The 72,089-nt window shown below is 44.2% G+C and overlaps 1 protein-coding gene across 3 annotated transcripts; it reads right to left on the bottom strand.

The window, feature by feature from the left end:
- Positions 1 to 17,436: 17,436 nt before the first annotated feature.
- Positions 17,437 to 30,320, bottom strand: LOC123148008 (protein SHORT ROOT IN SALT MEDIUM 1). Of its 3 annotated transcripts, XM_044567363.1 has the most exons (24): positions 30,102 to 30,245; positions 29,825 to 29,976; positions 29,595 to 29,702; positions 27,627 to 27,648; positions 27,352 to 27,542; positions 27,238 to 27,258; positions 27,085 to 27,146; positions 26,053 to 26,814; positions 25,920 to 25,965; positions 25,336 to 25,428; positions 25,175 to 25,230; positions 24,947 to 25,055; positions 23,949 to 24,163; positions 23,818 to 23,881; positions 23,141 to 23,314; positions 23,028 to 23,058; positions 21,782 to 22,944; positions 21,594 to 21,668; positions 21,301 to 21,375; positions 20,467 to 20,922; positions 18,666 to 18,905; positions 18,508 to 18,549; positions 18,354 to 18,416; positions 17,437 to 17,796 (listed from the first exon to the last, which is right to left on the bottom strand). In XM_044567363.1, exons 2-24 carry the CDS (start codon positions 29,900 to 29,902, stop codon positions 17,707 to 17,709), a joined length of 4,236 nt encoding a protein of 1,411 aa, XP_044423298.1. In that variant the 5' UTR covers positions 29,903 to 29,976; positions 30,102 to 30,245; the 3' UTR covers positions 17,437 to 17,706. The 3 variants fall into 3 exon arrangements, with proteins under 3 accessions (XP_044423298.1, XP_044423296.1, XP_044423297.1); XM_044567361.1 differs by having other exon boundaries at positions 27,352 to 27,648; positions 30,102 to 30,320; XM_044567362.1 differs by lacking the exon at positions 27,238 to 27,258 and having other exon boundaries at positions 27,352 to 27,648; positions 30,102 to 30,246.
- Between the last annotated feature and the right edge of the window lie 41,769 nt (positions 30,321 to 72,089).

Genomic DNA, 72,089 nt, shown 5'->3' on the forward strand with positions numbered 1-72,089 from the left:
TGATAACCCGGAATATGGAGCTAGAAGAGGAACTCAAAGCGACACGCGATGGATACAAAGAGGAGATTGCTGTGCTATTGGAGCATAATGAAGACCTGAGGAAGAAGATAGGAATATTTGTAGTGAAATCGGAGCCTGAAGTAGACATTCGTTCTGAAGACTACATCATACTTGATGACACCAACACCGACAGTGACGCTGAAGAAGATAGAGATGACGAGGACATTGATGATTTTGAAGACGAAGCAGGAGCTGATATTATGGAGTCTTCCACTGATCAAAATTTCTAGTCGACCACCATATTACTATTAGAATTCTCCCAAGTAGTTAGAAATCGTTCGTAATATTTTGTAATGGTAGCTAGATCCTTGTATGAATCTTGTTTGAATTGAGTGGTGTGAATTGAATATGTTTGTCTCATGTGCATATGGGTAGTGAAATATCTCTTTAGACCCTGTTATATTCTATTCTCACCCCTCTAACCTATCAGATGCCTCCGAGACGTGACCCCGGATTCATTTTCCTGCCGGAGCTCACCCAGTTGATCCAACAGCAGAATGCCTTGCTGCAGTTGCTCGTCTAGAACCAATGCAACAACAACAACAACAATCCACCGCCACCACCCCCAGTTGACAACCTAGCCCGTTTCCTAAGGTTGAATCCGCTGGTGTTCTCTAGCAGCACCGAGCCGATTGTTGCTGATGACAGGCCCCGCAAGATTGGAAGGGAGCTGACCACCGCAGGTTGCACGGATGCTGAGAAGGTGCGCTTTGCCGCATGATACGTCTCCAATGTATCTATAATTTTTGATTGTTCCATGCTATCATATTATCTATTTTGGATGTTTAATGGGATTTATTATACCTTTTTATATTATTTTTGGGACTAACCTATTAACCGAAAGCCCAATGCAAATTGCTGTTTTTTTGCCTATTTCAGTGTTTTGCAGAAAAGGGATATCAAATGGAATCCAAACGGAATGAAACCTTCGCGAGAATAGTTTTTGGAACAAACGAAATCCAGGAGACTTGGAGTGGACGTCAAGGAAGCAGCGAGGAAGCCACGAGGCAGGAGGGCGCGCCCCCCACCCTCATGGGCCCCTCGCAGCTCCATCGACCAACTTCTTTCGCCTATATATACTCTTATACCCTGAAACCTTCGGTGAGAGCAATGAAACACCTTTTCCACCGCCGCAACCTTCTGTACCCGTGAGATCCCATCTTGGGGCCTTTTCCGGCGATCTGCCGGAGGGGGATTCGATCATGGAGGGCTTCTGCATCAACACCATAGCCTCTCCGATGATGTGTGAGTAGTTTACCACAGACCTTCGGGTCCATAGTTATTAGCTAGATGGCTTCTTCTCTCTCTTTGGATCTCGATACAAAGTTCTCCTCGATCTTCTTGGAGATCTATTCGATGTAACTCTTTTTGCGGTGTGTTTGCCGAGATCCGATGAATTGTGGGTTTATGAACTTGATTATCTATGAATATTATTTGATTCTTCTCTGAATTCTTATATGCATGATTTGATATCTTTGCAAGTCTCTTCGAATTATCGGTTTAGTTTGGCCTACTAGATTGATCTTTCTTGCAATGGGAGAAGTGCTTAGCTTTGGGTTCAATCTTGCGGTGCTCGATCCCAGTGATAGAAAGGGAAACAACACGTATTGTATTGTTGCCATCGAGGATAAAAAGATGGGGTTTATATCATATTGCTTGAGTTTATCCCTCTACATCATGTCATCTTGCCTAATGTGTTACTCCATTCTTATGAACTTAATACTCTAGATGCATGCTGGATAGCGGTCGATGTGTGGAGTAATAGTAGTAGATGCAGAATCGTTTCGGTCTACTTGACACGGGCGTGATGCCTATATTCATGATCATTGCCTTAGATATCATCATAACTATGTGTTTTTCTATCAATTGCTCGGTAGTAATTTGTTCACCCACCGTAATACATGCTATCTTGAGAGAAGCCACTAGTGAAACCTATGCCCCTGGGTCTACTTTACATCAAATAAGTTTCCAATCTATAATTCTAGTTTACTATTTATTTTGTAATCTTTATTTTCCAATCTATACCACAAAATACCAAAAATATGTATCTTATTATCTTTATCAGATCTCACGTTTGCAAGTGGCCGTGAAGGGATTGACAACCCCTTTATCGCGTTGGTTGCAAGGTTCTTATTTGTTTGTGAAGGTACTAGGTGATTTGCGTGTAGTCTCCTACTGGATTGATACCTTGGTTCTTAAAAATTGCGGGAAATACTTACGCTACTTCGCTGCACACCCTTTCCTCTTCAAGGGAAAACCAATGCATGCTCAAGAGGTAGCAAGACAGATTTCTGGCGCCGTTGCCGGGGAGATCTACGCACAAGTCAAGACATACCAAGTACCCATCACAAACTCTTATCCCTCGCATTACATTATTTGCCATTTGCCTCTCGTTTTCCTCTCCCCCACTTCACCTTTGCCATTTTATTCGCCCTTTTTTCATTCGTCTCTTTTTGCTTGCTTCTTCTGTGCTTGTGTGTTGGATTGATTGTTTGTCACGATAGCTCAAGATAATACCAAATTATGTGACTTTTCCAATACCAACAATAATGATTTTATTAGCACTCCGATTGATCCTACTACCGATGTTGAATCTTATGAAATCAATACCGCTTTGTTGAATCTTGTTATGAAAGATCAATTTTCTGGCCTTCCTAGTGAAGATGCCGCTACCCATCTAAACAGCTTCGTTGATTTGTGTGATATGCAAAGGAAGAAAGATGTGGATAATGATATTGTTAAATTGAAGCTATTTCCATTTTTGCTTAGAGATCGTGCTAAAACTTGGTTCTCTTCTTTGCCTAAAAATAGTATTGATTCTTGGAATAAGTGCAGAGATGCTTTTATGTCTAAGTATTTTCCTCCCACTAAGATCATCTCTCTTAGAAACGATATTATGAATTTTAAGCAACTTGATCATGATCATGTTGCACAAGCTTGGGAGAGGATGAAATTAATGATACATAATTGCCCTACACATGGTTTGAATTTATGGATGATTATACAAAAAAATTATGCTAGATTGAATTTTGCTTCTAGAAATCTTTTAGATTCGGTCGCGGGAGGCACTTTTATGGAAATCACTTTAGGAGAAGCTACTAAACTCCTAGATAATATTATGGTTAATTATTCTCAATGGCACACCCGTAAGATATACTAGTAAAAAGGTTCATGCGATAGAAGAGATTAATGTCTTGAGTGGAAAGACGGATGAACTTATGAAATTGTTTGGTAATAAGAGTGTTTCTTCTGATCCTAATGATATGCCTTTGTCCACTTTGATTGAGAATAATAATGAATCTACGAATGTGAATTTTGTTGGTAGGAACAATTTTGGTAACAACGCTTATAGAGGAAACTTTAATTCTAGACCGTTCCCTAGTAATTCCTCTAATAATTATGGTAATTCCTACAACAACTCTTATGGAAATTTTAATAAGATGCCCTCTGATTTTGAGACTAGTGATAAAGAATTTATGAATTCGCAAAAGAATTTCAATGCTTTGTTGGAAGAAAAATTGCTTAAGATTGATGAGTTGGCTAGGAACGTGGATACAATTTCTCTTGATGTTGATTCTTTGAAACTTAGATCTATTCCACCTAAGCATGATATCAATGAGTCTCTCAAAGCCATGAGAATTTCCATTAATGAGTGCAAAGAAAGAACCACTAGGATGCGTGCTAAAAAAGATTGCTTTGTAAAAGCGTGTTCTTCTAGTTTTCATGATAATAATGATGAAGATCTAAAGGTGATTGGTGTGTCTCCTGTTAAGTCTTTGTTTGCCAATATGAATCTTGATAAAGATGGGACTGGAGATGAGTCAATTTTAATTAAAAGGCATCCCAATGATTCGGATTTTTTAGATCTTGATGCAAAAATTGGTAAAAGTGGGATTGAAGAGGTCAAAACTTTACATAGCAATGAACCTACTATTTTGGATTTCAAGGAATTTAATTATCATAATTGCTCTTTGATAGATTATATTTCCTTGTTCCAATCCGTGTTAAATTCTCCTCATTCTTATGATCAAAACAAAGCTTTTACTAAATATATCGTTGATGCTTTAATGCAATCTTATGAAGAAAAACTTGAATTAGAAGTTCCTATCCCTAGAAAACTTTATGATGAGTGGGAACCTATTAAAATTAAGATTAAAGATCATGAATGCTATGTTTATGTGATTTGGGTGCTAGTGTTTCCACGATTCCAAAAACTTTGTGTGATGTGCTAGGTTTCCGTGAATTTGATGATTGTTCTTTAAATTTGCATCTTGCGGATTCCACCATTAAGAAACCTATGGGAAGGATTAATGATGTTCTTATTGTTGCAAATATGAATTATGTTCCCATAGATTTCATTGTTCTTGATATAGATTGCAATCCTACATGTCCTATTATTCTTGGTAGACCTTTTCTTAGAACGATTGGTGCAATTATTGATATGAAAGAAGGAAATATTAGATTCCAATTTCCATTAAGGAAAGGCATGGAACACTTTCCTAGGAAGAAAATTAAATTACCTTATGAATCTATTATGAGAGCCACTTATGGATTGCATACCAAGATGACAATACCTAGATCTATTCTTGTTTTCATGCCTAGCTAGGGGCGTTAAACGATGGCGCTTGTTGGGAGGCAACCCAATTTTATTTTAGTTCCTTGATTTTTGTTCCTGTTTAGTAATAAATAAATCATCTATACTCTACTATGATTGTGTTTTTATGCTTTAATTAGTGTTTGTTCCAAGTAAAGCCTTTAAGATCTTCTTAGATGATTGTTGTTTGATCTTGCTGGAAAAAAACAGAAAGTATGTGCTCACGAGAATAATTTTCATTTTTTACCAGATAAATATAAAATATCAATTCCACATGCAGTAGATTAATATAAAAATTACCCTGGTCTTCCTAATTTGGTAGAATTTTTGGAGTTACATAAGTATTCGAAACCTACAGATTACTACAGATTGTTCTGTTTTTGACATATTCTGTTTTTTGTGTGTTGTTTGCTTATTTTGATGAATCTATGGCGAGTATCGAGGGGTATGAACCATAGAGAAGTTGGAATACAGTAGGTTTAACACCAATATAAATAAAGAATGAGTTCATTACAGTACCTTAAAGTGGTGATTTTTTTTCTTATACTAACGGAGCTCATGAGATTTTCTGTTGAGTTTTGTGTTGTGAAGTTTTCAAGTTTTTGGGTAAAGATTTGATGGATTATGGAATAATGAGTGGTAAGAGCCTAATCTTGGGGATTCCCAAGGCACCCCAAGGTAAAATTCAAGGACAACCAAAAGCCTAAGCTTGGGTATTCCCCGGAAGGCATCCCCTCTTTCGTCTTCGTCTATCGGTAACTTTACTTGAGGCTATATTTTTATTCACCACATGATATGTGTTTTGCTTGGAGCGTCTTGTATGATTTGAGTCTTTGATTTTTAGTTTACCACAATCATCCTTGATGTACACACCTTTTGGGAGAGACACACATGAATCGGAATTTATTAGAATACTCTATGTGCTTCACTTATATCTTTTGAGCTAGATAACTTTGCTCTAGTGCTTCACTTATATTTTTTTTAGAGCATGGTGGTGGTTTTATTTTGTAGAAATCATTTATCTCTCATGCTTCACTTATATTATTTTGAGAGTCTTTTATAGCAGCATGGTAATTTGCTTTGGCTATAAAATTAGTCCTAATATGATAGGCATTCAAGATGGGTATGATAAAAACTTTCATATAGAGTGCATTGAATACTATGATACTTGATAGATATTTTGAGATATAAAGGTCGTAATGTTAGAGTCATGCTAGTTGGGAAATTGTGAAATTGAGAAATACTTGTGTTAAAGTTGGCAAGTCCCGTAGCATGCACGTATGGTAAACGTTGTGTGACAAATTTGAATCATGGGGTGTTCTTTGAGTGCTTTCCTTATGAGTGGCGGTCGGGGACAAGCGATGGTCTTTTCCTACCAATCTATCCCTCTAGGGGCATGCGTAGTAGTACTTTGCTTCGAGGGCTAATAAACTTTTGCAATAAGTATATGAGTTCTTTATGACTAATGTGAGTCCATGGATCATATGCACTCTTACCTTTCCGCAATTTGCTAGCCTCTACGGTACCGTGCATTGCCCTTTCTCACCTCGAGAGTTGGTGCAAACTTCACCGATGCATCCAAACCTCATGATACGATACGCTCTATCACACATAAGTCTCCTTATATGTTCCTCAAAACAGCCACCATACCTACCTATTATGGCATTTCCATAGCCATTCTGAGATATATTGCCATGCAACTTTCCACTGTTCCGTTTATTATGACACGCTCCATCATTGTCATATTGCTTTGCATGATCATGTAGTTTACATCATATTTGTGGCAAAGCCAATTTCATAATTCCTTCATACATGTCCTCTTGATTCGTCGCATATCCCGGTACACCGCCGGAGGCATTCACATAGAGTCATATTTTTGTTCTAGTATCGAGTTGTAACATTGAGTTATGAGTAAATAAAAGTGTGATGATCATCATTATTAGAGCATTGTCCCATGTGAGGAAAGAAGGATGGAGACTATGAAATAAAAGAAAGAGGTCAAACAAGCCCAAATAAATAAATGAGAGAAAAAGATAGAAGGGGCAATGTTACTATCCTTTTCCACACTTGTGCTTCAAAATAGCACCATGGTCTTCATGATAGAGAGTTTCTTATTTTGTCACTTTCATATACTAGTGGGAATTTTTCATTATAGAACTTGGCTTGTATATTCCAATGATGGGATTCCTCAAAATGCCCTAGGTCTTCGTGAGCAAGCAAGTTGGATGCACACCCACTTAGTTTCTTTTGATGAGCTTTCATACACTTATAGATCTAGTGCATCCGTTGCATGGCAATCCCTACTCCTCGCATTGACATCAATTGATAGGCATCTCCATAGCCCGTTGATTAGCCGCGTCAATGTGAGACTTTCTCCTTTTTGTCTCCTCACACAACCCCCATCATCATATGCTATTCCACCTATAGTGTTATATCCATGGCTTGCGCTCATGTATTGCGTAAGGTTTGAAAAGGCCAAAGCGCGTTAAAAAGTATGAACCAGTTGCTCGGCTTGTCATCGGGGTTATGCATGATGGGAGCATTTTGTGTGATGAAAATGAAGCATGGCCAAACTATATGATTTTATAGGGATAAGCTTTCTTTGGCTATGTTATTTTCATAAGACATAATTGCTTGGTTAGGATGCTTGAAGTATTACTATTTTTATGTCAATATTAAACTTTTATCTTGAATATTTTGGATCTGAAAAATCATGCCACAATAAAGAGAATTACAGTGAAAATTATGTTAGGGAGCATTCCACATCAAAAATTATATTTTTATCATTTACCTACTCGAGGACGAGTAGGAATTAAGCTTGGGGATGCTTGATATGTATCTAGCATATCTATAATTTTTGATTATTCCATGCTATTATATCATCTGTTTTGGATGTTTAATGGACTATATTATACCTTTTTATATTATTTTTGGGACTAACCTATTAACCGAAAGCCCAATGCAAATTGTTGTTTTTTTGCCTATTTCAGTGTTTCGCAGAAAAGGGATATCAAACGGAATCCAAACGGAATGAAACCTTCGCGAGGATCATTTTTGGAACAAACGAAATCCAGGAGACTTGGAGTGGACGTCAAGGAAGCAGCGAGGAAGCCACGAGGCAGGAGGGGGCACCCCCCACCCTCATGGGCCCCTCGCAGCTCCATCGACCTACTTCTTTCGCCTATATATACTCTTATACCCTGAAACCTTCGGTGAGAGCAACGAAACACCTTTTCCACCGCCGCAACCTTCTGTACCCGTGAGATCCCATCTTGGGGCCTTTTTCGGCGATCTGCCGGAGGGGGATTCGATCATGGAGGGCTTCTACATCAACACCATAGCCTCTCCGATGATGTATGAGTAGTTTACCACAGACCTTCGGGTCCATAGTTATTAGCTAGATGGCTTCTTCTCTCTCTTTGGATCTCGATACAAAGTTCTCCTTGATCTTCTTGTAGATCTATTCGATGTAACTCTTTTTGCGGTGTGTTTGCCGAGATCCGATGAATTGTGGGTTTATGAACTTGATTATCTATGAATATTATTTGATTCTTCTCTGAATTCTTATATGCATGATTTGATATCTTTGCAAGTCTCTTCAAATTATCGATTTAGTTTGGCCTACTAGATTGATCTTTCTTGCAATGGGAGAAGTGCTTAGCTTTGGGTTCAATCTTGCGGTGCTCGATCCCAGTGACAGAAAGGGAAACGACACGTATTGTATTGTTGCCATCGAGGATAAAAAGATGGGGTTTATATCATATTGCTTGAGTTTATCCCTCTACATCATGTCATCTTGCCTAATGCGTTACTCCGTTCTTATGAACTTAATACTCTAGATGCATGCTGATAGAGGTCGGTATGTGGAGTAATAGTAGTAGATGCAGAATCATTTCGGTCTACTTGACACGGATGTGATGCCTATGTTTATGATCATGGCCTTAGATATCATCATAACTATGCGCTTTTCTATCAATTGCTCGGCAGTAATTTGTTCACCCACCGTAATACATGCTATCTTGAGAGAAGCCACTAGTGAAACCTATGGCCCCCGGGTCTACTTTACATCAAATAAGTTTCCAATATAGACCACAAAAATACCAAAAATATTTATATTATTATCTTTATCAGATCTCACTTTTGCAAGTGGGTGTGAAGGGATTGACAACCCCTTTATCGCGTTGGTTGCAAGGTTCTTTTTTGTTTGTGCAGGTACTAGGCGATTTGCGTGTAGTCTCCTACTGGATTGATACCTTGGTTCTCAGAAACTAAGGGAAATACTTACGCTACTTTGCTGCATCACCCTTTCCTCTTCAAGGGAAAACCAACGCATGCTCAAAAGGTAGCACCGCACATCAACTGGATGGACCCACAGCCTCATGGTGGGAGAACTACACCGCCACTTTCCCCGTGGCCAATGTTACTTGGGATCAGTTTCAGTAGGCCTTCCGCACCTCACATGTCTCAGCTGGAGCCATGAGTATGAAGAAGCGTGAGTTTCGCAACTTACGCCAGGGGAATCATACTGTGGCGCAGTACGTGGATGAGTTCAGCAAGTTAGCATGCTACACCCCAGATGATGTGGCCGCAGATGCCGCGAAGTAGGAGAAGTTTCTTGAAGGGTTGACTGATGAGCTGAGTATGCAGTTGATGGTGGCAACATTCACCAACTACCAGGAGTTGGTAGACAGGGCCCTCATGATTGAAGGCAAACAGCAGCAGATAGAGAACCGCAAGCGGAAGTATGGACAGGGGAAGTACAACTCCGGAGCTCAGCAGAAGCCCCAATATTCCCCGTACTCGGGAGGACACACTCATCATACCCATGGAGGACATAACCATGGAGGCCATTCTCACAATGGAGGGAATACACATAACCACAGTGGCCCAAAGAATGGTAATGGGAGTGGAGGAAACAACAGTCAGAGCCGTTCCAACCCCGCGACACCCGCCAAGAAGGATCTGGGTCACATTACTTGTTTCAAGTGCGGGAATACCGGGCACTACGCCACTGAGTGTACTGAAGCAAAGAATGGCAATGGCAATGGAAGCTCAGGAAAGAAGCCAAATCCCTTCACCAGAGGTCAGGTGAATCACGTCAACATGGAGGAAGTTGAAGAGCAGTCTGATGCAGTTATTGGTAAGTTTTTGATTAAGTCATTTACATCCCTTGTTCTTTTTGACACTGGTGCATCGCATTCATACATATCAAGGGGATTTGTGGACAAGTTTAAGTTGCCAACCGTAGCCCTTAGGTCACCTATGTTAGTGAGCTCACCAGGAGCAGCGTGTATGGCTAGCCGGGGGTGTTATCAGTTGCCATTGACCATAGGTAAGCATGTTTTTCCCATGGATCTCATTATTTTGGAAGCACAAGGATTGGATGTAATAATAGGCATGGATTGGTTATCGAAGTATGGAGGAAACATCGATTGTGCTAGTAAGTCAATTCTTCTCACCACCCAGAGGGGAAACGGACCAAGTATGTGTCTAGGCATGCACCAAGGAGGACTCAAGTAAATTCACTCTCGGGAGTTGTTCAGGAGGAAGTGCCAGTTGTGAATGATTATCCCGATGTATTCCCGAAGGAATTACCAGGCATGCCACGAGACCGAGACATAGAGTTTTTTGATCGAGCTGTTGCCAGGCACCGGACCAATATCCAAGAGACCGTATCGGATGCCCGCAAACAATCTGGAGGAAATTAAGAAGAAGATTAAGGAGTTATTGGAGATATGTTACATTCGCCCAAGTTCATCACCGTGGGGAGCCCCAGTGCTCTTAGTTGAGAAGAAGGATGGATCCTTTAGAATGGTTGTTGATTATCGTGCATTGAATGAGGTGACAATCAAGAACAAATATCATCTATCGATGATCAATGATTTGTTTGACCAGCTACAGGGAGCTAAAGTTTTCTCCAAGATCGATCTTCGATCAGGATATCACCAGCTGAAGATCCGAGAACAGGATATACCTAAGACAGCTTTGACCACAAGGTATGGGCTATATGAGTACACGGTCATGTCTTTTGGTTTGACTAACGCCCCTGCCTACTTTATGAGTATGATGAATAAGGTGTTCATGGAGTTCTTGGATAAGTTTGTTGTAGTGTTCATTGATGATATATTGGTGTACTCAAAGAATGAAGAAGAACACAAGGAACATTTGCGCTTGGTTCTCGAGAAACTCAGAGAACATCAACTATATGCCAAGTTCAGCGAATGCGAGTTTTGGTTGAAGGTAGTCGGATTCCTCAGACATGTTATATCAGGAGAAGGTATAGTAGTAGACCCTTCCAAGGTTCAGTCTATCACCGAGTGGTTGGCACCCACCTCAGTTGGAGAGATACGAAGTTTCCTTGGACTCGCGGGATATTATCGGAGATTCATTGAGAATTTTTTCCAAGATTGCGAAGCCCATGATGGAGTTATTGAAGAAGGACACCAAGTTCAAATGGACCGAGGAGTGTGAGGCCAATTTTCAGCAGTTGAAGAAATGTTTGGTTACAGCCCCAGTGCTAATTCTTCCGAATATACGCAAGGATTTCCAAGTATATTACGACGCTTCTCGCCAGGGACTTGGAGGCGTTCTTATGCAAGAAGGAAGAGTTGTTTCATATGCCTCACGACAGCTTCGACCTCATGAGTTGAATTATGCCACGTATGATTTGGAGTTAGCAGCCGTAGTGCATGCGCTCAAGACTTGGAGGCATTTTCTTATCAGAAATCGTTGTGATGTTTACACGGATCATAAGAGTTTGAAGTACATTTTCATGCAGAAGGAGTTGAACCTCGGGCAGAGGAGATGGTTGGAGCTCATAAAGGATTATAACATGAAACTGCATTATCACCCAGGAAAGGCCAATGTTGTAGCTGACGCTTTAAGCCGCAAGAGTTATGTCAATACTCTCATAACCGGAGGATTACCTCAGGAGTTAGCCGATGATCTCAGAGAACTTCGCTTGGAGATAGTTCCGAGAGGTTTTTTTGCAACGTTGGAACTTCAGCCCACTTTATTGGGAAAAATTCGAGAAGCTCAGAAGATTGATAAGGAAATTGTTGAGATAAAAGAAAAGATGAGTAAAGGAAAGGCCAAAGGTTTTTGTGAGGATAAATACGAAACTTTATGGTTTGAGGATCGCATCTATGTGCCCAGTGACCCTGAGATCAGGAAGTTAATTCTTCAGGAGGCTCATGATTCGCCTTACTCGATTCACCCAGGCAACACCAAGATGTATTTGGACTTGAAGGAACGTTTCTGGTGGACAGGTATGAAGAAGGATATCGCCGAGTATGTAGAAGTATGCGACGTATGTCAAAGAGTTAAGGCACAGCATCATAAACCAGTAGGATTACTTCAGCCTTTGCCGATACCCGAATGGAAGTGGGATAAGCTTGGCATGGATTTCATCACCGGATTACCCAGGACACGTTCAGGATATGACTCCATTTGGGTTGTAGTTGATCGCTTGACCAAAGTGGCTCACTTTATCCCAGTGAAAACCACTTATACGAGTGCGAAGTTGGCCAAGATATACATGACCAGGATCGTATGTCTGCATGGAGTTCCGAGGACCATCGTATCAGATAGAGGAACACAGTTTACTTCGAAGTTTTGGAATCAGTAGCACCAGACTTTGGGTACCAGGCTAGAGTTCATTACAGCCTTTCATCCACAGACAGATGGGTAGACCGAGAGAGTCAAACAGATTCTGGAGGACATGTTGAGAGCTTGTGCGCTAGATTATGGATCTAGTTGGGATGATAATTTGCCTTACGCAGAGTTCTCATACAACAACAGCTACCAAACTAGTTTGAAGATGGCCCCTTTCGAAGCTTTGTATGGAAGGAGGTGTAGGACACCATTGATGTGGGATGAAGTTGGGGATCGACAATTGTTCGGACCAGATTTAATCAGAGAGTCTGAGGAGAAGGTCAAGTTGATTCGTGATAGACTCAAGGTAGCCCAGTCCAGGCAGAACAGTTATGTCGATACTAAACGCAAGGATGTAACCTATGAAGTCGGAGACAGAGCATATCTTCGTGTGTCACTGCTTCGAGGAGTTAAATAGTTTGGAGTTAAGGAAAAGTTAGCGCCATGGTTTGTAGGGCCATATAGAGTTTTGGAGCGTATGGGCGAAGTTGCCTACAAGTTGGAATTACCCGAAGGTTTGTCAGGGGTTTACGATGTGTTTCATGTTTCCCAGTTGAAGAAATGCCATTCAGAGATGGCTGATATTCCTCTAAGAGATACAGTGCCCCTGGAAGCAATTCAGTTGGAGAGTGACCTGGCCTATGAGGAGAAACCCGTCAAGATTCTCGAGTTTGCCAACCGAGTTACCCGCAGCAAGGTTATCAAGTTTTGCAAAGTTCAGTGCAGCCACCATACCGAGGAGGAAGCCACCTGGGAATGAGAAGAAGACCTCTGAAAAGACCACCCACACCTTTTTGCTAGCCAACCTGAATCTCAAGGGCGAGATTCATCTTAAGGGGGGTAGGTTTGTAACATCCCAATTTTCAATTTGAATGTTATTCATTAGATCATCATATGCATCCATAATTTTTGCATTTTTTTGAATTTGTTTTATTTGGAATTTTGATCCTAGAAACCTTAAGCAACTCAAGGACCGGATGAGAGAGTTGCAGGTTCTCACAAAAATCCATCTTTGAATTTTCAAAATTGGCAAATTGGATCAAAGTGTTTTATTTGAAATTATTTTTCCAATTATTTCAAAATAAATAAAATAATGAGAGAAGATAATATGACTTCTTCAAAACAGCAAGAAAATATTGGGAATTTAATTTTGAATAAAAATATATTTTATTTGGATTTTATTTGCAAGTTTATTTATTAGTATTAGTACTAAAAATGTTTATTTTATTTTAGGCATTTAGGTCCAGAAAAATGATCACTTTAACCCATTTAATTAGGAGGGACTGTGATTTTTTCTAGAATTTTTGAAAATATTTTTATTAGGTTTTCCCTATTTTTCGTATTTTCGAAAAATGTTTTAAAAAACTTCGGACCGAACTGGGCCGAAGCCCAACTGGCCCAAGTCGCCGCCACCACCGACCCTGAGTCGGAGTCCGACCGGAGCACGCCACCATCGTCGTGCCCGTCTCGACCACGAGTCGCCTCGCCGCCGCCTTGCCCCCTCCTCCAAGCCACCCCGGAGCCGCCCCCTCCCGCCTATAAATACCGGACCCCCCCCCCCCCGGCCCCTCCTCCCCTCGTTAGCTGCCCGTCGCCTCCCGCAGTCGTCGCCGATGCCGCCTGCCGCTGCCGCCAGTGTTGTCCTAGGATATCCTGGAGTACTCGTGTGATCATCCTATGGAATGCCACCCAGGCTCAAAGGGATCATAAGATTATTCATGCTAGAAACTTCTGTGTGCAGCCACAAGCCATTATGGGCTCTGGCATAGTTGAGTAAGTTGTGTGACCTCTTTCAGTGGTAGGCTAGCAGATGTAGGGGAAAGTAGGTGTAACTGTCTACCCAGAGTAAAGAGTTAATGCTTCAGAAAGATTATGTCTCGATCTTCCGATCTTGGAGGTGGTCGAGTCTTGTGGGGAAAAGTGCACAAATCTCTGCAGAGTGTATAAACTAATCATGGTTAGTCGGTTCCCCGGTTATGGACATCTTGAGTATCTGGTATATGAATTATTGATTGATATCATCACTTTACTTAATAAATTAGTTGGGTTATTAATATTGTTACATGGTAATTCTGGCTCTGAGTTGGGGGAACCTTCTCAATAATGGTTTAAACATGGTAGTTAAATAAAATCTATTTCTTTGTTGTAGGGAAAAATTAGCTTTATGCAAATGTTAAATTTAGAGTCTCCACCAGCCAAATATGCATGTAGTGATAGCTATTTCATCATTGCTCTATGGTGTGATCTTGCCAGCATATTCCATGTGCTGACCTACACGGCTGCAACGTCTCATGTTGTAGAATTTTCAGACGAAGAGTAAGATGCGATAGGTCATTGTCATGCACTTAGTTTTGCCATGGAGTTGGAGGACTCATTTACCTTCGAAGCTTCCGCAGTTATTTTATTAGATGGCCTTCAGCCATATTATTGTAATACATCACTCTTTATGAGGACCTCGACGTAATAAGTGTGTGATTGAACTCTGATATAATTCCTCGAGTACTGTGTGTGTCAGCATACCGATCCAGGGATGACACTTAACCACAGAGACTTCAATCCATTGGGATCGGATCGCTACAGCTATGTTAGTCGACATCCTTCGTTGGGCCATGAATCAGGCCGATTCCAGTGACGCTCAACAGAGGTCAAGGTGGGCCAAGTACAGAGAGTACAGGCGCCCTCATGACCATTGTGTCGCAGCGTACTTCACGACAAGGACTGTGATGGCGGTGGAGGAGGAACAAGAAGCGATGGCGATGGAGGTAGAAGAAGTTGCGGTTGCGATGGTAGTAAGGGCGCCGAAGCCAGGACACCGAAGCATACCGATCTTTTTTTGCATATATCATGGATTGAGATTGCTGACCGGGTTTGCCACCCGGTGTAACAAAGCATGACAATCGATCTAGACTCCGGCAAGGAAGAAGAGACGGTGGTGCGGCTCGAGGAGAAGAACAAGGGCAAGGGCACCCGCCGCTCCAACCGCCTCTAGGGTCGTCGAGGCTAAGATCTAGGACTACTGTGTAAGATTTATCCCCAATACCCATTACCCTTGTACTCCGATCAGTGACCTCAAATCCGTCGGTACTACGAACTCGTGATGATGTTATGATCACTCATATGGCTATTTACCCCGATTCCCCATTCCCATAATGCGGATCGAACCTAAACGCGAATGGAATGCGAATGAGTACGTGGGGAGGTGAAAAAAGTGCTTACTGCCATTGCCAAAGTGCGGGAGGTGATGATGCAGATGCCAATGAAGGGGCTGGCGGTCGCCTTGTTGTTCTTCGATGTGTTGAAAGTCGCCGCCGCCGCCGTTAGTGAGAGTGGAGAGAGGGGAGAGGGGAGAGTGAGCAGTGAGGGGAATAACTGTTGGGACTTCGAGAAGCAACGCGGCTTCTCGAGTGTGGCTCCTCGCGTGCAGGCCTCGTCGCCCACGTGCATTGCACGTGCCTAGCTCTGGAGAAACTGTCGATTCCAGCGTTCCCAGCGAGACAGGCCAGAGGTGCTTTGAGTTTCGTGCTATGCAAGCCCAAGAATGAACGCAGGCAACCAAACGGGCCACAGTCTTCCTGCACGGGCCTGGTTGGCCTATATGCAAGCAACCAAACATGTCTGTAGTGCCCGGCGGAGAGCGGCATCAGACTCCCTAGCAAGATCGGTTGATCTGAGACAACGCGGCGAGCAGACTAGGGGGGCGACTTTTTTTCTTTTTGAGGAACCACGAGGGGGTGACTTTTTTTGAGCAACTTCTCGCCTGAAGCGACTGGTAAAGGGCCGACCCAATAGCGTTGTTGGTTCAATTTTTTTAGTTCGTTATATATACTATATCGTTCGTTCACTCGATTTTGTTTTTTTCATTTTCCTTTTTTTGATTTTTCTTTGTTACATTAACAAAACTAAAATACATATATATTTTTAAAAAATCCCTTAATTTTGAAAAAAAAATGTGTGTGCAATGTTAAAAACATGTTGGTGCAACTTATAGAAAATGTTGATAGAATTTGAAAAACAATGCTTCAACACATATTCAAAAAACAATGTTCAAAAACATGTGTTTAATTTTTTTTAAACATATAGTGTAAAATAAATGTTTCAGATGTATACAAAAAATGTACCATGTGTATGGCACAAGTAGACATCAAAATATGTATTTGAAAAAATGCTAATCATTGTATTTGAAAATGTTAATCATATACTTCCTCTGTCCCAAAATTCTTGTCTTAAATTTGTCTAAATATGAATGTATCAAGTCACATTTTAGTATTAGATACATCCGTGTGTAGAAGACGAGAATTTTGGGCCGGAGGGAGTATTTTTTAAAAAGATTAAACATGTAAAAAATGTTCTTGATGTATACGGATCTATATTTATTATTTACGAAAAATGATCTAGATGTATAAGAAAAATATGCATGCAAACAAACCTAGTCATCGGGTTGTTTTCCCTGCTAGTTGGGCTTGATGTGTATACATGGGTTTGTATCATGTTTGGGCCTAAATACTACCTCCACCCCACAATATAAAACAGCTTGCAAAATTATTTTTGAAGAGATGAAATAGAACCAAAGGTCCTATCTTTTTGATGAGAGGTTGAATCGATCATCAGAAGACGAATTAGGCCAAATATTAAGATACATTTTGGAAAAATGAAACTTCCATTAAAAAGAAGCAAATGAAACATTTTCATAAAAATTCTCGATTGAGGCAGTATTACTTATGGACCTCACTAACATGGACACATTCACAGGGGCCTCCGCTGTCCCGGCATCGCTAATGAATCAAGTGGACTACTTTGAAGAGCAAGCTTCATGCATCAATGACGCCTCGGATTATTGTTGCGAGATTAGTTATAGCATGGGGGTACACTTGGCCATTGCTCTCTTGCTCTCAACTATGGGCTTTTTAAGACTTTTGCATTGGAACTCCTGCATATCAAGCATTGGAACTCCCTCTATAAACTAATTTAAGACCAATTTTGCAGTTCAAATTGAACTACAAAAACATCTTACATTAGTGTACAGAGATTGTATTTTTTCTTTTATACTACACTAGTAGCTAGTCATATTCTCATGTTTTCCCAACCTGGCATAGTTGACACAAGATTAATTGTGTGGCGCCAAAAGAAAATAAAAAATACAACACCAGGAAATGTTATTATTATTAGGCCATTATGTTTGCTGTGTGAAAAAAATCTAATGAAATTTTCCTAGTAGGTCAACATACAAACGATATCAGTTCATTAACAAATATTCATTCAAAGAAACAAAAACTAGCTCCCAGCTACATGGAAGTACACTACTCGGGTGACTTTCCATTGATCATCGATTCACTGTCAAGAATCTCCAACAAACAAGTTCCATAACTCAACTAGCTGCTAGGGCCAAAACCAGGTCCAGATCAGAGGTCAGCTTTCTTGACAAGCTTTGTATAGATAATGCGACCATCCCTTGCAGAATTGCTCTCAGCAAGAGCAATTTGAACCATGTCCTGCAGACAGTGAACAACATGCCAGCGTTAGATGCCGGTCAAAAACATCCAAAAGATGGTCATCAAAACAAGAACCGTTATTAGTGTTTTGCAGGATGTAAAACCCACACGACGTATGCATGCTGCAGCTCACCACCCCCAAAAGTGCAAGTATATCCAATTGACAAATACACCTTATTTTTTTCCATTGTGTACTCACTAATCGTTAATAGTTACCTATAACCAATCTAGGGTGTAGACGTATACTATCAAGCTAACCAGAAGTTAAAAGGTATCCATATTGAGGTGAGAACAGAACTGCTACTAAATCGTATATACAATTTTATTTCTTTAAAATTCCTAAGGATTCCAATACTGTGAATCAAAGGACCTAAGGATACAAATCCTCCAAAAATCCTATAGAATTCATTTGAATCAGAGGAGCATTTCAGCAAGAGGTGGTAAGTTAATTAGTGGGTGAAATTTCAAGACCAGATTGGAACAAATAAGTATCAAGTTCCAGAAGATATGGTAAAAAAGATAGTATGGAATTCAATGAACAGAGTCAAGTGACTGACCTTCACATCCCTGTTGGATAAAAATTTCCCCAAGTTGTGAAGGATGCACCTTAAATCATCCACCTGCATTTGTAAAAATTATAAGAATAATGTCTTCACGTATCCAAATGACGAATTGCTTCCAAAAGAACAACGGTATCGCTTATTACACTACCTTTATATAACCAACTCTGTTTTGGTCGAAGTACCTAAAAGCCTATAGAGGGAAAAGAACATCATATGTTAGCAATAACCTGGGATCCATGTAACAGACAGAGTTTTAACTTTTAATGCAACTCCTAATCTCTTATACGAGGCAACAGCAAAATGTACCTGCAACAGGTCCTTATCAACCACATCATGTTTCGCTGAATCTCCTTTTTGTGAACCAGATATCTTTCCCTCCTTACCAACAGATTTCTCTTCAACTTCTTTCAAATCTCCTTTCTCTGCTACAGACTGCTTGTCCTCTTCTGCTTTTTCCAACTTAAGATTCTCCGTTGTCCTCTTTCCATCATCTTCTGCAGTTACCTCTTCTGGCTTGGTTTCTCTTTCGTTTGAGTTATCCTCATTCTGCAGCAGAGGTTAATGAATAGACAAAGGTAAGCACAGTTTACCCATAACTAGTTTCACAGCACCTACAAGCACACATTCCTTCTATGTTTTCTCCGCTTTTTGTTCTCTTTATTCTTTGTTTGCTCGGCTGCTAGCATGTACTCATCCACGATGGTAAGCTAGTAGCTCTACCTTTATTCTTTGTTTAACTTGATTGAATTTTCTATCGTTGAAAAGGCAGTAGAGAGAAAACAAACAGGAAGTACTTTGATCTCACATCTTGAAAATATAAATTTACCCTTACTGCTGTATTTTTTGAATTATTTATATAAACTCAAGATATCCCCATCTTGATTGAATTTTCTATCGTTGAAAAGGCAGTAGAGAGAAAACAAACAGGAAGTACTTTGATCTCACATCTTGAAAATATAAATTTACCCTTACTGCTGTATTTTTTGAATTATTTATATAAACTCAAGATATCCCCATAAGGCTGTTTCTGAAAAATGCCATATCCATGTCGCGTGTCCCATCATCACAGTGCCCACATCCCCAAATCAGTGATTCCTACGTACTTCCTCCGTCCGGGTTTATTAGGCTGGTCATAGTGGGAAGTAACTTATACTAGTGTCATGCATCTGACACTAGTCTAAGTTACCACCTTCATAGTGCAAAGTAACATACTAGTGGTGTCATATGTGGCTTTAATGGCTTGTAGACTCATCTTGTCTTGAGAAGCGCTATGTTACCACTTCACATTAACTACGTGCCACATAAGCAAAAATTTCTCGAAGTGCGCTACGTTACTACCTAAGTTACTCCTACTATGACTAGCCTTAGGCCCGCTAGCCAAAACTCAGGTACCAAAGCAAGACATTAACGCTAATTATGTGTGATTTTGAAGCATGGGAAAGGCCAATCAGATTGGCTTGTAATTATAGCACGCAGCCGGTTGCCAGCTTTACTTTTGCATGCAGCCAATACATGCCCACGTCCAGCGCTATGGGCAGTTAATGGCATGCAGCAGGTTGCGCACGCCGTTTTGCATGCAGCTAATTAATCAGAAGTTTTAATGAATCTAGCGCGCATGCAGTGGAGAAGATCGAGGGAAATTAATTCAAGGCCTTATAAATCCAGACGCGGATGGCTGGCTCACGGGCCCAATAAACCCGGACGGAGGGAGTACTACTTTAACTAGAGAAATCTCAATATCTATATTTTTATATTTATAGTGGTGTAAGCTCTCAAATATAATCCAGACGTAAAACTAGAGCAATTAGCCTTGACAAGTGAGCTAACACTACACTCCATAACAAGCTTGATGAGTTGGTGCTTGCAGCTTCCCACTACCCTTCAATTCTGTTGGAACTAATTGGAAATGTTCCACATGTAGAAATACATTATTTTACATGAGGGAACATGGGCAAATCAACAAGCATCCATGCTGTTATGAAGGAAAAGACCATCCGGTAATACAAAGAGTAGTTTCTTAAGCAACACGAGCTAATATACGGTCACTTCGCAGTTGTGTATATTATGTGTGGTGCAAAAGGGTACGGAGGATATATGTGTGCATTACCTGTGCTTCTGCCGGCTCTTCAGCAGTGGCATCATCCATGTCCTCGTCGCCTTCATATTCTACTTCATCGGGATCTTCTTCATATTCAGGATCTTCTTCCTCCATTTTCTCATCAGCTTTAGGTTCATCACAGGCAGCTGCTGACTGATCTGCGTCAATCTTTTCCTCACCCTCTTTCATCATTTCATCCTGGGCAGCATGATCTGTACTCATCTTCTCGTCATCCTCTTTTACCAGTTGCTCATGGGAAGCTGATGAATTATCACCAATTATCTTTTCTCCACCCTCTTTTATTGTTTCATCATTTTTACCTGGGTTACCTGAGGTACTTCCAGTTACATTTTCATCAGTTGTCTTTAGTCGCTTCTCCAAGGATATTGTGTCTTCCTTCTTTAGATCTTCCTCTCTTTGGCGCTTACGTTGATTCCTCCTCACAACATACTGCCTGTAAAGTTTCTGTGCGGACAAAACAAGCTACATGAGGAAAACTGAAAATAGATCACTACCAAAACCTACTGGATGCGGCTCTGCTTCCCTCATGAAGCAACCAATTCTTTGCTTTAGTACACTCCACAAAAATTACCATGAACTACCAGGTTACAAACTTCCAAGTCCCAATTTGGACCATTACAGGGAGCAATTATCCTAAAGTTTGGTAACAACATTGGTAGAATGGAGTCGGATTCTCAGTTATGCCCAAGCTACCCGACATTTTTCTTGCAAGCATACTCGGCTACCAAACTTCAAAGTAGATGGAAGTAGACTTGAATGAAAAACTAACTGCTGATCGTGTGTCAAAGCTTACAAAGCATAGACAAAGCACAAGGAAGTTACCTCAAGAAAAGACAGGATCACACAACCCATTCTGTATTGAAGCATTTCGCTGAAAGACTCAGCAAACAAAGAAAGCTGAAAAGTAACAGAAGAACATATCAATCATAAATGTCAAGCCCCATGAGCATCACCACAAAAGCAATTTAGTAACTTCTTTGTGTTATATGCTCATAAATTTGGTAGCAGCCAAAAATACAGGACAGAGATATTTGCTGAAGAAAAAAATGCAGAGGTAGGGATCTCTTGTAATGACAATTAGCAAATTATTACAGAAGCCAGAGCAGAAAATGGACCTCAAATACAGACTCCTCTGTATCATTGGCGGTGTAGTCCAGGAGGCCATCCAATGAAAGGGATGTTGACCGGAGCTGCAAATGAAAACCATTCAATAAGATCTCGTAGGCAATAAGACCATGCTTGAATTATAGTTTATAGTATTATATGAAATAAAAAAGATAACTATATAGCATGATGACCATACTTTATATTCTTTGCTCTTTTTGGCCTGGAGAATGAATCCTGGGTGTTTAGGAGGTTCATCAGACTTCTTCTTTTCTTTGGTGTCAATGGGCGACTTTTTCTTTGAGTCCATCTTCTGGTCTTTATCCTTTGTTTCGTTGTCATCCGTTTTCTTGACACTCTTCCCGTCTGTTTCATCAATTTTTGGATCTTTCTGTTCCACAACTTCCTGCTGGTTAACCTTATCTGTATTTGCCTTTTGATCATCAGTCATTATGTCTCCCTTTATCTCCAGCTCCTGTTCTTTCTTCTGATTTGAGGTATCTTCAGCAGGAGTTTTCAATCCTTCTTCTTTCTTCTGGTTTGAAATATCCTCAGCTGGAGTTTTCAATCCTTCTTCTTTCTTCTGGTTTGAAATATCTTCAGCAGGAGTTTTCAATCCTTCTTCCAGCTTAGTCTGTGAATTCCCAGCGTCAGTGACGCCTTCAACAATCTTCTCCGGCTGAACATCCACATCTTGTTTACTTGCCTCAGCAGGTGCAGCAAGGGCTGTTGGCTCAGTCGCTGAAGCAGGAACTTTTCTTTTAACAATCCTGCGAATGACCTTCTTCTTCCCAGTTTTCTTAGCCTCAGGCTGTTGAACGATGCCAGCTCCCGCCTTCTCTTTCCCAAGATCCTCACTTTTCTGTTCAATGTGCTTTTCGACGGTTTTGCTCGCAGTTTCTGCCACAGCATTCTTGTCAACCTGAGGTGATTTATCCACTGGAGCTTCAGCAGTTGGCTTTTTTCGAACAACTTTCACAACCTTTTTTATTATTTTCTTTTTCATGGGCTTTTTATCCTCAGTGACATGGTCAACAGAAGCATCACCAGAAGTGTTTTCTTCAACAACCCCCACCGTCTTCTCAACTTGCTCCCCAACATTGTCAGGATTCTTCCCACCATCACCAGCAAGATTGACATCTCCATCTTTGCCCTGCTCTTCCATATCAGCATCAATTTTCTCAATCTTGGCAGCACCATCACCCTCCTTCAGTTCCATTTCAGCATCAATTTTCTCAATCTTGGCAGCACCATCACCCTCCTTCATTTCCATATCAGCATCAATTTTCTCAATCTTAGCAGCACCATCACCCTCCTTCAATTGATCATTCGTACTTTTAGCATCGCTTGGCTCCTCTAAAACTGCTGACAAATAAACAAGGATTAATTATTTTATTCATTAGGCAAGGAAAAGGCAGTGAATGATAAGTGAGGGTCTTTCAAACCTTGTTTCTGTTCCTTTGGATCACCTGGGCTCTAAAATGCAACGGGAAGTAAGAACCATTAGTGCTGTTTCAGAAGAAAACAAAGTATGTTATAATAGTAACCACAAGCTTACCTTTTCCTTCTTCATAATCAGCTCCTCCCTTTCTATCTTTGATTTTCGGTATGCGATCCAGTTGTCCCTCCATATATCCATAGATGGTACGCATTCCGACAGGTTTGGCACAAACAGTACAGTAATTTCTTTGTGACTAAAAAGTCCATCATTGCCAACTCTGTTGTAATGGACCTGCAGTATAATGCATGTATTACATTATGCTGATGACTTCAGCAATAATAGCATGCCTTGAAAAGCGAATGACTTAATTACTGGAGTAAATGCTCTCATATTATCCTATGGAAGAGCCAATAAACCACATACGAATAGGGCTTGATATCGCAGTTGCAACTGACCAGTTACCAGTCATAATGTCTAATATTCTGATGGTTATTAGCACAAATATCCTTTGGAATATTGTCATTTCGGATAGGGGAGATTTTAAAGCACAAATAGCAGAGAAATGTCAAACAATTTAACAAGAAGCAAACTGATTGGTAAAGAGTCATAATGCAAATGTGCATTATATAGTTTTGGAATGATATATGTGTTTGCGCTTCTACAATTCAGAAGAGAATCCAGTTATGACCAGTTAAATAAAAGGTATATCATGGAAGGGTGATGTTTTCCATCTAAAGAAGACTATATTCAAGAAATACAGTTCCAAGAAGGTGCTGAGATAGATTTAGAAGTACCTCGAGGAAACGATTCCAACTGGTACAATTAGATAGATCGACTTGAACCAGTTCCTTCACATATCTGTCCAAGAAGAAGGGTTAGCAGAGTTGCAAGTCATCCATGGTACATTTACTTGATGAAGGCATACCTGATAGCCGTTCGAATCAAGCAAGAACAGTCAACCACTGGATCTCCACCATCAAGTGCTGCATTCCAAGGGCCTCCAATAGCAAGAAGTGAACGATCCTTCTTGAATACAGCAAATTTTAAGATATTGTTCAAGTGCACCACTCGTTCCTCAGTACTTCTCATCGACGTTATGTCAGCAAAGGCGCCATTGCTCATACCGCTCATCAGAAGTACCTGCACATGGGCATATATGTAAGCACAGAAGGAAATTACTTCAAGATGGTTGGAGTTACCTTGTAAGGTAAAGACAGCATAACAAGTGCCTCTATATCCGGCCAACGTGAGATAGATTTTTTCTTTTTTGGATTACTTAAAAGCACTAAAAGCAAAACCCAAGCCAACGTCGATCCCAAGACAGACTCTTGTGATTTTTTACAATATCAGATGAGTAAATGCAATGGAAACATTCCTCCAGTTTCAACAAAAAAAGATTAGGCAAAGGCTAGGGGGTAAGCACGCGATGGGACTACCATGGAGACATATAAATACAAACACCGCAATAACTAGATTACATATGCAACATAAAATTGTACTAGCACAACTTTATTTTCTGAGACGTCTCTATGTCACAATGTGATGGAATGATGAAGACATATTTTTCATGCAAGGGAAATTCATCCTACCAAAAGCTAGAATTGGACTAGCATTTCTCAAAAGATTGCTCGAGGGGCAAGCATGATATCCAGGGGAAGACCATAACACCCTTGGATAGTGCAGGTCAGCAGCACAGGTTGCACTTCATGTACTTGCAAGCAATAATTTTCTACAAAGTGAGTATTAATGCCCACGACAGTTATATACCACATGCTTTCTACAAGTATTGCTATAGCATGTACAATGACATAATTCATTCAAATAAACACTATCTCTACTTATTGTGGGAGCTACTACTCAAATCAACTACAACTTAATATAGTTCATACTTCAAAATGAACACAACATTATAAACAAAAAGACCTTTGCATTCCAAATCGTTTCAGGGGTCTTTGTGCTTGATGTATTCTCAGAAGAGACCAGTGCGCTTTCATCAGCTTTATCGTCATCTTCACAGATGGCATGCTCCAGGCTATTTTACAGCAACACAGTATAAAACATGTCATTAATAGGAAGCTCAAGAACATTTAGCAAGAAAACCAATAGAACAGTACATGTATCTACTTATGTAGTCCCAATAGAAAAGCATACCTCACTGGTGTATGCAGCGAAAGATTTAGGCTTTCTTTAGCCCAGTTCAAGACAATCTACAGAACAAGTAAATCACAAATAAGCAAGGCAAAAAAAAATCTACAGTACCATGATTTCACGTTAAGTTTTGATCATCAACATTCATGAATAGAATGTCAAACCTTAGAAAAATCTGGAATAACTGATAGCCTAGGATATCTTTTTGTCAAAGATAAACAGTCTCTCTCCTCATCCACCAAACGAAATGGCAAAACCTGCACCAGACAGCCCAATTAGCAATGAGTTCCTATTGGGCATCAGACTAAAACTGCTGCATAACTGAACATACTAAATATGATGTTTGCATATAAAGGAGGCGGAGAGAAATGGAGGATGGAAAACATCTCCGTGATTGCTCAATCATATCCACTCTGGTGCAATCTATGCTTAAGGTGTGAATAGTCTTACAAGTTATCCAAATTGGAAGAATAAAGAATGAGAGATCTCCAGACAAGTGGCAACAGAAAAGAGAAAGTGGCTAGGAAGGCAAAAACAAGGATTGGTGTAGATAGATGGGTAAGTGGAACCAGAATCTCTCAGATATTAGTTCTGAGAGTGGACGTATAAGTTTGCAAAGATCTCAGGGTTTACAAGGACAGCAGTGAAGGAAACTGGAGACCAGAGTGCATCAAGGAGGCACGTAAAGAATTAATACTATCAATTGATTTTTGCAAGAACACTGTGACAAACACAACTGTTCGTTTACCTTGCACAAATATTCTCGCTTTATTTCTTTAATAGGTGAACGATGCCTTCAGGACAACAAACGAAAGTGTTAGTTTAAAAGGCTGCACCAAAGACGAAGCGCATCCACAAAGCTATAGAGAACATGGAGACACCTATGCACAGCATCACGTCGAGGTGAAAGGCGCCGCAAAGGCTTCTCAGACCTAACAGAAGAAGAACGTCGTCGATCACCAGGGGTTCTAGGTGGAGTGCGCTCACGCCTTGAATCAGCTACATGCTTCTTGTTCCGCTCCTTCTCCTTCTCGCGGCGCTCGCGAAGACGTTCTCTTTCATGTTCCCTTTGACGCTCCCGCTCCCTTTCTCTTTCACGTTCCCTTATTCTTTCACGGTCCCTTTCCCTTTCACGTTCTCTTTCTCTTTCACGGTCTCTTTCTCTTTCACGGTCTCGAAGGTCTCGCAACTCCCGTTCCCGTTCCCGTTCAAGCTCCTTTTCCCTTTCAAGTAGCAGATCCCTTCGACGTTCCTCATCTCTTAGATCCAGCTCACGACGATAACCAATCCGGTCAATTGCACGTTCATCGACCATGGAGATGCCTTGACGTGCACGGGGTAAGATGTTGTCACGGTAATCAGAATCTGAAGATGGATGGAGAAGGCCTTTCCCCGAGGCATAGTCACGACCAGGGGGCAGACTCATCCCATAACCACTGCTTGATGATCCTTGCCCATAGCCAAGACTATCAATGTTTGTCCTAGGGGCGCCACCCAACAATGATGATGTCTGTTGTCCTCCATATGGAACATTCCCAAGAATGGACAAGTTGCGATGGTCAGCTTCAGCCCTTCCATATGTACCAATTTCCTGAGATTCTTGATGGATTGGAGCGGACCTTCCTGCAAAGTAATCGGCTTGTCTGCCAGAAATGCATACTTTACTCAGTGCATGTGCTATGTTTTGTTGCAGTGATAAAACACACGAAGGATCGCAAATTTTAGCTTTCCAAAAGTGCCGGTGGCATACATTAAAATAACTAACAAATTTTAGTCCTAAGAAGAGATGTTTGGAACATGCAGATAGTCATTCATTTGATGCACTTTTTAAAGTGAGAATGATTATGGTCTACCATGTGGACAAAAAACCTGAACAACATATATGACCTGGCTCTGGCTGTGAGCTAACGTACCTCATATCAGACACAGGCGCCAGCTGAGCTTTCAGAAGTGGCTGATGGCGCATTGTTGAACCCTGAAAAATTAACAGAATAGAATTAATTATAGGCTATAACAGACAGCATTAAATGGCGCAGAACGTAGTTTTGCAAGGGAAAGAACACTACCTGCTCTACACGGTCATGAATCTGAGATATAAAAAAGGTGGTCATAAGATTAAGTTCGCTAAATTAAATAATTCAGGGGGAAAGCCCCAAAAAAAGTGAGCACACATTATTGACCTGATGGGCTGCAGGTATATGATCAGGATATCTTCTATCCAAATCAGTAAGGCCATCCCTCCTGCCAAGATTAGCTGAGTGTTCACCATACATTCTTCTCTCTGATGTGTAATCGGTACCATACTGGTCTAGCTTCTGTGCATATCCACGCACAGCCATATAGTCATCGTTTGGTCTTGCCAAGTTAGACCCTGCAGATCCAGATGAGAACTTGGATGACTGAGATAGTGAAGATGTATGAGGTGGCAGGCTAGGAAGACTAGAAGAATCCGGACCTTTGCCACCAACTCCCCCAACCTGCAAAATGTTTAACCAGATATTCAGTTAAGATATCATGCACAGAACTCATGAAACAGTTGTGCCACTTGAAACTAGAAGGAGGTGAGATCTGACCATGGAAGAAAGTAATCAACATACAATACAGCTGAAACAAAGAGACGAGATGGACACTGAGACAAGGCCTAAAAAGTGCAAACTGAGAAATAGCAAAAGAAAAAGACATGAATGGTTAACAGAAATCTCTTCCTGGCGTCCGCTCTTCATGGTACGAACTACTGGTAAAGTGACTTAACGCGTTAAATCTGATAAAATGCACAAAATTACAAATATTATGTGAAGGCAAGTATATATAAGTTTATATTAAATGACGCACGAGATAAATTCAGCCCAGGAACAGCTTCTTAACCTAAAAGAGTATGTTTATGTTAATTTTTCCCCAAATCATTTGATTCCTTGATATACAGATAAGCTATGTGATACTACGTGACTACCAACTACAGTGCTAGTGGACTAGCCAGCAAATTATTCCAGCACTTGATCTGTTCGCTGCTTCGAGGTACTGCTATGACACCAAGCCAGTTAACATAGCCAACTCACATAAATATGCACTCCTTATCTAAAAGAGGACCCAATTTGTTAAATTCTGAAATATGCACTCTAGCATTGCTTGTTTCAAAAATATCGAATATGACATGCCTGGTGCAAGCTCGGTTGTTTTGATGGTGCATCGTCATAAATGCAATGATAATTGGTCAAACCATATTCTACTCTATCCTGCCATTAATCAGTATGGTAGGGGCATTCACATAAATGAAATGATAATTGGTGGGATCTATTATATTTTGCCATATTCTTATTTGGAGACAAGAAAAACTTGCAAAATGAAACAGACATCAAATCACCTGGTAATTACGCGGCACAAAGAATGAAACAGCAACAACACAATGCTGACCTTGGGATTATGTAGCTGTAGATAAGTGCTACAGAATCAATCCATTGTTTCCTATCTGTGGTGGAAATCAGAAATATATCTAGTTTGCAAAAACCCTCAGAAGTCTCTAACACCACTAAACAGTCCGGGCATGATCTGACAGACCTATGCAGGGGAGGGGCAAGGTGGAGGAGATGGCTTGAGGGCAACCTTTACTTGCGATCCTTCAGATTCTTGCAGTTTTAAGCTGAAGCTTAAACCTCACTATCAGGATATATATAGAAAGATGCATACCGCATACATAACTAGTATGTTTTGGACATTGAGTAATCTATAGAATGGCATCTTTCAGAGCAATATTCTAGTGTGGACTAATAGATTATGACGGGTGATAACATCAGCCACTCAAAAGGGGCATATGAGCTAGATGCTGCATCATTGCTACTTATCTTTAAAATCTGTAGATATCTGGTTCTTATTTTGTACGATTATCCCACAGGGCCATTATCAGTTCCTAGGTTTTTTGGACTAACAGAATCAGTGACCTTTTAAACATTCCAAAACAATTTAGGCACAATGCCGGGATGACATGATACTAATTGCTCTTCATGTGGATAAAGGAAAGGATAAACAAACAAAAAAATCAGGCCCAGGAGGACACCTTAGTTTTACTTGGGTTCAGACAGCAAAATTTTAGATAATTTTATTTTAGCTAGAACCAATAATCCTGGCCAGCCTCTTCAGCACTGGCCAAACCTAGTGCTTTCTTTTATCTCAGATGTCCATGTGGATACATCAGATTTATGAGAGCATGAAGCTGCGCAGTTCTACTAACCATTTGCACTCCAAAGGCATCGAACTGGCAGCTAATAACCTTCATTATTTGCCTTTGCTATAAAGATTCCCTCTAACAACAACTCACAGAGCAACTTAAACAGTAACAGTAGTGAGCATGGATGGCATTAGGAGGGTAACAAATTGCACAGCGAAACCAATTCTGAAAAATGTTCACGAACTGCGGTTAGTTAACCACCTGCTGTGTGCCATACACCGACGCGTAAGGCCCTCCATACTGCCCAGCAGCACCCTGTCCGGCGCGGGCACCTGCCGCAGCTGAGGCCCCAAATCCACTGCTACCAGGCTGCACGCAAAAGTAGGGCAAAAGAGCGCAGGTTTTTGCGCACATAAAAGATGAGAACCTGCCACACATCTGGATATAACAACTAAGCAGATAACAGATCAGCGCGTTTTTGAGAGACATACGATTTGGCCGCCGTAAGATTGCTGCCCGCCGTATGGTGGCTGCTGCCCGTAGGGATTGGGACCTTTGGGCGGAAACATGGCGGACGAGCCCGCCCAGGGGATACTGCGCGCGGGGTCGCGGGAACCAACGGGAATCTCGCGAACACCAGCCCCTGCGAGACAAACCCTAGACATCACACCATGAACAGGGCGCAAACTAGAACCAATCCGGCCGAGACATGGATGCGAGCTGGAGATGAGTGGAATCACAAGATTTGTGCGAGGGCCTAGGGCTTACCTCTGGAGCTGGAGGAGGACGCAGCGCTGGAGGGGGCGAGCTCCCGCTCGGAGAATTTCTGGAGTGGGAGAGCTCGGTGGGCTCCGGTGGAAGAGGGGCGAGGGTTTGGCGGCGGCGAGGTGGGACTCCGTAGGAGGGACGCGGCTCGGCTTGGCTAGCCTATTTATCAAGGAAGGTCGGACTGAACGAGAAGTGCGTTCATTTCGGGGACTCGTCGTGGGCCTTCTGGCCATAGGGTTCCAAAAAAAATCAGGTATCCGCTAGAAAAAATACATTTTGTTCTAAAAAAATAGAAAAAATACATTGTTTTCTTTTGCGGAGAAAAAATACATTCATTTAATATTTTAAAATTGCTTCAAACAAATTAATATTTTAAATGAAAATATTCAGTTAATAATAGTGTGAAACATTTCCATAGACATGGATACAACAAAGAAAACGTTTAAAAAAGTACGATGATTTCTTGGCTTCATCAGCCGTGTCTGTCGCTGTTTGATCAATGTGGCATGAAGCATCGCTCTATTCCCACGTGAAGTTAACCCACCTATTTGACTATGTGGTCATGGTAGCATCTAGTCGCGCGCTTGGATATGATTGAACCCTGCGACTGTTTAGCGGTTCCATTTTGCTTCTACTTCACGCATGATGTTTATTGCTTAGCCACGTAGCTACACATGTATGTGATGTTACAAATAATCTCAAGCGGAAGCACATAGCAAGCACAAAACGAGAATTCCATAACACCATACTCTTGACGTTGATTGTTAGTGTTTGTTGGATTTTGTGCTAGCAAGCTAATGGAGTCGCAGTTGCTTGGATCCCTCCTCCCAAATGGTTGCTTTGATATAGCAATGCTTAGAGTAGTGTCCTTTACATTGTCGCAGCCGTCGTCGAAGCATATATACCACTGCAGCAGCATCGGAGTAGTCAGGTTGTCGTCATAGCATCGTCGAACCATCTGTGCCATCGTCGCAACATTGCCATGGCCTAAGCACGCCGGCGCAACATCTTCGAAGTGGTCGGGCCTTCATCAGAGCATCACTGTTGTCGTCGAAGCACGATGTCGCTGCATGGTCGTGATCGTTCGAAGCACGCCACCGTCGCAACATCATTGAGGCGGACAGGTTGTCGTCGTAGCATCGCAACCATCAAAGCACACCACAGCCATCAAAGCATGTTGTCGCAACATCATCGAAGCGGTCGGGCTACTATCGCAGCATCATTGTGGCCGCCTAAAAGGAACAGTATGGTCTAATGAAGGGGTGAATAGGCGATTAACAATTATTAACTTTCCTTCCAAATACAGGTTCAATAAGAAAATAGGTTGTTTAGATATGCAACTAGGTGGATAACCTATATGGCAAGCTCACTAAAAAGTACAATGATTAATATAAGCAACACAATATAAGCTTGCGCAAAGTAAGACAAGGATAGAAGTAACCGCAAGTGGAAACGAGAATGTGTTTCCGAAGTTCTCTTCTTTGGGGGAGGTATGTCTCCATTGGATGTGCAGGCATGATGCACCCCAAACATCACAATGTCTCACCCTATTCTTCTCACGCCCTTGCACGATGCAAGGTGTCGTGACTAGCAGTGCCCTTTAAGGCGGCAACCAAAACATTTGCAAACAAGGTTGGGGTAATATCCACAACTTAGCTGAAGGCTCCTGTCGGTGTCAAAACCGGCGGATCTCGGGTAGGGGGTCCCAAACTGGTGCGCCTAAGGCGGATGGTAACAAGAGGCAGGGGACACGATGTTTTACCCAGGTTCGGGCCCTCTTGATGGAGGTAAAACCCTACGTCCTGCTTGATTATTCTTGATGATATGAGTAGTACAAGAGTTGATCTACCACGAGATCGGAGAGGCTAAACCCTAGAAGCTAGCCTATGGTATGATTGTCTGTTGTCCTATGGACAAAAACCCTCCGGTTTATATAGACACAGGAGGGGGCTAGGGTTACACAAGATCGGTTACAAAAGAGGAGATATACATATCCGTATTGCCTAGCTTGCCTTCCACGCCAAGTAGAGTCCCATCCGGACACGGGACGAAGTCTTCAATCTTGTGTCTTCATAGTCCAACAGTCCGGCCAAAGGATATAGTCCGGCTGTCCGGAGACCCCCTAATCCAGGACTCCCTCAGTAGCCCCTGAACCAGACTTCAATGATGATGAGTCCGGCGTGTAGTGTTATCTTCGGCATTGCAAGGCGGGTTCCTCCTTCGAATACACCATAGAAGAGTTTGAATACAAGGATAGTGTCCGACCCTGCAAAATAAGTTTCTGTTGGAAATATGCCCTAGAGGCAATAATAAATTGGCTATTATTATATTTCCTTGTTCATGATAATCGTTTATTATCCATGCTAGAATTGTATTGATAGGAAACTCAGATACATGTGTGGATACATAGACAACACCATGTCCCTAGTAAGCCTCTAGTTGACTGGCTCGTTGATCAATAGATGGTTACGGTTTCCTGACCATGGACATTGGATGTCGTTGATAACGGGATCACATCATTAGGAGAATGATGTGATGGACAAGACCCAATCCTAAGCCTAGCACAAGATCGTGTAGTTCATTTGCTAAAGCTTTTCTAATGTCAAGTATCATTTCCTTAGACCATGAGATTGTGCAACTCCCGGATACTGTAGGAGTGCTTTGGGTGTGCCAAACGTCACAACGTAACTAGGTGGCTATAAAGGTACACTACAGGTATCTCCGAAAGTGTCTGTTGGGTTGGCACGAATCGAGACTGGGATTTGTCACTCCGTGTAAACGGAGAGGTATCTCTGGGCCCACTCGGTAGGACATCATCATAATGTGCACAATGTGATCAAGGAGTTAATCACGGGATGATGTGTTACAGAACGAGTAAAGAGACTTGCCGGTAACGAGATTGAACAAGGTATCGGGATACCGACGATCGAATCTCGGGCAAGTATCGTACCGATAGACAAAGGGAATTGTATACGGGATTGATTGAATCCACGACATCGTGGTTCATCCGATGAGATCATCGTGGAACATGTGGGAGCCAACATGGGTATCCAGATCCCTCTGTTGGTTATTGACCGGAGAGTTATCTCGGTCATGTCTGCATGGTTCCCGAACCCGTAGGGTCTACACACTTAAGGTTCGATGACGCTAAGGTTATAGGGAATAGATATATGTGGTTACCGAATGTTGTTCGGAGTCCCGGATGAGATCCAGGACGTCACGAGGAGTTCCGGAATGGTCCGGAGGTAAAGATTTATATATGGGAAGTCCTGTTTTGGTCGCCGGAAAAGTTTCGGGTTTATCGATAATGTACCGGGACCACCGGGAGGGTCCCGGTGGTCCACCAAGTGGGGCCACCAGCCCCGGAGGGCTGCATGGGCCAAGTGTGGGAGGGGACCAGCCCCTGGTGGGCTGGTGCGCCCCCCCACCAAGGCCCAAGGTGCAAGGGAGAGTGGAAGGGGGCAAACCCTAGGCTCAGATGGGCCTAAGGCCCACCTAGTGGTGCGCCCCCCTCTCTCCCCCCTTGGCCGCCCCCCTAGATGGGATCTAGGGCTGGCCGCCACCCCTAGGGGTGGAAACCTAGGTGGGGGCGTAGCCCCTCCCCTCCCCCTATATATACTTGAGGTTTTGGGCTGCCATAGACACGATTCAATCTCCTTCTTGGCGCAGCCCTACCCCTCTCCCTCCTCGTCTCTTGTGGTGCTTGGCGAAGCCCTGCTGGAGTACCACGCTCCTCCACCACCACCACGCCGTCATGCTGCTGCTGGATGGAGTCTTCCCAACCTCTCCTTCTCCCCTTGCTGGATCAAGGCGTAGGACACGTCACCGGGCTGTACGTGTGTTGAACACGGAGGTACCGTCCGTTCGGCACTAGGATCATCGGTGATTTGGATCACGACGAGTATGACTCCATCAACCTCGTTCACTTGAACGCTTCCGCTTAGCGATCTACAAGGGTATGTAGATGCACTCTCCTTCCCTCATTGCTAGATTACTCCATAGATTGATCTTGGTGATGCGTAGAAAATTTTGAATTTCTGCTACGTTCCCCAACAGTGGCATCATGAGCTAGGTCTATGCGTAGTTACTATGCACGAGTAGAACACAAAGTAGTTGTGGGCGTCGATATTGTCAATTATCTTGCGGTTACTAGTCTTATCTTGATTCGGCGGCATCGTGGGATGAAGCGGCCCGGACCAACCTTACACGTACGCTTACGTGAGACCGGTTCCACCGACTGACATGCACTAGTTGCATAAGGTGGCTGGCGGATGTCTGTCTCTCCCACTTTAGTCGGATCGGATTCGATGAACAGGGTCCTTATGAAGGGTAAATAGAAATTGGCAATTCACGTTGTGGTTTTGGCGTAGGTAAGAAACGTTCTTGCTAGCAACCTATAGCAGCCACGTAAAAACTTGCAACAACAATTAGAGGACGTCTAACTTGTTTTTGCAGCAAGTGTTTTGTGATGTGATATGGCCAAAGGATGTGATGAATGATATATATGTGATGTATGAGATCATGTTCTTGTAATAGGAATCACGACTTGCATGTCGATGAGTATGACAACCGGCAGGAGCCATAGGAGTTGTCTTTATTTTTTGTATGACCTGCGTGTCATTGAGAAACGCCATGTAAATTACTTTACTTTATTGCTAAACGTGTTAGCCATAGTAGTAGAAGTAATAGTTGGCGAGCAACTCCATGGAGACACGATGATGGAGATCATGGTGTCATGCCGGTGACAAGATGATCGTGGAGCCCCAAGATGGAGATCAAAGGAGCTATATGATATTGGCCATATCATGTCACTATTATTTGATTGCATGTGATGTTTATCATGTTTTTGCATCTTGTTTACTTAGAACGACGGTAGTAAATAAGATGATCCCTCATAATAATTTCAAGAAAGTGTTCCCCCTAACTGTGCATCGTTGTGACAGTTCGTTGTTTTGAAGCACCACATGATGATCGGGTGTGATAGATTCCAACGTTCACATACAACGGGTGTAAGACAGATTTACACATGCAAACACTTAGGTTGACTTGACGAGCCTAGCATGTACAGACTGTTGGAAATATGCCCTAGAGGCAATAATAAAAGTATTATTATTATATTTCTTTGTTCATGATAATTGTCTTTATTCATGCTATAACTGTATTAACCGGAAATCGTAATACACGTGTGAATACATAGACCATAATATGTCCCTAGTAAGCCTCTAGTTGACTAAGCTCGTTCATCAACAGATAGTCATGGTTTCCTGGCTATGGACATTGGATGTCATTGATAACGGGATCACATCATTAGGAGAATGATGTGATGGACAAGACCCAATCCTAAGCATAGCGCAAGATCGTGTAGTTCGTTTGCTAGAGCCTTTCCAATGTCAAGTATCTTTTCCTTTGACCATGAGATAGTGTAACTCCCGGATACCATAGGAGTGCTTTGGGTGTACCAAACGTCATAACGTAACTGGGTGACTATAAAGGTGCACTACAGGTATCTCTGAAAGTGTCTGTTGGGTTGACACGGATCGAGACTGGGATTTGTCACTCCGTACGACGGAGAGGTATCACTGGGCCCACTCGGTAATGCATCATCATAATGAGCTCAAAGTGACCAAGTGTCTGGTCACGGGATCGTGCATTACGGTACGAGTAAAGTGACTTTCCGATAACGAGATTGAACGAGGTATTGGGATACCGACGATCGAATCTCGGGCAAGTAACATACCGATTGACAAAGGGAATTGCATACGGGGTTGCTTGAATCCTCGACATCGTGGTTCATCCGATGAGATCATCGTGGAGTGTGTGGGAGCCAACATGGGTATCCAGATCCCGTTGTTGGTTATTGACCGGAGAGTCGTCTCGGTCATGTCTACATATCTCCCGAACCCGTAGGGTCTACACACTTAAGGTTCGGTGACGCTAGGGTTGTAGGGATATGTATATGCAGTAACCCAAATGTTGTTCGGAGTCCCGGATGAGATCCCGGACGTCACGAGGAGTTCTGGAATGGTCCGGAGGTAAAGAATTATATATAGGAAGTGCTATTTTGGCCATCGGGACAAGTTTCGGGGTTATCGGTATTGTACCGGGACCACCGGAAGGGTCCCGGGGGCCACCGGGTGGGGCCACCTGCCCCGGGGGGCCACATGGGCTGTAGGGGGTGCGCCTTGGCCTACATGGGCCAAGGGCACCAGCCCCAATAGGCCCATGCACCTAGGGTTTCCAAAGGGGAGGAGTCCCACTAGTGGAAGGCACCCCTAGGTGCCTTGGGGGGGAGGGAAACCTCCCTTGGCCGCCGCCCCCCTAGGAGATTGGATCTCCTAGGGTCGGCGCCCCCCTTGGCCCTCCTATATATAGTGGGGAAGGAGGGCTTTTGATCTAAGCCTTTGGTTGCCTCCTTCTCCCTCTCCAACACCTCCCCTCCTCCATAGCGCTTGGCGAAGCCCTGACGGAGTACTGCAGCTCCATCACCACCACGCCGTCGTGCTGCTGCTGGAGCCATCTTCCTCAACCTCTCCTTCCCTCTTGCTGGATCAAGAAGAAGGAGATGTTACGCTGACCGTACGTGTGTTGAACGCGGAGGTGCCGTCCGTTCGGTGCTAGGATCTCCGGTGATTTGGATCACGTCGTGTTCGACTACCTCATCCCCGTTCTTTGAACGCTTCCGCTCGCGATCTACAAGGTATGTAGATGCATCTAATCACTCGTTGCTAGATGAACTCATAGATGGATCTTGGTGAAACCGTAGGAAAAATTTTGTTTTCTGCAACGTTCCCCAACAGTGGCATCATGAGCTAGGTCTATGCGTAGTTCTCTTGCACGAGTAGAACACAATTTGTTGTGGGCGTTGAGTTGTCAACTTTCTTGCCGCTACTAGTCTTATCTTGATTCAACGGTATTGTGGGATGAAGCGGCCTGGACCAACCTTACACGTACGCTTACGTGAGACCGGTTCCACCGACTAACATGCACAAGTTGCATAAGGTGGCTGGCGGGTGTCTGTCTCTCCCACTTTAGTTGGAGCGGATTCGATTAAAAGGGTCCTTATGAAGGGTAAATAGAAGTTGACAAATCACGTTGTGGCTTTTCACGTAGGTAAGAAAACGTTCTTGCTAGAACCCTACTTGAGCCACGTAAAACTTGCAACAACAATTAGAGGACGTCTAACTTGTTTTTGCAGCAAGTGCTTTGTGATATGATATGGCCAAAGTTGTGATGAATGATGAATGATCTATATGTGATGTATGAGATGTTCATGCTATTGTAATAGGAATCACGACTTGCATGTCGATGAGTATGACAACCGGCAGGAGCCATAGGAGTTGTCTATATTTTTTGTATGACATGCGTGTCATTGAGAAACGCCATGTAAATTACTTTACTTTATTGCTAAACGCGTTAGCCATAGTAGTAGAAGTAATAGTTGGCGAGCAACTTCATGGAGACACGATGATGGAGATCATGATGATGGAGATCATGGTGTCATGCCGGTGACAAGATGATCATGGAGCTCCAAGATGGAGATCAAAGGAGCTATGTGATATTGGCCATATCATGTCACTTTTATTATTTGATTGCATGTGATGTTTATCATGTTTTTCATCTTGTTTACTTAGAACGACGGTAGTAAATAAGATGATCCCTTACAACAATTTCAAGAAGTGTTCTCCCCTAATTGTGCACCGTTGCTAAAGTTCGTCGTTTCGAAGCACCACATGATGATCGGGTGTGATAGATCCTTACGTTCACATACAATGGGTGTAAGACAGATTTACACATGCAAAACACTTATGGTTAACTTGACGAGCCTAGCATGTACAGACATGGCCTCGGAACACAGAGACCGAAAGGTCGAACACGAGTCGTATGGAAGATACGATCAACATGAAGATGTTCACCGACGATGACTAGTCCGTCTCACGTGACGATCGGACACGGCCTAGTCGACTCGGATCGTGTAACACTTAGATGACTAAAGGGATGTCTAATCTGAGTGGGAGTTCATTAATAATTTGATTAGATGAACTTAATTATCATGAACTTAGTCTAAAAACTTTACAATATGTCTTGTAGATCAAATGGCCAACGTAGTCCTCAACTTCAACGTGTTCCTAGAGAAAACCAAGCTGAAAGACGATGGCAGCAACTACACGGACTGGGTCCGGAACCTGAGGATCATCCTCATAGCTGCCAAGAAAGATTATGTCCTACAAGCACCGCTAGGTGATCCACCTGTCCCACAGAACCAAGACGTTATGAACGCTTGGCAGACACGTGCTGATGACTACTCCCTCGTTCAGTGCGGCATGCTTTACAGCCTAGAGCCGGGGCTCCAAAAGCGTTTTGAGAGATATGGAGCATATGAGATGTTCGAAGAGCTGAAAATGGTTTTTCAAGCTCATGCCCGGATCGAGAGATATGAAGTCTCCGGCAAATTCTTTAGTTGTAAGATGGAGGAAAATAGTTCTGTCAGTGAGCACATACTCACTATGTCTGGGTTACATAACCGCTTGACTCAGCTGGGAGTTAATCTCCCGGATGATGCGGTCATTGACAGAATCCTCCAGTCGCTTCCACCAAGCTACAAGAGCTTTGTGATGAACTTCAATATGCAGGGGGTGGAAAAGACCATTCCTGAAGTATTTGCTATGCTGAAATCAGCAGAGGTAGAAGTCAAGAAGGAACATCAAGTGTTGATGGTGAATAAAACCACTAAGTTCAAGAAGGGCAAGGGTAAAAAGAACTTCAAGAAGGTCGGCAAGGAAGTTGCTGCACCCGGCAAGCAAGCTGCCGGGAAGAAGTCAAAGAATGGACCCAAGCCTGAGACGGAGTGCTTTTATTGCAAAGGGAAGGGTCACTGGAAATGGAACTGCCCCAAATACTTAGCGGATAAGAAGGCCGGCAACACCAAAGGTATATTTGATATACATGTAATTGATGTGTACCTTACCAGTACTCGTAGTAACTCCTTGGTATTTGATACCGGTGTTGTTGCTCATATTTGTAACTCACAGCAGGAGCTGCGGAATAAACGGAGACTGGCGAAGGACGAGGTGACGATGCGCGTCGGGAATGGTTCCAAGGTCGATGTGATCGCCGTCGGCACGCTACCTCTACATTTACCTACGGGATTAGTTATAAACCTCAATAATTGTTATTTAGTGCCAAGTTTGAGCATGAACATTGTATCAGGATCTCATTTAATACGAGATAGCTACTCATTTAAATCCGAGAATAATGGTTGTTCTATTTATATGAGAGATATGTTTTATGGTCATGCTCCGATGGTCAATGGTTTATTCTTAATGAATCTCGAACGTAATATTACACATATTCATAGTGTGAATACCAAAAGATATAAAGTTGATAACGATAGTCCCACATACTTGTGGCACTGCCGCCTTGGTCACATTGGTGTCAAGCGCATGAAGAAGCTCCATGTTGATGGACTTTTCGAGTCTCTAGATTATGAATCGTTTGACACATGCGAGCCATGCCTCATGGGCAAGATGACCAAGACTCCATTCTCCGGAACAATGGAGCGAGCGACCAACTTGTTGGAAATCATACATACTGATGTGTGCGGACCAATGAGCGTTGAGGCTCGCGGAGGATATCGTTATGTTCTCACTCTCACTGATGACTTGAGTAGATATGGGTATGTCTACTTAATGAAACACAAGTCTGAAACCTTTGAAAAGTTCAAGGAATTTCATAGTGAAGTTGAGAATCAACGTGACAGGAAAATCAAGTTTCTACGATCAGATCGTGGAGGAGAATACTTGAGTCACGAATTTGGCACACACTTAAGAAAATGTGGAATAGTTTCACAACTCACGCCGCTTGGAACACCTCAGCGTAATGGTGTGTCCGAACGTCGTAATCGCACTCTATTAGATATGGTGCGATCTATGATGTCTCTTACCGATTTACCGCTATCTTTTTGGGGCTATGCTTTAGAGACTGCCGCATTCACTTTAAATAGGGCTCCGTCGAAATCCGTTGAGACGACACCGTATGAATTATGGTTTGGCAAGAAACCTAAGCTGCCGTTTCTAAAAGTTTGGGGATGTGATGCTTATGTCAAGAAACTTCAACCTGAGAAGCTCGAACCCAAGTCGGAAAAATGCGTCTTCATAGGATACCCTAAGGAAACCATTGGGTATACCTTCTACCTAAGATCCGAAGGCAAGATCTTTGTTGCCAAGAACGAACTCTTTCTGGAGAAAGAGTTTCTCTCGAAAGAAGTAAGTGGGAGGAAAGTGGAACTTGATGAAGTATTACCTCTTGAACCGGAGAGTAGCGCACCTCAAGAAAATGTTTCTGTGATGCCTCCACCGGTTAGAGAGGAGGTTAATGATGATGATCATGAAACTTCAGATCAAGTTACTACTGAACTTCGTAGGTCCACAAGGTCACGTTCCGCACCAGAGTGGTACGGCAACCCTGTCCTGGAAATCATGTTGTTAGACAACGGTGAACCTTCGAACTATGAAGAAGCGATGGCGGGCCCAAATTCCAACAAATGGCTTGAAGCCATGAAATTCGAGATAGGATCCATGTATGAAAACAAAGTGTGGACTTTGACAGACTTGCCCGATGATCGGCGAGCGATAGAAAACAAATGGATCTTTAAAAGGAAGACGGACGCGGATGGTAATGTTACCATCTATAAAGCTCAACTTGTCGCTAAGGGTTATCGGCAAGTTCAAGGGGTTGACTACGATGAAACGTTCTCTCCCGTAGCGAAGCTGAAGTCCGTCCGAATCATGTTAGCAATTGCCGCATACTACGATTATGAGATATGGCAAATGGACGTCAAAACGGCATTCCTTAACGGTTATCTTAAGGAAGAACTGTATATGATGCAGCCGGAAGGTTTTGTCGACCCTGAGAATGCTAACAAGGTATGCAAGCTCCAGCGATCCATTTATGGGCTGGTGCAAGCATCTCGGAGTTAGAACATTGCTTTGATGAAATGATCAAAGCATTTGGGTTTATGCAGACTTATGGAGAAGCCTGCGTTTACAAGAAAGTGAGTGGGAGCTCTGTAGCATTTCTCATATTATATGTAGATGACATACTTTTGATGGGAAATGATATAGGACTCTTGGACAGCATTAAGGCCTACTTGAATAAAAGTTTTTCAATGAAGGACCTTGGAGAAGCTGCTTATATATTAGGCATCAAGATCTATAGGGATAGATCGAGATGCCTCACAGGTCTTTCACAAAGCACATACCTTGATAAGATTTTGAAGAAGTTCAAAATGGATCAGTCCAAGAAAGGGTTCTTGCCTGTTTTGCAAGGTGTGAGATTGAGCTCAGCTCAATGCCCGACCACGGCAAAAGATAAAGAAGAGATGAGTGTCATCCCCTATGCTTCAGCCATAGGATCTATTATGTATGCCATGCTGTGTACCAGACCTGATGTAAACCTTGCCATAAGTTTGGTAGGAAGGTACCAAAGTAATCCCGGCAAGGAACACTGGACAGCGGTCAAGAATATCCTGAAGTACCTGAAAAGGACAAAGGACATGTTTCTCGTTTATGGAGGTGACGAAGAGCTTGTCGTAAAGGGTTACGTCGATGCTAGCTTCGACACAGATCTGGATGACTCTAAGTCACAAACCGGATACGTGTATATGTTGAATGGTGGAGCAGTGAGCTGGTGCAGCTGCAAGCAGAGCGTCGTGGCGGGATCTACATGTGAAGCGGAGTACATGGCAGCCTCGGAGGCAGCACATGAAGCAATATGGGTGAAGGAGTTCATCACCGACCTAGGAGTCATACCCAATGCGTCGGGGCCAATCAAACTCTTCTGTGACAACACTGGAGCTATTGCTCTTGCCAAGGAGCCCAGGTTTCACAAGAAGACAAGGCACATCAAGCGTCGCTTCAACTCCATTCGTGAAAATGTTCAAGATGGAGACATAGAGATTTGTAAAGTACATACGGACCTGAATGTAGCAGATCCGTTGACTAAACCTCTCCCTAGGGCAAAACATGATCAACACCAGAATTCCATGGGTGTTCGATTCATAACAATGTAACTAGATTATTGACTCTAGTGCAAGTGGGAGACTGTTGGAAATATGCCCTAGAGGCAATAATAAAAGTATTATTATTATATTTATTTGTTCATGATAATTGTCTTTATTCATGCTATAACTGTATTATCCGGAAATCGTAATACACGTGTGAATACATAGACCATAATATGTCCCTAGTAAGCCTCTAGTTGACTAAGCTCGTTGATCAACAGATAGTCATGGTTTCCTGGCTATGGACATTGGATGTCATTGATAACGGGATCACATCATTAGGAGAATGATGTGATGGACAAGACCCAATCCTAAGCATAGCGCAAGATCGTGTAGTTCGTTTGCTAGAGCCTTTCCAATGTCAAGTATCTTTTCCTTTGACCATGAGATCGTGTAACTCCCGGATACCGTAGGAGTGCTTTGGGTGTACCAAACGTCACAACATAACTGGGTGACTATAAAGGTGCACTACAGGTATCTCCGAAAGTGTCTGTTGGGTTGACACGGATCGAGACTGGGATTTGTCACTCTGTACGACGGAGAGGTATCACTGGGCCCACTCGGTAATGCATCATCATAATGAGCTCAAAGTGACCAAGTGTCTGGTCACGGGATCATGCATTACGGTACGAGTAAAGTGACTTGCCGATAACGAGATTGAACAAGGTATTGGGATACCGACGATCGAATCTCGGGCAAGTAACATACCGATTGACAAAGGGAATTGCATACGGGGTTGCTTGAATCCTCGACATCGTGGTTCATCCGATGAGATCATCGTGGAGTGTGTGGGAGCCAACATGGGTATCCAGATCCCGCTGTTGGTTATTGACCGGAGAGTCGTCTCGGTCATGTCTACATATCTCCCGAACCCATAGGGTCTACACACTTAAGGTTCGGTGACGCTAGGGTTGTAGGGATATGTATATGCAGTAACCCAAATGTTGTTCGGAGTCCCGGATGAGATCCCAGACGTCACGAGGAGTTCCGAAATGGTCCGGAGGTAAAGAATTATATATAGGAAGTGCTATTTTGGCCATCGGGACAAGTTTCGGGGTTATCGGTATTGTACCGGGACCACTGGAAGGGTCCCGAGGGCCCACCGGGTGGGGCCACCTGCCCCGGGGGCCCACATGGGCTGTAGGGGGTGCGCCTTGGCCTACATGGGCCAAGGGCACCAGCCCCAATAGGCCCATGCGCCTAGGGTTTCCAAAGGGGAGGAGTCCCACTAGTGGAAGGCACCCCTAGGTGCCTTGGGGGGGAGGGAAACCTCCCTTGGCCGCCGCCCCCCTAGGAGATTGGATCTCCTAGGGCCGGCGCCCCCCTTGGCCCTCCTATATATAGTGGGGAAGGAGGGCTTTTGATCTAAGCCTTTGGTTGCCTCCTTCTCCCTCTCCAACACCTCCCCCTCCTCCATAGCGCTTGGCGAAGCCCTGACGGAGTACTGCAGCTCCATCACCACCACGCCGTCGTGCTGCTGCTGGAGCCATCTTCCTCAACCTCTCCTTCCCTCTTGCTGGATCAAGAAGAAGGAGACGTTACACTGACCATACGTGTGTTGAACGCGGAGGTGCCGTCCGTTCGGTGCTAGGATCTCCGGTGATTTGGATCACGTCGTGTTCGACTACCTCATCCCCGTTCTTTGAACGCTTCCGCTCGCGATCTACAAGGTACGTAGATGCATCTAATCACTCGTTGCTAGATGAACTCATAGATGGATCTTGGTGAAACCGTAGGAAATTTTTTGTTTTCTGCAACGTTCCCCAACACAGACATGGCCTCGGAACACAAAAGACCGAAAGGTCGAACATGAGTCATATAGAAGATACGATCAACATGAAGATGTTCACCGATGTTGACTAGTCCGTCTCACGTGATGATCGGACACGGCCTAGTTGACTCGGATCATGTAATCACTTAGATGACTAGAGGGATGTATATCTGAGTGGGAGTTCATAAGATGAACTTAATTATCATGAACATGGTCAAACGGTCTTCGCAAATTATGTCGTAGCTTGCGCTTCAGTTCTACTGTTTAGATATGTTCCTAGAGAAAATTTAGTTGAAAGTTGATAGTAGAAATTATGCGGACTAGGTCCGTAAACTAAGGATTGTCCTCATTGCTTCATAGAAGGCTTATGTCCTTAATGCACCGCTCAGTGTGCTGAACCTCGAACGTCTTTTGTGGATGTTGCGAACATCTGACATACACATTTTGATAACTACGTGATAGTTCAGTTAAACGGTTTAGAGTTGAGGCACCGAAGACGTTTTGAAACGTCGCGAAACATATGAGATGTTTCGAGGGCTGAAATTGGGATTTCGGTCTCGTGCCCACGTCAAGAGGTATAAGACCTCCGACGATTTTCTTAGCCTGCAAACTAAGGGAGAAAAGCTCAATTGTTGAGCTTGTGCTCAGATTGTCTGAGTACAACAATCATTTGAATCGAGTGGGAATTGATCTTCCAGATGAGATAGTGATGTTTCTCCGAAGTCATTACCACCGAGCTGCTAGAGCTTCGTCATGAACTATAATATATCAGGGACATATATGATGATCCTTGAGATATTCACGATGTCTGACACCACAAAGTAGAAATCAAGAAGGAGCATCAATTGTTGATGGTTGGTGAAACCACTAGTTTCAAGAAGGGCAAGGGCAAGAAGGGATACTTCATGAAACGGCAAATCAGCTGCTGCTCTAGTGAAGAAACCCAAGGTTGAACCCAAACCCGAGACTAAGTGCTTCTGTAATAAGGGGAACAACCACTGGAGCAGAATTACCCTAGATACTTGGTAGATGAGAAGGCTGGCAAGGTCGATAGAAGTATATTGGATATACATTGTGTTAATGTGTACTTTACTAGTACTCCTAGTAGCACCATGGTATTAGATACCGGTTCGGTTGCTAAGTGTTAGTAAACTCGAAATAAAAGGCTGCGGAGTAAACGGAGACTAGCTAAAGGTGAGCTGGCGATATGTGTTGGAAGTTTTTCCCAAGCTTGATGTGATCAAGCATCGCACGCTCCCTCTACCATCGAGATTGGTGTTTGCGTTGAGCATAGACATGATTGGATTATGTCTATCGCAATACGGTTGTTCATTTAAGGAGAATAATGGTTACTCTGTTTATTTGAATGATACCCTCAATGGTCTTGCGCCTAAAATGAATGGTTTATTGAATCTCGATCGTAGTGATACACATGTTCATGCCAAAAGATATAAGATAGTAATGATAGTACCACCTACTTGTGGCACTGCCACGTAAGTCATATCGGTATAAAACGCATGAAGAAGCTCCATGTTGATGGATCTTTGGGCTCACTCGTTTTTGAAAAGTTTGAGACATGCGAACCATGTCTATTGGCGTATATGCATGAAGAAACTCCAGCAAATGGACCGTTTGGACTCACTTGATTTTGAATCACTTGAGACATGAAAATCATACCACATGGGCAAGATGACTGAAAGCCTCATTTTCAGTAAAATGGAACTAGAAAGCAACTTCTTGGGAGTAATACATTTTGATGTGTGCAGTCCAACGAGTGCTGAGGCGTGTAGTGGATATCGTTATGTTCTTACTTCACAGATGATTTGAGTAGATGTTGAGTATATTTACTTGATGAATCACGAGTCTGAGTTATTGAAAGGTTCAAGTAATTTCAGGGTGAAGTTGAAGATCATCGTGACAAGAGGATAAAATATCTATGATATGATCATAGAGATGAATATCTGAATTACGAGTTTGGCACAGAGTTAAGACATTGTGGAAATTGTTTCACAACTAATACAGCCTGGAACACCATAGTGTCATGGTGTGTCCAAACATCATAAACTGCACCCTATTGGATATGATGCATACATGATGTCTCTTATCAAATTACCATGATAGTTTATGGGTTAGGCATTAGAGACAACCACATTCACTTTAAATAGGGCACCACGTAATTCCGATGAGATGACACCGTATGAACTATGGTTTAGAGAAACCTAACCTGTCATTTGTTAAAAGGTTTGGGGCTGCGACGCTTATGAGAAAAGTTTCAGGCTGACAAGCTCGAACCCAAAGCGGATAAATGCATCTTCATAGGACACCCAAAATAGTTGGGTGTACCTCCTGTCTCAGATCCGAAAGCAATAAGGGATTGTTTCTAGAATCGGGTCCTTTCCCGAGGAAAAGTTTCTCTCGAAAGAATTGAGTGGGAGGATGGTGGAGACTTGATGAGGTTATTGAACTGTCTCTTCAACTAGTGTGTGGTAGGGCACATGGAGTTGTTCCTGCGGCACCTACACCAATTGAAGTGGAAGCTTATGATGGTGATCATGAAACTTCAGATCAAGTCACTACCAAACCTCGTGGGATGACAAGGATGCATACTACTTCAGAATGGTACGTAATCCTGTCTTGGAAGTCATGTTGCTAGACAACAATGAACCTACGAGCTATGGAGAAGCGATGGTGGGCCTGGATTCCAAAATGGCTCGAGGCCATATAATTCGAGAGAGGATCCATATATGAAAACAAAGTGTAGACTTTGGAAGAACTACTTGATGGTCATAAGGCTGTTAGGTACATATGGATTTTAAAAGGAAGACGGACAATGATGGTAAGTATCACCATTAAGAAAGCTCGACTTGTCGTTAAGATGTTTTCCGACAAGTTCAAGGAGTTGACTACGATGAGACTTTCTCACTCGTAGCGATGCTAAGAGTCTGTTGGAATTATATTAGCGATTACTGCATTATTTATGAAATCTTGCAGATAGGATGTCAAAACATTGTTTCCTCGATGATTTTCTTGAGGAAAGGTTGTATGTGATACAACCGGAAGGTTTTGTCAATCCTGAAAGATGCTAACAAGTATGCAAAGCTCCAGCAATCCTTCTAAGGACTGGAGTAAGCATCTCGGAGTTGGAATGTATGCTTTGATGAGATGATCAAAGTTTTTGGGTGTATACAAAGTTTATGAGAAACTTGTATTTCCAAAGAAGTGAGTGGGAGCACTATAGAATTTCTGATGAGTATATGTTGTTGATCAGAAATGACGTAGAATTTCTGGAAAGCATATAGGGTTATTTGGAAAGTGTTTTTAATGGAAAGCCTGGATTAAGCTACTTGAACATTGAGCATCAAGATCTATAAGGATAGATCAAAACGCTTAATGGTACTTTCAAATGAGCACATACCTTGACATGATCTTGAAGGTGTTCAAGATGGATCAATCAAAGAAGGAGTTCTTGCCTGAGTTGTAAGGTATGAAGTTAAGACTTAAAGCTCGACCACGGCAGAAGAAAGAGGAAGGACGAAGGTCGTCCCCTATGCTTTTGTCATAGGCTCCATACGGTATGCCATGCTGAGTACCACACCTGATGTGTGCCTTGCCACATATTTGGCAAGAGGGTACAAAGGTGATCTAGGAGTAGATCACCAGATAGCGGTCTAAATTATCCTTAGAGGAATAAGGATATGTTTCTCGGTTATGGAGGTGATAAAGAGTTCGACATAAAGAGTTACGTCGATGCAAGCTTAACACCTATCCGGATAGCTCTGAGTAGAGATATCGGATACGTATAATGGAGCAACAATTTAGAATAGCTCCAAGTAGGACAGATATTTGAAATGGCTCCAAATGTAGCGTAGTAGTTGCATCTACAAGATGACATAGAAATTTGCGAAGTACATACAGATTTGAATGCTGCAGACCCGTTGACTGAAACCCCTCTCACAAGCATAATATAATCAAACCCAGAACTCTTGGGTGTTAGTCACAGGGGGATGTGACCTCGAGTGTTAATCACATATCGATGTGAACTGGATTATTGACTCTAGTGCAAGTGGGAGACTGTTGGAAATATTCCCTAGAGGCAATAATAAATTGGTTATTATTATATTTCCTTGTTCATGATAATCGTTTATTATCCATGCTAGAATTGTATTGATAGGAAACTCAGATACATGTGTGGATACATAGACAACACCATGTCCCTAGTAAGCCTCTAGTTGACTGGCTCGTTGATCAATAGATGGTTACGGCTTCCTGACCATGGACATTGGATGTCGTTGATAACGAGATCACATCATTAGGATAATGATGTGATGGACAAGACCCAATCCTAAGCCTAGCACAAGATCGTGTAGTTCATTTGCTAAAGCTTTTCTAATGTCAAGTATCATTTCCTTAGACCATGAGATTGTGCAACTCCCGGATACCGTAGGAGTGCTTTGGGTGTGCCAAACATCACAACGTAACTGGGTGGCTATAAAGGTACACTACAGGTATCTCCGAAAGTGTCTGTTGGGTTGGCACGAATCGAGACTGGGATTTGTCACTCCGTGTAAACGGAGAGGTATCTCTAGGCCCACTCGGTAGGACATCATCATAATGTGCACAATGTGATCAAGGAGTTGATCACGGGATGATGTGTTACAGAACAAGTAAAGAGACTTGCCGGTAACGAGATTGAACAAGGTATCGGGATACCGACGATCGAATCTCGGGCAAGTATCGTACCGATAGACAAAGGGAATTGTATACGGGATTGATTGAATCCGTGACATTGTGGTTCATCCGATGAGATCATCGTGGAACATGTGGGAGCCAACATGGGTATCCAGATCCCTCTGTTGGTTATTGACCGGAGAGTTATCTCGGTCATGTCTGCATGGTTCCCGAACCCGTAGGGTCTACACACTTAAGGTTCGATGACGCTAGGGTTATAGGGAATAGATATACGTGGTTACCGAATGTTGTTCGGAGTCCCGGATGAGATCCCGGACGCCACGAGGAGTTCTGGAATGGTCCAGAGGTAAAGATTTATATATGGGAAGTCCTGTTTTGGTCGCCGGAAAAGTTTTGGGTTTATCGGTAATGTACCGGGACCACCGGGAGGGTCCCGGTGGTCCACCAAGTGGGGCCACCAGCCCCGGAGGGCTGAATGGGCCAAGTGTGGGAGGGGACCAGCCCCTGGTGGGCTGGTGCGCCCCCCCCCACCAAGGCCCAAGGTGCAAGGGAGAGTGGAAGGGGGCAAACCCTAGGCTCAGATGGGCCTAAGGCCCACCTAGTGGTGCGCCCCCCTCTCTCCCCCCTTGGCCGCCCCCCTAGATGGGATCTAGGGCTGGCCGCCACCCCTAGGGGTGGAAACCTAGGTGGGGGCGCAGCCCCTCCCCTCCCCCTATATATACTTGAGGTTTTGGGCTGCCATAGACATGATTCAATCTCCTTCTTGGCGCAGCCCTACCCCTCTCCCTCCTCGTCTCTTGCGGTGCTTGGCGAAGCCCTGCTAGAGTACCATGCTCCTCCACCACCACCACGCCGTCGTGCTGCTGCTGGATGGAGTCTTCCCAACCTCTCCTTCTCCCCTTGCTGGATCAAGGCGTAGGAGACGTCACCGGGCTGTACGTGTGTTGAACACGGAGGTGCCGTCCGTTCGGCACTAGGATCATCGGTGATTTGGATCACAACGAGTACGACTCCATCAACCCCGTTCACTTGAACGCTTCCGCTTAGCGATCTACAAGGGTATGTAGATGCACTCTCCTTCCCTCGTTGCTAGATTACTCCATAGATTGATCTTGGTGATGCGTAGAAAATTTTGAATTTCTGCTACGTTCCCCAACAGTTTCACATACCACCGTAGAGAGAATAATATTTCCACAAATCTAATCTGCTGACACGTTTTGGCAGCATGACATCATGCCATGGCCCGGTAATTATTCGAACCATTTTTCTTTAACCAGCCTCGCACATAACGCGAGGCGGTTTCTTGACATGTCTTGTCAAAGCAGAGATCGTGTTCCCCTTATTACGGGATTCTCATCAATACGGCCGTGGGTAACCCAATCGCGCCATCATTTACGGCGCTTGGGGGATAAGCGAGTTTTACCAGGCTAGTGGGGGCGCATAGTTTAGTCCGCCCTTATAAAGGGATAAGATCTCGCCTTTTTCTTCCCACGCCTTCTTCCTCCTTGCTCATCCATTCTCGCGCACTCGAGCTCCAACGCCCAAGTCCACATCCTTCTCCTCAACTCTCTCCAAACATGTCTGGAGCGGGAGGCAAGTAGATGGCCTCCTCCGTCACGGAGGGACACATCAAAAAGCTACGTGGAGCCGGATACTTAGCTGCGGATATCGCGCACCGGCTGCCAGCCGCGGGGCAGGTCATCCCTACACCAGAACATCACGAAAGGGTGGTTTTCCTCCCCCACTTCGTCCGCGGACTAGGGTTTCCCCTCCATCCATTTGTCCGCGGCCTCATGTTCTATTATGGGTTGGACTTTCATGATCTGGCCCCGAACTTCATCCTCAACATCTCGGCGTTCATCATCGTGTGTGAGGCCTTCCTCCGCATCCGGCCCCACTTCGGCCTGTGGCTGAAGACCTTCTATATCAAGCCAAAGGTGGTGGGCGGCCAACAAGCAGAATGCGGCGGAGCCATGGTGGGCAAGATGCCCAACGTTATATGGCTCGAGGGCTCCTTCGTGGAGACCATAAAGGGGTGGCAATCGGGGTGGTTCTACATCACCGAGCCGCGTGACACCAACTGGGTGGCGGCCCCCGAGTTTCGATCCGGGATCCCTACGCGGCTCACTTCCTGGAAGGAGAAGGGCCTGTCCTGGGGTTCATCGGTGGAGCTGGACGGACTCCAGAAGTGTATCTGGAACATGACAAGCAAGAAACTTAAGCTTGTCAACATAGTCCAGGTCATGCTCTTCCGCCGGATCCTCCCGTGTCAACAACGGGACTTCAACTTATGGGAGTTCGACCCGGCCCAGCACCAGACTCTCAGCGAGCTCTTTGACACGACGCATAAAGACGTCTGGAGGGTGCTGTTAAAGGGCGCCGAGGTCCCTCCTTCTCTTACCAAGGACCGCGGGCTAAGCGCAAAGCGCCATGCGAATCCGGTAAGTTCTGTACATCTGGCAGGGTATTTATTTCCCATAGCTTAACCATGTGTGGGGTCTGAGCTCCCATGCCTTTTACAGGACTGGGTGGAGACATCGGAGCAGATCAACTATCCGGCCCCTCTGCCCGAAGACCCTGCGGATGCTATCCCGACGGAGATGCAGACTCCGGCTCCTTATGAGGTACCGGACAAGACCAAGAAGAAGGACAAGGGAACCCGAAAGAGTTCCCGGCGCCAGGTGGTATCGGACTCATCGTCCGATAACACCGAGACACCCTCTTCCAGTGAAAACGAGGAGAAGGATGATGAAGATTCTCCCCTTTCAGCCGGGGGAGACAAGAAAAGGAAGGCCGCCCCAACCGGGGAGGCCGAAGTGTCCAAGAAGGGAAGGACTCTCCTTCCGGACTGCTTCACCACCGCCGCCGCCGACGAAGACGAGTGGCTACTTAGGGCCAAGCCCCTGGCGAAGTCGTAAGTATTCGGATACCAGAGTAACTCATAGTATACCTTTTTCGCACTGCTTCTCCTAACGTCGAATATGATTATGCAGTCCGCCCCAAGCCTGTATCAATGTATCATCGTCGGACGGTTCCTTGGACTCGTCGGACATGAATAGTGATACACTTCCAACTGCCTCCTTCCCTTGCCCTACGGACAATGCCGAGGTATTGTCTCAAGGGGCACCGAGCCGGGGGGAGACAGTCCCGGAGGCGCCTCAAGGCGACCTTCCGGACTCCAGGAGTAAAGGGAGCAAGGCTCCCGGGGGCTCCCAGTTCGGCCCTCAGCTGAACACCGCGCCGGAACCTCCAGTGGTTCCGGACTCGGGCAGGCGGCCCCCTTCCAAAAGGGGCGAGATGCCCATGCCAGTGACCTCTATCCATCCAGAGGCACCGGACAACCTGCTGGGAGCGCTTCGCGGCGCTTCCATTGATGAAGAGCACCGCACTATTATGAGTGCGGTGATCAAGAAGGTTTAGTCCGCCAAGGGCGGACTGACTGAAGCCTGTGCCAGCCTTCTAACAGGCTTTGAGGTAAGTATTTAAAATATAGAAAAAATATTACCGCATAGACAGTAGCCCCTGATGCTCTGTTTGGTGTTCACAAAGAAAAGCTGAATAAAGGATCAATAATATCTGCAGGAGTCTAATATAAGTATGTCTGTATGCGTACGCAGGCTTCGCTGCTAACCTTTGCCGCACTGACTGTGGAGGTCGCCGCACTGAAGCAGGACCTCGAGGGGTCCGAGAAAGAGCTCGGCCTTTCCAAGAGGCAGCTCGAGGAGAACAAAGGCAAGTAATACCTTGTCTATATATAAAAGAAAATGTGGTTGCGAAATGACAGGATCATCATGAATGTGCCAGGGGCCATGACCGAAGTGGCGACCCTGAAGCAAGCTTGTCCGAGGCCGAAGACAAAGCGGCCAAGGAGCGCACCGAGCAGGAAAGGCAAGAAGCACGCGTGGGCGAGGTGCAGCAAGAGCTCCAGGCTCTCGTGAAGAAGCACGAGGCTTTGGAGCTTGACTCGAAAACACGAGAGTCCGAGCTTGTCGCGACCCTCAAGAGCACAAAGCATGCCAAGGCCGAAGCCCAAAAGGCCCTCCAGGAAATTGAGGCGATGAGGAAGATAGCGGCGGGTAAGGCATTCAATATGCAAAGCAAGTATGTGAAAGTGAATTACTTGTTACTTACCCAAGTCCGGAGCTCTCCAGGAGCATTCGCAGATTTGCCCCGCAGCGTGTCGGATGCCGCGAAGTATTATCAGGCCGAGGAGGGAAGCTTGACGGAGAAGTTATTCTGGTCTCAGTATACTGGGACCGAACACCCGATGCCTATGAGTGACCAGCTGAAGCAACTGGTCGAGCTGCACAAGGCGGCCGAACAGGCCATGAAGGGCTTTATAGTCCGGATGTGGCCTGGCGACTCCCTTCCCAACAGCTACTTCGACCTGGTGAGGCGGCTTGTGGATGCCTGCCCACGGCTGGAAGTCTTCAAGCGATCCGTCTGTATCGAAGGTGCCCGCTGGGCTTTTGCCCGTGCAAAGGTGCACTGGGCCAAGATGGACACCGAGAAGCTGGTGAAGGAGGGGCCGCCGCAGGGCAAGGAGCATCGCCACCCCGAGATGTATTATGAGGGTGTCCTGAAGGGTGTCCGTCTTGTAGCGAACGAGTGTGCGAAAGATGTAATATTTGAATGAACTTGCTCGTGTGATCCTGTATTATGAAAACTTGTTCATATGCGCTATGCGACGCTTGTTTGAATTTAAAATATTACCTTCTGTTCGGCTGTTTATCAAATCTGAGAGATGGCTAGTCGTCGGCTTCTGCCCCCATGCCACGAGTGCTGGGGTGTTCGGGATAAACCCGAGCACTCTTTTTCCCATTTTTGGGTCCTTCGAGGGAGGTGCTCAGCACAACGAACAAGGCAAATCGGACTATAATGCTTTATCACTCTCACTTAGCCATAGAATTCTATAATTTTAAATTTTGGCGAAGCCCCTAGTATTCGGAAGGCTGAATTCGGGGCGCTATACACGCCTTAAGCCAGACAAAGCAGACTCCTCACTCTAAGCGGCATAAGTCTTTAGGGACTCAAAACCTCTCGAACAACGACCAGCTCTTGCCTTATCATGACAGTCAGTTTTAGCTTTCTCTACTGAGGTGCTTAGCCCAGCTAAACCAGGGCACAATCGCACTAGTTCTCCCAGTGCTACGTTAGCCGATATAGCAGAACGTAAGGTACCAAAACATGGGAGCCGGGCAAATCGACCCAAGACATGATTCGGAGCTGATACATATAATGCTATAAGTTTGGGGTGCCACACTTTCGAAAGTGTTCGGACTTCTCACGCCGTATTATGGGGTATGCTTAAGCCCCTAGCGTACTGGCCGTACTAGAGTGTACGGGTGCTGGATGTCATGAATGAACACACACACACACACACACACACACATATATATATATATATAGAGAGAGAGAGAGAAGAATAGAGAATGGGATAATAGTCTAGTGCTATGCATTGTTTATTCAAAAAGGTGTGTTAAAGCAGAATGATACAAGTAGTGCGATAAGCAGAAAGTAGGACTATTTGACATGTCCCCTTCAAGGGCAAGTTGAGGAATGGTATTTAAAGCAAGTATTTCACTCATTATCGGAATCCACCTGGGAGTTCAGTGGTGCGATGTAGCCTCCTGCCTCCTTGGTTGATGCATCATGTGTCTGGCAATCATACTGCCGGACAGGGTTTCCAGAGATTAAAGTACTGAAAGAGAGAAAAATAACAAAGCGGGAAGCCCCTAGTGAAGTTGAGCCGCGTCTTGGGGGCGTGCCATAGTCATGCCCCCTCCCCACCTGTGCCCATGGTATTTTCAATGCGTAATTGTGTACGCGTGGCACGGATTTCGCCGTTTGGCTGGGGCTGGGGCGGGGGCCGCATTGCTATGCGAGTTCGGAACATGCCAGGCGGTCTTGTTGCCGATTACTTCGGGCGCGCTTGAAGGTGTCCGGGTCTTTAATCGCCGAACTGGTGGATTGCCTTAAGAGGCTGCTTTGCGCTTCTGTTGCAAGGGCCGCAGTGTGCTCCTCTGTGCGGAGAGAGCGCTATGTGTTTCCATTGACTGTGATGACCCCCCGAGGTCCTGGCATCTTGAGCTTGAGGTATGCATAATGCGGTACCGCATTGAATCTTGCAAATGTGGTTCGCCCGAGCAGTGCATGATAGCTGCTGTGGAACGGGACTATATCGAAGATTAACTCCTCGCTTCGGAAGTTATCCAGGGATCCCAAGACCACTTCCAGTGTGACTGAGCTTGTGCAATGGGCCTCTACACCTGGTATGACACCTTTGAAGGTCGTTTTTGTGGGTTTGATCCTTGAGGGGTCTATACCCATTTTGCGCACTGTGTCCTGATAAAGCAGGTTCAGGCTGTTGCCGCCATCCATAAGGACTCGAGTGAGGTGAAATTCGTCAATGATTGGGTCTAGGACCAGTGCGGCGAATCCGCCATGACGGATACTAGTGGGGTGGTCCCTACGATCGAAGGTGATCGGCCAAGAGGACCATGGGTTGAACTTTGGGGCGACTGGCTCCAACGCATATACGTCCCTTAGCGCACGCTTCCGCTCCCTCTTGGGGATGTGGGTTGCGTATATCATGTTCACCGTCCGCACTTGTGGGGGGAACCTCTTCTGTCCTTCGGTGTTCGGCTGCCGGAGATCCTCCTCATCATCGCTATGTGACCCCTTATCTTTGTTTTCGGCATTTAACTTGCCGGCCTGCTTGAACACCCAACAATCCCTATTGGTGTGGTTGGCTGGCTTGTCGGGGGTGCCGTGTATTTGACACGAGCGGTCGAGTATACGGTCCAAACTGGATGAATCCAGAGTGCTTCTTTTGAATGGCTTTTTTCGCTGACCGGGTTTAGAGCCTTTGAATCCGGCATTGACTGTCGTATCCTTGGTATTGTCGTTGTTGATGCGGCGCTTGTGTTTGTTGCGACGTGACCTACCATTGCCATCCTTGGTATCCGAAGTACCATGGTTCTTTGATATGTTATTGCTGTGAGCGAGCCAACTGTCTTCTCCCGCGCAAAAGCGGGTCATGAGCGTCGTGAGGGCTGCCATAGATTTCAGCTTTTCCTGGCCAAGGTGCCGGGCGAGCCACTCACCGCGGATATTGTGCTTAAAAGCTGCTAGGGCCTCTGCATCCGGACAGTCAACGATTTGATTTTTCTTTGTTAGGAACCGTGTCCAGAATTGCCTGGCCGATTCCTCTAGCTGTTGGATTATGTGGCTCAAGTCATCGGCATCTGGTGGTCGCACATAAGTGCCCTGGAAGTTGTCGAGGAATGCGGCTTCTAGATCTTCCCAACAACCAATGGATTCTGTTAGCAGGCTGTTGAGCCAATGCCGAGCTGGTCCTTTGAGTTTGAGTGGGAGGTATTTGATGGCGTGTAGATTGTCACCGCAGGCCATGTGGATGTGCAGGAGGAAGTCCTCGATCCATACCGCAGGATCTGTTGTGCTGTCGTATGATTTGATATTTACGGGTTTGAAACCCTCTGGGATTTGGTGATCCATTACTTCGTCTGTGAAGCATAGGGGGTGTGCAGCGCCTCTATACTGGGCTATATCACGATGCAGCTCAAATGAGTCTTGTCCGCTGTGTTCGGCCCATACGGACTTACTTTTACTGTATCCGGCGTGACGGTTATCGTCTCACATAGTGGCGCGCCCTCGCGATCCGTAGATCGATCTTGCGTATTTTGCTTTGTCCTCCAATACGTCGCGTAAGTCTGGCGTATTTCCCCATGTCCTGACATTTTTATTTGAGTGACGTCGGGGTGCGGGCTGAGCTTTTGGCTGAAATGCCTCTCTGTCGCAGCCACGAGGTGGCCGATCAGCCGCGTCATACACTGGAGATGTAGGGTTTGGTGCTTCCTCCTCCAGTCAGGGTAGCAACCTGCACTTTGGGTAACACTTGGAGGGGCGTTCGAGTTTATATTCCTCGGCCGCAAGGACTTCGGTCCATCTGTCAGCTAGCAAATCTTGATCAACTTGAAGCTATTGTTGCTTTTTCTTAAGGCTATTTGCTGTGGCTATAAGCCGGCGCTTGAAGCCCTCTTGTTCGACGGGATCCTCGGGCACGACGAATTCGTCATCGTCGAGGCTTGCCTCGTCTTCGGAGGGAGGCATGTACTTATCATCCTCCGCCTCTCCATCTGCCGCTCTCTCGGGAGGGCTGGCTTCTCCATCCTTCTGCTCTAAATCTTGCTGGAGGGGATTGTTGTCGTCTTCGGCACTGTCCGGAGTGCTATTATCTCCTGTGCCGGTGTCACGCTTTTGCTTTGGCGAAACTTAGAGCGGCGCCGCTGACATCGGCGCTTGGGTTGCTTCTTGGAGGGGTCATCCTCCGCTGTCTCGTCACCATTGCCTTCTTTGGGTGTGTCCACCATGTATATATCATATGATGAGGTGGTTGTCCAGTGCCCTATGGGCAGTGGTTCCTCTCCGTCTCCCACATCGTCGTCCATACCATCGATGTCTTCGGAGTCGAAGTCGAGCATGTCGGTTAAGTCGTCGACGGTGGCTACTAAGTGGGTGGTGGGTGGGCGGCGAATTTCTTCGTCATCCGCATCCCAATCCTGCCGGACATAGTTCGGCTAGGACTCTCCTGACAAGGAGAGAGACCTTAATGAGTTCAGTATGTTGCCGAAGGGCGAGTGCTGAAAAATATCCGCAGAGGTAAACTCCATGATCGGCGCCCAGTCGGATTCGATAGGCACGGGCACAGGCGGTTCGGAGTCCGTGGCCAGGGAGGAATCCGGTAGTTCGGCATCACGGCTCCCGTGAAGGGTAAGGTCGATACTCGGCTCGATCGCTGATGAGAGTGTTGCCTCCGTGGCAGGGTCTATCCACCCGTCCATGGATGGCACAACTGGCCTCGAATTGAGGGTCGGAGCGGTTGCCGGCGCGATCTCCTGGACACTGTCTGATGGCAGAGCTAAATCATGCTCATCGTGATCGTGTGGCACACTAAGCAGGGGCTCGAATCCATCGAAGATCAAGTCTCCATGGATATCGGCCGTGTAGTTTAGGCTTCCAAACCTGACCTGGTGGCCAGGGGCGTAACTCTCAATCTGCTCCAGATGGCCAAGCGAGTTGGCCCGTAGTGCGAAGCCGCCGAACACAAAGATCTATCCGGGGAGAAAAGTCTCACCATGAACTGCATCGCTATCATTGATTGAAGGAGCCATCAAGCCTAATGATGACGACACAGAGGAACTCTCAATGAAAGCACCAATGTCGGTGTCAAAACCGGCGGATCTCGGGTAGGGGGTCCCGAACTGTGCGTCTAAGGCGGATGGTAATAGGAGGCAGGGTACACGATGTTTTACCCAGGTTCGGGCCCTCTTGATGGAGGTAAAACCCTATGTCCTGCTTGATTATTCTTGATAATATGAGTAGTACAAGAGTTGATCTACCACGAGATCAGAGAGGCTAAACCCTAGAAGCTAGCCTATGGTATGATTATCTGTTGTCCTATGGACTAAAACCCTCCGGTTTATATAGACACCGGAGGGGGCTAGGGTTACACAAGGTCGGTTACAAAGGAGGAGATATACATATCCGTATTGCCTAGATTGCCTTCCACGCCAAGTAGAGTCCCATCCGGACACGGGAGGAAGTCTTCAATCTTGTGTCTTCATAGTCCAACAGTCCAACCAAAGGATATAGTCCGATTGTCCGGAGACCCCCTAATCCAGGACTCCCTCAGCTCCCAACCCCACCACGAAGCTTCACCACAATGAAATTGATGAGTCCTTTTGGTGATCTGGTAACATATAGCAGAAATGTTCCCAACCTCTTTCCTCAAGGAGTGACCCTAAGTTATCGAACCCACGAGAAGACGTGCACTTGTGGCAAGGGTTTCTACCAAACTTTTGTGAGAGTATTAATTTCCAATTTTTAGACCGGATCATAATCACTGTTGTTACCTTAACACTTATAATAAAAACAGGCATGGGTATGAGGACTTGATTCTTACAACCATATGTTTGTGATCGGAATCATCATGATCTTAATTTGTTTTCTGGAAGACACCCATTAAAATGTGCTTATCACGACTCAAATCGGGGGATGTGTCTGCTAGAAATCCGCCCTAGAGACAGTAATATTGTATTATTATATTTTGATATTCATAATTAAGTGTTTATATTTCATGCTATAACCGTTATGATCCTAATTTGTTTTATGGAAGACACCCGTTAAGATGAGCTTATGACAACTCAAAGCGGGGGATGTGTCTGTTGAGACTATGCCCTAGAGGCAATAATATTGTATTATTATATTTCCATATTCATGATTAAATGTTTATATTTCATGCTATAACTGTTATGATCCTGGAATACGCGATTCCGTAAAAAACTCATATGCACGTGTGAAATGATAAACAGATAAAACAAAGATTCATAGTCTCGCCTCTAAGACTAGCTCAAGTGTTGTTGGTTATCATGTTTTCCAGATCTTAGGATATCATTAAGTGTAACGGTAGTCATAAAACAACATTGAGATTATGGCGTTGGAAGAACAATCATATTGAGTCGACCCAAACTTGTTTGTTATGAATTGAGATAATATCGTCTATAATCAATTTTAATAACATGGAGTGTTAACATGTGATTTTTGCTCCCTAGACCATGAGAGTATCGTAGTCACTTCTTATCATATGGTGGACTTTGGGGTTGCTCAAACGTCTCCTATAACATGGCGATCATAAAGATAACTTACAGGTTCATCGGAAAGTTTAACAAGGGACTAGATAGCTCGAGAGTGGTATCTGCTCCTCCAACAGTGGAGATATATTCTTAGGGCCCTCTCGGCGTGATGTCATCCATCATTGTCTGGGCAAACACAGGTGACTACGTCACGGGGATGCCGAAACACGACAACAAGGAAGAAGAACAAAACAGGTAACGAGGATAGCGGTATAGTGAGCATGTGATGACTCATGAAGATACCGATGGTTTTGTGAAGTATCGCGAAGCAAAGGGAACATCACATGATAACCAAAGGCTCACTCGAATATCATTCGTGTGCTCATAGGGATCGATATGGACGTCCACGGTTCCGCTATCGCTCATTGAACGAAGGGGTTTTGTTCATGTCTATGAGTTACTGAACCTACGTGTCACAAGCTTAAGGAAATCATGATATGCTGAGTATTGGTAGGATGGTAGTTATGAGAATATATTTGTGAAATTATTTCATAAATATTCAAAATAGTTTCGATAGGATCTTGAAGCGTTTAGGGGTCACCAGAAGGGTTTTGGAGGGTATCGGATAATATTGGGTATTGTCGATAATTAATATATAGTTGGTAAGTGTTCCCAGGCTGTTAAATTATATATAATATGATCTAGTAATTGTTAGAGGGCGTTTATATTTAATTTAATATCAACAAGCCTTAAAAGGCCAAACGGTGGAAGGCATATTGGGCCGCAAGGGGCCAATATGGGTGGCGCCCCCTTTCCCATGGAAAGAGATGAGGGGAGGCCGAATTGGAGGGGGTTTCCCCCTCCTTGGCCAGCGTGAAGGGGAAGGGAAACCTTCCCCCTTGTGGCCGCCCTCCCTCTCCTCCCAACCTATATATACTAGGGTTTTTTGCTCTATAGAACACATAACTTTTGGAGCCTCGTATAGTCCCATCTAGTTCTAGTTCTAGCTGATCCTAGTTGATCTAATTAGAACTAGACCTAGTTCCTCTAATCTTCATAATTAGAAACCCAGTGTGGTTCTAATCTCCTCCCTCTAATTCTCTAATGATGATTAGCTCTGGACGACGTAGTGCTGTCGAATCGTGAAGGTTGCACGCTTGCAACCAAGTAGAGAGGTCGTGCTTTCGGTCTTCAGCTCGAGAGACTATTCATGGGCGGTTCGAAGGATTGTTCATCGACATTTAGAGGGACTCCAAGTATGTCTACACCGACACGATCTTCTTCCGCTGCAACTCGCTGACAGTAACGACCATGATCCCAACCCGTTATGCATCTTCATATTGATCTTGGGTGAGCGTAGTGTAGGTGCGATTTTTTTGTTTTCTACTATGTTTCCCAACAGTGTCCAAATTATGTCTTGAATGGAATGAGCCCCGCATCAAGAGTCAGTTGTCCAACCATATGCCCTATCCGTCAAGCGGCATTACCTCGGTAATTAAAATAAAACCAGACAAAAGCATTGGGTGTTTAATGACCACACCTCATGTATCCCGAAGGATTGGCTTCATGCTATCATACTAAACCTTTATGTCACCGATGTTTAGAATAGCATTCCACGTCCTCCTTGCTCCTGACCTCCTCTTGGCTCAAACTCCATGATCTTGGGTACCTGCAAGGGCAAAGAATGAGAGAGAGGCAAGAGACAACTACAATACAATTTTTTTTCACACATACATGATGTTCATTCAAAGTCATTCCATTGACCCCTCATACAAACACATCGGGTTGCAAGGCTATGCCTCAACCCATTGCCTTACCAAATTACTCACACATAGCGATCGAATCACATGAATAAATCATTAAAGATATCAACATGAAAGCTTATTAAGGTGGATAACTTGGAGGTGGATTTCTGCGATGGTGAAGATGGTGGTGGCTATGAAGATGGGGTGTGAAATGGTGGCCTAGGGTTTGTGAATGGCTTCTGATGCAAGGATGGAGGTTCTGGCGTCTGCTCTTTGCGAATCTGATACATATCTGTTGACACACGAACACGTCACGTGTACCCTCGACGCCGGGGGTGATGCACCGCAGCTCACGTCGAAGGAGACCCGACCGACAATGCGATACGCAAGACAGTCGACAGGCGCTTTTGCAGACCCGAAAACCCCACACCCCCGGGAGGGACCCCGCCAAGGAGTGCGGCGGCTATGGGCTGCCCTAGGTCGATTCGCTCACCCCTAGAGCCTCGGAATTCGCAGCTCTCAAACACGAAGAACAGCGAAGAACGAGAAAGAAAAACGGTGGAGAGATAAAACGTAGATGAAAAGGTAGTATATTGATTTGTTCGATTGTGTGCTGTTTCAATCAGCCGTCATCCCCAACATATATAAGAGGCGGCTGGACTTCCCATACAAGCAAAGGATTTATCTAGGCTTTCCTTACAAGAAAATTACATCAATTCACGTTCAAAACCCTAGTCAAATTCGGACTGAATTTATCCGAACTTTCCAAAACTGCTCGGTTTAAACTGGCTGTACTTTGAGGGTCCTTTTCATGGTGACAAACAACCTCGGATGGAAACGAGCTCAAAAGCGGGCTCTAACTTTTGCATACGACCTCGGATTGAGACGATCTTTGTATCAAAATTGATCGTTTCGACGAGATGCACAACTTCCGTGTAGGACATTTCTCCATCCAAGATCATCTGAATTAGCTTCTGAGCCCATATTCAACTTCTCGTCGGCTTGACTATCACAACCTCCACCTCGGCAGGCCTTCCACCCGGGTAAACTTTCTGCACCGACAAGGTTTCACCCTGGCAAGGTTTTTACACCGGCAAGGGTTCCTTCCTTGCTCGGCAAGGTTTCTACCCCGGCAAGAGTTCCTCCTCGGCAAGGTTTCTCCCTCGGCAAGATTTCACATCGGCAAGCTTCTCCACCGGCAAGCTTTCCACGCTGGCAAGCTTCTCCGCCGGCAAGCTTTCCACACCGGCAAGCCCTCACATCGGCAAGGTTTTACCCCGGCAAGGTTTCATTCAGCCGGCAAAGGCCAAATACTTTCTCACTCAGGGCCGGCCTGCGAAGTGCTGCCTCTAACTTTTGCATACGAACCCGGATTCGTGACCATGCCAAAATCTGGTGTCAACACATGCCCCCCTGTTTTTCGGCAAAGCTTGTGTGCCGAAAAATAACTTGTATTGTGTTTGTTCTAAGGACGATGTCAACACTCCATCGGCCATTTATTTTCCTCAGGACGATAGTCAGGTATCGGCCATGTTTGTGCTAAGGGCGATAATCATATATTGGCGATTGCCCACTTAGGCTTCTTGCCACACACTTGGGTGGTATTTCTTCAAGTACTTGCCATTGAGAGCTCGAGGTAACAGTGCCCCTTGTACGGATTCCACCAAATAAGAGTTTCTGAGAACTATTCTTGCAATTCTAAAAGGACCTTCCCAACTTGGAGACCACTTCCCGAATTTTCTGTCTCTCGAACCAATCGGAAGAGTTACTTTCCAGACGAGATCGCCAACTTGAAAATTCTTCAACTTAACTTTCTTATTGTAAGCCATTGCTACCCTCAACTTGTCCTTCTCTATGGCCTTCAAAGCAGCCAAACGTTTATCAGCAACCTCATCAATATTGTCCATCATCAAGTTATAAAAGTCTACTACCGATAAATCATTTTGTTTGGCTATTCTCAAAGCATTCAAATTTACTTCCACCGGTAAAACAGCCTCTTGACCATATACTAGCTCATATGGAGTCACCTTTGTAGCACCATGCCTTGAAATTCTATGTGCCCACAAAGCTTCAGACAACAACTCATGCCATCTCCTCGGATTATCCTCAATCTTCTTCTTGATGAGCTTGATTAAAATTTTATTGCTAGACTCGGCTTGTCCATTAGCTTGGGCATAATACAGAGAGGAATTGAGCAACTTTATATTATAAGATTCGGCAAACTCTCTGACTTGGTGTGACATAAAAGATGAACCTTGATCTGTAGTTAATGTTTGAGGAATACCGAATCTATGAATAATGTGCTCAGTTATGAATTAAATTACCTCCGTATGTGTCATGTTCTTGAGAGGTACTGCTTCAGACCATTTAGTGAAATAATCAGTTGCCACTAATACAAACCGATGCCCTTTTGAGGAAGATGGATGGATTTGTCCAATGAAGTCTAAACCCCAACCTCTGAAAGGCCACGACTTGATAATAGGATGTAACATAGCAGCAGGAGCCAATTGAATATCACCAAAATTTTGACAAGCTTCACACCCCTTATAATATCTGAAGCAATCATTAATCATAGTCGGCCAATAAAACCCAACACGTCGCAATAACCATTTCATCTTGGGAGCCGACTGATGAGTGCCACAAATGCCCTCATGTACCTCTCCCATAGCAACTCTTGCCTGGTCCTCGTCCAAGCACTTTAGAAGAACATCATCGACTGTTTGGCGATAAAGACCGTCATCTCTCACTATATACTTGAAAGCCATACGCCGAACAGACCTGTCCACCCTTTCACTCGGATTGCACAAGTAATCAACAATGGGCTTCCTCCAGTCGGTATTGTCACTTGCACTAGATTTTTTGTTAAGGGCCGAATCAGTGGGTTCTGGTTCGGCCTCTCCTAAATTGGCAAGACAAGACATCGGTCTTTGAGAAATATGAAACATGCCATGATCAACATGATAGCCGGATGCTTGTTGTGCCAACTCATTTGCTCTCCAATTGTCATGCCTAGATATATGAGTAATGCTAAAACAATCCAATGTAAAAATTATATCTAGACATTTATCAAGATAAACATTAAGTGATTCGTCCAAACACTGAAAGACTTTGGATACTTGCTGCACTACTAGTAACGAATCACCGTAAGCCTCAATATGTGTAACACCTATAGCAAGTAACATCTCTAGGCCAAATAACAATGCTTCATATTCGGCTTGATTGTTTGTGCAAAAATATTCTAGGTGACACGAGGCTTCAAAAACAGCACCATGAGGAGATATATAAACAATACCAACACCTTGGCCATTGCTACAAACTGAACCATGAAAGTATAATCTCCATGGTACTACTGAAACAAGGTTCATATCAATATCATGCTTGTCATTAATCCGATGTTCAACAATGAAATTAGCAACAATTTGGCCTTTCATTGATTTTAGAGATTCATACACCAAATCATATTCAATCAAAGCATAAGCCCACTTGCCAATTCTACCACTAAGAATTGGCCTATGCAACATGTATTTAATGACATCGGTCTGACAAGCTACTATGCAAGCACTCGGTACTAAATAATGTCTAAATTTTGTGCAAGCATAATATAAGCATAGACATAATTTTTCAATAAATGTATACCTTGTCTCGGCGTCCAATAAGCGCCTGCTCAAATATGTAATAGCATGCTCTTTTCTTTCGGTTTCTTGAGTCAAAACAGCACCAATAACTCCTTCCTCTGCTGCAATGTAAAGCCTGAAGGGTTCCCTATGCTTGGGTGCTTTCATCACCGGAGGAGTGCACAAATAATTCCTGATCATATCAAATGCTTCTTGCTGTTTTGCCCCCCAAGTGAAATCAACATCATTCTTTAACCAAAGGATAGGAGTAAACGCATCAACCTTCCCTGACAAATTAGCTATGAACCTCCTCAAGTAATTGACCTTGCCAAGGAACTTTTGCATATCTCTCTTGCATGTTGGAGCTTCCACTTTCAATATGGCCTCTATCTTTTTGGGATCAATCTCTATGCCATCTTCATGGATAATGAAGCCCAAAAACTTACCAGCTGACACACCGAATGCACACTTCAAAGGATTCATCTTTAGTCCATAGTTTTTCATTCTTTCAAAAGCTAAACGCAAATCGGCCAAGTGAGATTCAAAAGCATCCGATTTGACAATAATATCATCAATATAGACTTCAAGTATGACACCGAGTAAATCATGAAAAATCAAATTCATAGCCCTTTGATATGTGGCGCCAGCATTTTTTAATCCGAATGTCATCGCTGTCCATTCGAATAAACCAAGAAAACCAGGGCAACGAAAAGTTGTCTTGGACATGTCCTCTTCGGCCATAAAAATTTGATTGTATCCGGCATTACCATCTAGAAAGCTAATAACTTTATGTCCAGAAGCATCATTAATAAGCATATCGGCTATTGGCATGGGATACTCATCTTTGGGTGTAGCCCTATTTAGATCTCTAAAGTCAATGCACACCCTCAACTTGCCGGATCCTTTCTTTTCCACCGGGACAATGTTAGAAATCCACTCGGCATACCTGCAAGGTCTAATAAAATTAGCTTTAAGCAAACAACCAATCTCTTCCTTGATCCGGTCATATGTTTTTGGATTAAACTTTCTGGCCGATTGTTTATATGGTCTAAAACCAGCCTTTATAGGTAATCGATGCTCCACTAGCTCTCGGCTTAAACCTGGCATCTCATGATATTCCCACGCAAAGCAACATACATATTCTTTCAACAGCTCGATCAACTTAGCTTTATGATCGGCTCTCAAATTTGCATTTACAAATGTCGGCCTAGGAGTTGAACCATCTCCTATATCTATCTCTTCTAATGGATCGGCCGATGTAAAACCTTGTCCTAATTTATCCATATCATCTAACTCTTCTATGGACTCATACATATCGTTCTCATTGGACCGATATTCTACAAGTCGCTTTTGTAACCACTCTGAGTTAGGATCCATTTAAACATATCATACCTTGGAGCCGATTGCATTCAGTCGGCTTTAAAGAGACGGGCACGAAACCATTCTTGGTTGCGCTGAGAAAATCGAATTCTGACAAGTCACGTCCCGCCAAGCAAGTATCATTTGGGTGTTGCCAATCCACCGATGCCTCGGCCAAAGCAACACAGGCCAAGTTATCCGCGTGAATGACTTCCACTTCACCATCAACCCACTGGATCAAAAACTGGTGCATAGTGGATGGCACGCACTGGTTTGCATGAACCCAATCACGTCCTAGTATGACATTGTAGTCACCTTGCACTTCAGCGACAAAGAATGCGGTAGCCAAAGTTTTACTTCCCACCGTGAGCTCCACATACATCACACCTTTGGCTTCAGTTTTCTCTTTGCCTTCAAATCCATTGAGCACCATATTGGTCTTTATCAACTCTTCATCATGCAGCCCCAATTTTTTGAAGACCGAATACGACATAAGATTCACCACAGCACCACCATCAACAAGCATCCGAGTGAGCGGTGATCCATTGATATGACCTCTGAGATACAACGGTTTCAGATGCGTTACTGGGTCTTTTGGCTTCTCGAATATTGCATTTTTAGGGCCAAAATCCAGCTGAGCCACCTCCCCTTCCTCATTGACAGCACAAAACTCAGCAGGTAAGTAATATAGCATATTGATATCCATACCTTCATGAACCGGCGTAGACTCATAGTCCAACATATCATCCTCTTCTTCAAGTGCATCCACCGATTTTGAAATTTGTCCAAGTGAAGGAGAAGTAAGAAGTGTCACAGACGATGTAATAGCTGTCGCATCGTCCTCCTCTGGTGGCGCAGGTGCTGCTGTGATAGGTGTAGAAGCAACTGCATCTTGTATTTGCTTAGGCCTCCACACTTGTTTTGTAGGCACCATGGGCCGAGTGTCATTGAACAACTTATCCCTTTGCTTCTCGGCTTCTTGTTCTATCATCTCTTGACTCCTTAACCTCTGTAATTTCCTCTTTTGTGTTTTTGTCAGCCCTGGAGGACACCACTTTGGCTGAGTGTATTTAGGATCTCTCATCTTTACTTGGCTGGTGTTTCCTTCAAGGCCATTAGCCGAGTGCTTTGGCGCGATAGCAAGTATCAGCTCAGTCGGATTACTATGCATAATCGGCTGTTGTATGGTGAATGTTTCGGTGCCCAAGATGAGTGAGTCGGCATCGGTTTTTTTCTTGCCTTTGCTTGACTCGAGTGTTGCAGCACTTGGCGACTTAACACGCCATTCTTGTTTGCCGACCCTTTTTTGATTATCTTGCACTGGCCGATTGACACTATTGTTCAAACGACCTCGTGTGGGATAAGAAAGTCTCTCATGAACGGGCCTCCTTTGTTCTGCCCAACCTAGATGAAAAACATAAGGGGCCATTGGGGGCTGCCACCATCCTCCATTGAAGTCTCCCATGTAATATGGTACATAGGGGAGAGGTGGTACCCATGGTCCCGGCGCCCACGACCCATATGACCTTGCATGATGCTGAAATTCTTCCCGAGGAGGTGACCTTGAGTGCTTCAAATTTGGTGACCGGTTAGAGCTAGAACCGGCTGCATGATTGGCATACTTGGACAACAACATATCAAAAGTTGGCTTGATTTTCTTGCACTGCACTTTAGCTTCATTCGTCTTCCACTTGCCAACTTCTGGACTTTTGGGCTTGACAAATTTAACACGAGTATTTTCTTGCGCTTGCGGTTGCCCCCCGAGTGTAGGATTCTTGATGGTGATTTTGATTATGTCCTTGCCACCGGGTTTCTTGTCAAGCACAACATGTCTCCCCAAGACCTTGCTGCCCTCCTTGTCTTTCCTGGGCTCACCAACAATGACATTAGTTTTATTAGCAGATTCGGCTACCTCCGGCCGAATGAGTAGCTTCTTTCCCTCCAAATCCATGGTATTCATTGGAAAAGGTTGTTTATCAACTTGCATCTCAGAAAAGTTCAATCGTCCGTCATTAATGGCCGATTGTATCTGTCGTTGAAAAACATTGCAATCATTAGTAGCATGAGAAAAAGAATTATGATACTTGTAATAAGCGCGCCGTTTCAGCTCTTCAAACGGCGGTAAAGTATGAGATATTCTAATAATCTTAGCCTGCAGCAAAGCATCAAATATTCTATCACACTTAGTAATGTTAAAAGTAAACTTCATCTCTTCATCACGATTCTTATGAATCGGTTTCAGATCATTACAAGTAAAGGGTTTAGCCTTAGATGGCCAAACAAATTCAATAGAAAAAACATCACCCTCATCGTCCGAGTGATCACTATCATATTCCACCATATTCATCTTTGGACGATCAGCTTTGTATCTATGCACTTCTTTGAGGTCTTTGCTTCGGCTTTCCTGAGCCAAAGCCCTTTGTAAGACTTGGTTGATATTTAAGAACTCATAGCCTTCTAGATTTTCTCTAATGGGAGTTCTCAAACCACTCAGCACTAGGTCCGCCAAGTCCCTCTCGGTTATCACCAAACTAGAACACCGGTTTTTTGTTTCTCTGAATCTCTTGACGTAATCGGAGACCGATTCATCATGCTTCTGTTTAACAAATGTTAGATGTGACAATTTGAGTTCATTGTCGCCGCTATAAAAGTGATCATGAAACTTCTGGTCTAGCTGTGACCAAACCCGAATGAAACCATGTGGTAAAGAAGAAAACCATGAAAATGCGGTACCAGTTAATGATAAAGGAAACAAACGCACTTTCAATTCATTCAATAAGCCTGCCTCACCCAATTGTGCTAAATATTGACTAACATGCTCCCATGTGGTTTTTGTGCCCTCACCATTGAACTTAACAAAATCTGGAATCTTATATCCTGGAGGGCACTGGATGGCATCAAAGTACTCGGGGTACGGCTTTTGGTAAATCCGATTCCGAGGTAACTCAACTCCAAAATTCTCTCGAAGCATCTTAGCCATCTCCTCTCTAAGATTAGCTAGACCATCATCCACAGTGGACGATGCAACTTGTGGCAGCGGCATAGGAGGAGTAGGACTACTAGCAGTAGGTATGAACTGTGGCATGTATGTCGAACTATAGTTCGGTAATGGCCGAGTGGTTGTAGCTGTAGGTATGATTTGGTTCGGCGTTGCCACCGAACCTGGCATGCTCATAATAGGGTTGATGGGTGCAGTCACAATCTGATTTGTTTGGGTAGGATAATAAGCCATCGGCACGGGAGGCGCCGATGCAATAGGTAAAGCCAGATTAGGGTTTTGCACACTAGCAGCTACACCATCATTACCACTAGACGATTGAGATGTATTCTTCTGAGCATTAGTATTTTCTATGAAAGTTTGGTAGACTAGATTGTTACCATCAGCAATACGACTTTCAATCTCAGCCCACTGCTCAGGAGAAAAGGCAGTACTTATAGAGGGTTTAACCTGCTCGGCTTGAAGAGGAGGGAACTTGATTTCTTCAATAGGAATGATGTTGCCTTGGCGATCCTTCTTGAACTTTGCAAGGAACTCCTGCAATTCCTTCTCCTCGCGCGCCTTCTTGTACTCCTCATAGACTTGGCGATGATCGGCCGATATCTCATCAAGACTGGGCTTAATGATGTTATCAGCGTCTACCTCAGATGGCTTGGGAAGATCGGACATGGTGGATGATGATGATTAATCTTTTCCCGAGCGGAGTCACCAAAAAGTGTGTTGACACACGAACACGTCACGTGTACCCTCGACGCCGGGGGTGATGCACCGCAACTCACGTCGAAGGAGACCCGACTAATAGCGCGATACGCAAGACAGTCGACGGGCACTTTTGCAGACCTGAAAACCCCACACCCCCAGGAGGGACCCCGTCAGGGAGTGCAGCAGCTATGGGCTGCCCTAGGTCGATTCGCTCGCCCCTAGAGCCTCGGAATTCGCAGCTCTCAAACACGAAGAACAGTGAAGAACAAGAAAGAAAAACGATGGAGAGATAAAACGTAGATGAAAAAGTAGTATATTGATTTGTTTGATTGTGTGCTGTTTCAATCGGCCATCACCCCCAACATATATAAGAGGCGGCTGGACTTCTCATACAAGCAAAGGATTTATCTAGGCTTTCCTTACAAGAAAATTACATCAATTCACGTTCAAAACCCTAGTCAAATTCGGACTGAATTTATCCGAACTTTCCAAAACTGCTCGGTTTAAACTGGCTGTACTTTGAGGGTCCTTTTCATGGTGACAAACAACCTCGGATGGAAACGAGCTCAAAAGCAGGCTCTAACTTTTGCATACGACCTCGGATTGAGACGATCTTTATATCAAAATCGATCATTTCGATGAGACGCACAACTTCCGTGTAGGACATTTCTCCATCCAAGATCATCTGAATTAGCTTCTGAGCCCATCTTCAACTTCTCGTCGGCTTGACTATCACAACCTCCACCTCGGCAGGCCTTCCACCCGGGTAAACTTTCCGCACCGACAAGGTTTCACCCCGGCAAGGTTTTTACACCGGCAAGGGTTCCTCCCTAGCTCGGCAAGGTTTCTACCCCGGCAAGAGTTCCTCCTCGGCAAGGTTTATCCCTCGGCAAGATTTCACACCGGCAAGCTTCTCCGCCGGCAAGATTTCCACGCTGGCAAGCTTCTCCGCCGGCAAGCTTTCCACGCCGGCAAGCCCTCACATCGGAAAGGTTTTACCCCGGCAAGGTTTCATTCAACCGGCAAAGGCCAAATACTTTCTCACTCAGGGCCGGCCCGCGAAGTGCTGCCTCTAACTTTTGCATACGAACCTGGATTCGTGACCATGCCAAAATCTGGTGTCAACAAGATCCCTTTATAAAAGTTGTTGGGGTGGATGCCACGGTTTCGTGCGAACTTGGTATAAGCGATGGTATGGGGGTGTGTGCTCATACCAGACGCCGCCTTGCGCTCTGTTGGTCCTGGTGCGCCTCCCACTTGATTTTTTTCTATCTCCATTTTGCTTCTTTCCTTGTATATGATTGACACCACATATAGCCTTTTTCCGTGAAAACAATAAAGAGAGGATTTCACAATATGTTGCATTTGTTAGTCGTAGTGCCAATATTGGAGGAAATATCTCAGAATTTGTGAAATAAACTGGTTTAAACTACGGTGTGATGAGCGTAAAAAACACTCATCAACTCCCCAGGATTAAACCTTAATCGTCCTTGAAATAACGAGAAGGTTTTAGTTTATTTACGATTGGTATGCCTAGATAGCCCTCCGCTTCTTGTACGTTAAAACTTAGTATAATTGTAGCGATGGCATGGTTATTATGCAAGTGTTAGTGAAGCAAAGATAATCAACACAAAGCTCTTCCTCAACTAGAAAAAAAATAGTGTAACTCTTACTCTATTTACTCTAGTTAACACGTGCTTGTCGGGGAACGCGCGGAAAAGATTTTCTTTCTTGAGAAATGAAAACACGAATTACGGGAGTGAAAGGTATTTAAAGACAACATGATACTATAGTAACTCACTAAAGTGCATGGGTGTCTCTTCATCAAGGCTCTAAAGCACTTTCTTCCAGTCATTGCTTGCTAAAACTTTTGTTGTCAAGTGACGAGATTGTGCCAAAGAAATGATACATGCATGGGTTATTGTTGCGGCTTAAGTTTGAATACTATGGACCAATATGTTGTATCTTTCGAGCACTTGCGAAATGTACCCAATTATTACCACACATACACACTCTTCAAGAGAAAACTAAATATTATTTGATGTAGTGTTGCCACTACGAATGTTATCAAACTCATAGCTGAAATTCGGGACAAAAGTCATGTGGATCATGTTGGGAAACGTTGCATGGAAAACAAAAAATTTCTACGCACACGCAATGATCTATCCATGGAGATGCATAACAATGAGGGGGAGAGTGTGTCTACATACCCTCGTAGACCGTAAGCGGAAGCGTTTCACAACGCGGTTGATGTAGTCGAACTTTCTTCGCGCTCCAACCGATCTAGTACCGAACTTACGACACCTCCGTGTTCTGCACATGTTCAACTCGTTGACGTCCTCCGCCTTCTTGATCCACCAAGACGGCGAGGTAGTAGATGAGTTCCGGCAGCACGAG

Source organism: Triticum aestivum, chromosome 7A (genome assembly GCF_018294505.1).
Source record: "Triticum aestivum cultivar Chinese Spring chromosome 7A, IWGSC CS RefSeq v2.1, whole genome shotgun sequence".
Taxonomy (NCBI): Eukaryota; Viridiplantae; Streptophyta; class Magnoliopsida; order Poales; family Poaceae; genus Triticum; species Triticum aestivum.

What these genes read in the sequence shown, in the direction of transcription:
- LOC123148008 (XM_044567361.1), bottom strand. Translation starts at nt 29,902, where the DNA reads ATGTTTCCGCCCAAAGGTCCCAATCCCTACGGGCAGCAGCCACCATAC. An exon ending in TTCATGACCGTGTAGAGCAG is followed by an intron (nt 27,147 to 27,237) that starts GTAGTGTTCTTT and finishes TTAATTTTTCAG; the next exon opens with GGTTCAACAATGCGCCATCA. An exon ending in TCCAAAGGAACAGAAACAAG is followed by an intron (nt 22,945 to 23,027) that starts GTTTGAAAGACC and finishes ATTTGTCAGCAG; the next exon opens with TTTTAGAGGAGCCAAGCGAT.